At 41.1% G+C, this 72,089-nt stretch overlaps 1 protein-coding gene and 1 non-coding gene across 2 annotated transcripts; both read left to right on the top strand.

The window, feature by feature from the left end:
- Positions 1 to 27,883: 27,883 nt before the first annotated feature.
- LHFPL1 (LHFPL tetraspan subfamily member 1) lies at positions 27,884 to 63,020 on the top strand. Its single transcript, XM_045538590.1, has 3 exons — positions 27,884 to 28,334; positions 37,814 to 37,912; positions 62,839 to 63,020. Exons 1-3 carry the CDS (start codon positions 27,884 to 27,886, stop codon positions 63,018 to 63,020), a joined length of 732 nt encoding a protein of 243 aa, XP_045394546.1.
- An 8,022-nt stretch (positions 63,021 to 71,042) lies between these two features.
- On the top strand, positions 71,043 to 71,149 carry LOC123628940. The gene has a single exon (XR_006731819.1). It is a non-coding gene; the product is annotated as a U6 spliceosomal RNA (small nuclear RNA).
- The last annotated feature ends 940 nt before the right edge of the window (positions 71,150 to 72,089 follow it).

The following is a 72,089-nucleotide window of genomic DNA, read 5'->3' as shown; positions in this document are numbered from 1 at the left end:
AATCAATAGCAGAAGGAAAACTGAAAAATCCATAAATATGTGGAAATTAAACAATGCCTCAACCAACCAATAAATCAAAGAAGCAGTCACAAGGGAAATTACAAAAGATCTTGAGACGAATGAAAAGAAAAACAGAAAATACCAATCTTATGAAATACAGTGAAAGTAATGCTAACAGAGAAGTTTATAAAAAGGAAGATCTCAAATCAACAACCTAGCTCTACACCTCAAGAAATTAGAAAAAGAGAACTAAAACTAAACCTAGCAGAAAAAAAAAGAAAATATAAATATTAGAGCAGAGATAAATGAAATGGAGAATAGAAAAACAAAGAAAAAATTAACAAAACTGAGTGGAGGGGGGCCAAGATAGCATACTACAAGCAGCCTGCACACACCGCTCTTATGGAGAGGATTGAAAGTGACAAGTAGATGTTCACATTCAGATTGGTCATCTAGGAGAGAGCATTGGAAATCAACAGAGAGACAATCAGAGGCACCCAAAGTGGAGGAGAGGGAAGTAGAGTGACCCACTTGACAGGATTGGAGGTACCCAGGGAAGGCACTCACAGGTGGGGAAGGGACAGAGATAACCCCAGGGTTCCACACTTCCCCCATGGATATTGCAATCAGAGCTGCAGGAGGACCTCTCCACTGCAGCAGGCCTCTGGTCTGATACAGGGAGCTGACTGGAGACTGTGCAGCAGCACTGCTCTGGAGAGAATGTACAGTGGGGTTCTGCTGGTTCCTGAAACCCGAGCATTGCGTCTGGTGCCATCATGAGGTCCTAGACCCAGAATGCTGCATCTGCCTGGGGGTCAGATCTGTTGCTGCTGCCTCCCCATTGCCCTTGCTGAGCCTGGGTGGGAGTGAGGAGGCTGAGCCCTGTTGCGTGTCCTGTGGGTGGGTGCCGTGTGCCCCCACTGTCACTGGAGAACCCCAGCAGAGCAGGTACCCATGGACCCAACTCCCATTTCCACCACCTGGGTGGCTCCACCCAGCCACAGTTGCTGTGGGACCTGAGTGGAACATGCACCTGTGGCCCCCACCTCCCACCGCTGCCACCTGGGTAGCACCACCAACAGAATGCCCAGGATGTTGCACGCCAACTGTCCCCTGTATACTCTCTGGACACCAACCTATGTACATCCATTGCACACGAACCACCTGCCTGTGGCAACCACAGGTAAACAGGGAAATGCAGGAGAGCAGCAGTGTTACAGGCTCACAGTGCATCTGCCCCTCTCCTGCCTGGTCAGTCTTTTGGAGTAGGATTCAAGCTCCCCATCAAGGGACCTCTCCTTCAATTCACTGAGCAACAGGGTTCCCAGCAAAGGAGAACAGGTGTGCCCTAAAGCCATCTGTTTTGAGCTGAGAGAAGAGGTTCCAGATAAGAAGGAACCAGCCTAAGAACTCTGGCAACATAAAAAAAAAAAAACAGGCTTTCTGACACCCCTAAAGGATCACACTAGCTCTCCAACAATGGACTCTAACCAAAACGAAATTGTTGAAATGTCAGATACGGAATTCAGAGTATGGATCACAACTAAGACCAATGGGATGGATGAGAAAGTTGAAAACCAACACACACACACACACACACACACACACACACACACACACACACACACAAATAATTCAGGACATGAATGAAAAATTCACTAAAGAGATAGATAATATAAGAAAAAGTATAAGAGAATTTCTGGAAATGAAACAGTCATTTAGGAAATATCAAAATACAGTGGAAAGTTTTAACTACAGACTAGACCAAGCATAAGAATTTCAGAGCTTGATGACAAGGCTTTCAAATTAACCTAGTTGGTATAAAATGAATAAAAAAGAATCAAGAAAAGTGAAAATGTCTCCAGGAAATATGGGATTATATAAAATGAACAAATAAAAGAATCATGCATATCCCTGAAGGAGAAGAAGAAAAAGCCAAAAGCATGGAAAATCTATTTGAGAGAATATTGGAGGAAAACTTCCCTGGTATTCCTAGAAATTTAGACATTCAGATATGAGAAAGTCAGTGAACAACTGGAAGATTCAAGGCAAGTAGGACATCACAAGGGCACATAGTCATCAGTCTTGCCAAAGTCAGAGCAAAGGAGAAAATCCTACAAGCAGTAAGATGGAAGCATCAAGCAACTTACAAGTGAAAACCCATCAGACTCACGGAAGACATCTCAGTAGAAACCTTACAAGCCAGAAGGGATTATGGTCCCATTTTTAGTCTTCTTAAACAAAATAACTACAAGCCAAGAATTTTGTATCCTACAAAACCAAGTTTCATAAATGGGGGAGAAATAAAGTTTTTTTCCCAGACAAGCAAACACTAAGGGAATTTGTCAACATTAGATCTGCCTTACAAGAAGTGCTTGCAAGTGCTCTATACGTGGAACAGAACAATCGATACCCACCAGTGTAAAAACACCCAAAAGTTAAAACTCATAGCTCTTATAAAAGAGTAACACAAGGGAGAGAACAAAGCAACTAGGTAACAATCATCATGACTAGAACAGTATCTCACATGTCAATACTAACGTTGAATGTAAATGATCTTAATGTCCCACTTAAAAGATATAGATTGGCTGAATGGATAAAAGAAACCCCACAATCTTAATATATGCTGCCCCCAAGAAACTCATTTAACTCTCAAAGATTCTCATAGACTCAAGGCAAAGCGGTGGAAAAAATATTCGATGCAAATGGTAACCAAAAGCGAGAAGGAGTACCTATTCTCATATCAGACAAAATCAGACAAAATAAACTTTAAATCAATAATGTTAAAAAAAAGACAAAGATGGTTATTTTACAATGATAAAGGGAACAATTCAATAAGAAGATATGACCATCTTAAATATATATAAACCTAACAAAAGAACTCCCAGATTTATAAACAAATTCTACTAGATCTAAGCAAGGAAATAAACAGCAACATCATAATAGCCACAGACTTCAACAATCCACTGACAAAACTAGACATTATTGAGGCAGAAAATCAAAAATGAAACATGGAACTTAGACAGGACTCTTAAAAAAAGGGACCTAACAGACATTTACAGAATATTCTACCCCCAAACTGCAGAATATACATTCTTCTCATCAGCACATGGGACACTTTCCAAGATAGATCATATATTAGCACACAAAACAAGTCTCAGCAAATTCACAAAAAATCAAAAGCATACCATGTGTCTTCTCAGACCACAGTGGAATAACACTAGAAATATATTCCAAGAGGAACTCTCCAAACTGCACAAATACATGGAAATCAAACAACCTGCTTCTCAATGATCCATGAATCAATGATAAAATCAAGATAGAAATAAATAAATTTCTCCAACTGAATGATAAAGGTGACACAAGATTCCAAAATCTCTGGGATACACTAAAAACAGTGCTATGAGGGAAGTTCATAGCCTTAAATGTCTACATCAAAAAGATAGAAAGATCCCAAATTAACAACTTACACCTCAAGGAACTAGAAAAAGAACAAACCAAACCCAAAGTTAGCAGAAGAAAAGAAATAACAAAATCAAAGCAGAACTGAACAAAATGGAAATTAAAAAAAAACAATACAAAGGATCAACGAAGCAAAAAGTTGATTCTTTGAAAAGATAAATTGATAGGCCACTAGCTAGAATAACTAGAAATAGAAGAGGAAGGATTCAAATAAGCTCAATCAGAAGTAAAAAAGGAGACATTAAAACTGATAACACAGAAACACAAAATGTCATCTAAGACTACTCACAACACTGCTATGCACACAAACTAGAAAATCTAAAGGAAATGGATAAATTTGTGGAAACACACAACCTCCCAAGCTTGAATCAAGAAGAAATATAAATCCTGGGCCGGGCGCGGTGGCTCACGCCTGTAATCCTAGCCCTCTGGGAGGCCGAGGCGGGTGGATCACTCGAGGTCAGGAGTTCGAGACCAGCCTGAGCGAGACCCCGTCTCTACTAAAAATAGAAAGAAATTATCTGGCCAACTAAAAATGTATATAGACAAAAATTAGCTGGGCATGGTGGTGCATGCCTGTAGTCTCAGCTACTTGGGAGGCTAAGGCAGTAGGATCGCTTAAGCCCAGGAGTTTGAGGTTGCTGTGAGCGAGGCTGACGCCACGGCACTCACTCTAGCCTGGGCAACAAAGTGACACTCTGTCTCAAAAAAAAAAAAAAAAAAAGAAATATAAATCCTGAACATACCAATATCAAGTAGTGAGACTGAAACAGTAATGAAAAATCTCCCCACAACAAAAAGCCCAGGAGAGGACATATTCACAGCTGAATTCTGCCAGACTTACAAAGATGAACTGGTACCCATCCCACTGAAACTATTCTATAACATCAAGAAGGAGTGAATCCTCCCTAACTCATTCTATGAAGCCGGTTTCACCCAGATGCCATAGCCAGGAAAGGACACACACAAAAAGGTCATCTCAATAGATCCAGAAAAAGCATTCAATAAAATCTAGCACCCTGTTATAATAAAAAAAACCCTCAACAAACTAGGCATAGAAGGAGCATACCTCAAAATAATACAAGCCATATATGACTATTCCACAGCCAACATCATACTGAATGGGGAAAAGTTGAAAGCACTCCCCCTACGAAGTGGAGCAAGACAAAGATGCCCACTGTCACCACTTCTATTCAACAGGAAACAAATAACCCCATCAAAAAGTATGTGAAAGACATGACCAAATTTTTTTCAACAGAAGATTAAAAAAATAGCCAACATACATATGAAAAAATGCTCAACACCACTAATCATCAAGGAAATGCATATTAAAACCACAATGAGATACTACCTTATCCCAGCCACTATGGCCATTATTAAAAAGTCAAAAAAAAATAGATGTTGGCATGGTTGAAGTGAAAAAGGAATGGTTATACACTTTTGGTGGAAATGTAAACTAGTACAATCTCTATGGAAAACAGTATGGAGATTCCTCAAAGAACTAACAGTAGACCTGCCATTTGATTCAGCAATCCTACTACCAGGCATCCACCCAACGAAAAAGAAGTCATTTTGCAAAAAAGACACCTGCACCCAAATGTTTATCCTGATACAATTCATAATTGCAAAGATATGGAATCAACCTAAGTGCCCATCAACTGTGGAGTGGATAAAGAAAATGTGGTTTATATACCATGGAGGAAATGAAATAATGTCTTTTTGCAGCAACTTGGATGGAACTGGAGACCATTGTTCTGAGTGAAGTATCTCGGGAATGGGAAAATATACCATATGTTCCCACTTATAAGTGAGCATAAAAGGAGGGGCATATATGGTCATAAAATGGTAATGCACACTGAAATCTAAGAAGGGAGGAGTGTGGGAGGGGGTGAGGAATAAAAATCTACCTATCGGGCCGGGCGCGGTGGCTCACGCCTGTAATCCTAGCCCTCTGGGAGGCCGAGGGGGGTGGATTGCTCGAGGTCAGGAGTTTGAGACCAGCCTGAGCGAGACCCCGTCTCTACTAAAAATAGAAAGAAATTATCTGGCCAACTAAAAATGTATATAGACAAAAATTAGCTGGGCATGGTGGTGCATGCCTGTAGTCTCAGCTACTTGGGAGGCTAAGGCAGTAGGATCGCTTAAGCCCAGGAGTTTGAGGTTGCTGTGAGCGAGGCTGACGCCACAGCACTCACTCTAGCCTGGGCAACAAAGTGAGACTCTGTCTCAAAAAAAAAAAAAAAAAATCTACCTATCAGCTACAATGTACACTATTCTGGTGACAGGTATACTATTATACAATTTATCCATGTAACAAAAAAGACTTCTGCTGCTATAAACATCTGAGTGCAGATGAATTTTTTATAGAATGTATAAAATGTAGTATATATATACCATGGAGTACTACTCAGCCATAAAAAATGGGGCACTCATACCTCTTGTATTATCATGGATGGAACTGGAGCCCATTCTTCTAAGTGAGGTATCACAAGAATGGAAAAACAAACAACACATGTACTCATCATTAAATTGGTATTAATCAATCAACACTTATGTGCACATATAGAAGTAACATTCATCAGAGATCAGGCAGGTGGGATGGGGAGGAGAGGATGGGTAAATTCACACCTAATGGGTGTGGTGTGTGCTATCTGGGGTATGGGCACACTTGTAGCTTTGACTTAGGCTGCGCAAAGGCAATTTATGTGACCAAAGTGTTTGCACCCCCAAAATATTCTGAAATAAATAAAGCACTTGTACCCCATAAATTTATTGAAATAAAAAAACTAAAAAAAAATCAACAAAACTGAGAGTTGGTTTTTTGAAAAGATCAAGAAAATTGACAAATAACTAAAATGAAAGAGGAGACATTACAACTGATGACACAGAAATGCAAAAGGATTATAAGAGAATAATGTGAACAATTGTCAGACAACAAATTGATAATATAGAAGAAATGGATAAATTTCTAGAAACACACAACCTACCATGACTCAGTTATGAATAAACAGAAAATCCAAACAGACCAATGATGAGTAAAAAGATTGAATCAATAATAAACCTCTTGGCTGGGCACGGTGCCTCACGCCTGTAATCCTAGCACTCTGGGAGGCCAAGGCGGGCGGATCATTTGAGCTCAGGAGTTCGAGACCAGCCTGAGCAAGAGCGAGACCCCATCACTACTAAAAATAGAAAGAAATTATATGGACAGCTAAAAATATATATCAAAAAATTAGCGGGGCATGGTGGCTCATGCCTGTAGTCCCAGCTACTCGAGAGGCTGAGGCAGAAGGATTCCTTGAGCCCAGGAGTTTGAGGTTGCTGTGAGCTAGGCTGAAGCCACGGCACTCTAGCCCGGGCAACAGAGTGACCCACTGTCTCAAAAAAACAAAATAATAATAATAATAATAATAATAATAAACCTCTTAACAAAGAAGAGCCCAGGGCCAGATGTCTTCACTGGAGAATTCTACCAAACATTTAAAGAATTAACACCAATCTTCCTGAAACTTTTCAAAAAAATTGAAGAGGAGGTAACACTTCCAAACTCATTCTATGAGGTCAGCATTACCCTGATATCAAAGCCAGACAAATACTATAAGAAAAGAAAACTACAAATCAATATCCCTGATTAATATTGATGTAAGAATCCTCAACAAAATACTAGCAAACCAAATTTGACAGAATAATAACTGGATTATACATCATAACCAAGTGGGATTTATTTCTGGAATGCAAGAATACTTCACTATATGTGTGGTGCTATGATATACAAGGTCTGTGTGGAAAGTATCCAGCCATGTAATAATTAAAATAGAAATAAAATAATAATTAAAATAGAGATTCTCTATTAAAATAGAGAAGGTGTAATACCTACTTTAATAAATAGACATTTATTAAAGAAGGTACAAGATGCAAGAAACATTGTACATAGGAGAACGATTCCTTGGTCCCCTTCAAAGTGGGCACCTTGTTACCTCACACAGTTCTCCCAGCATCTCTTAACCTAACCCATACATGTTCAACATTCTCAGGTATTCTGCTTGTTGCAGGCCTTCCAAAATTTGGATCACTTTCAACAGATTCTTGACCATCTTTGAAGCATCTGTACCACACTTTTGTTAGCACTGCACTCATTGCATCATCCCTGAAAGCCTTCTGAGTCATCCGAATAGTTTCCCTGGAAGAATGTTCAAGTTTAAGGAAAAATTTGATGCAGATTCATTGCTCTACTCGATCAGTCATTTTGAATGCAACAGCCACACAGTGCACACGCTGACTCAACGGTGTCTAGCGCTCCACTGGCTAGTACAGTGAAGTCGTCATTGTTCATGCATGTGCATTACAGTCCACTCTCCTTGGCTGCCAGGTTACATCAATGTCACACAAACTATTCTCGTTATATTAACAATGACTGGATACTTTCCAGACAGACCTCTTATATATTGGTTTTCATCCACAGTTCCTGGCTCATAACTCCCATAGTCCTTGTTATTATGGTGGGGTGCTTTAGGCCTCAGGAGCAGGCCTCAAGGGATATAATCTCTCTCTCTGACCTTCTCCTGTCCTCCTTTCACCTCCCCAAAGCAGGACTCTAATCTGATTGTGAGTCAAAAGACCCTCATTCCAGAGAGGGTCCTGCCCCATACCCTAGAGGAACAAATGCTATACAGACAGGCTAAGAAGAAGCTGAACAGACAGGCCTTGCTGGGTTTAGATCATGTGCCTTTTGCCAAGTCACATTTCTACGTGGTTGTCAATCATGCCTACGTAATGAAGCCTCTATAAAAACCCAAGAGGTCTGGGCTCAGAGAGCTTCCAGACAGCTGAACGTGAGGTTTCTGGAGGGGGTGCATTGGGAGAGGGCATGAAAGGTCCATGCCCCTTCCCCCATACCTTATTCTATGCATCTTTTCATATGCATCCTTTATAATGTCCTTTATAATAAACCAGTAAACATTAAATGTTTCCCTGAGTTCTGTGAGCTGCTCCAGCAAATTAATTGAACCCAAAGAGGGAGGGGGTCATGGGAACTCCAACTTGAACTGGTCAGTCAGAAACTCTGGAGGCCCAAACTGGCGACCAGTGTCTGGGGAGGGGCAGTTTTGGGGACTGAGCCCTCAACCTGTGGGATCTGATACTATCTCCAGGTAGATAGTGTCAGACTTGAATTAGAGGACACTCAGCTCGGTGTGTGTGGAAAAACCCCACATTTGGTCACAGAAGTCTTCCTATGTGTTGATTGTTGTGGAGTTTAGAGGAAATTACAGTTTTAGGAGTGTTTTTCTGAAAGCAATATGAAAATCAATCAGTGTAATATACTGCATTAACATGAAAACAACATGATGATCTTGATTGATGCAGAAAAAGCTTTTGACAAGATGAAATACCTTTTCATGATAAAAACACTTAACAAACTAGTAATAGAAGGAAAATGCCTCAATATAATAAAGGCCATATATGAAAAGCCCACACTAACATCATACTCATTTGTGTGATGAAAGCTTTTTTTCTAATATCAGGAATAGGACAAGGATGCTTGCTTTCACCACTACTATTCAACATTGTATTGAAAGTCCTAGCCAGAGCAATTAGGCAAGAAAAAGTAATAAAAGGCATCCAAATTGGAAAGGAAGAAGTAAAATTATCTCTCTTCACAGATGACATGATCTTATATGTAGAAAACCCTAAATATTCCACAAAGGACTGTTAGAACTAATAAAAGAATTTAGCAAATTTGCAGGATAAAAAGTCACCACACAAAAATAAGTTGTGTTTCTATAAACTAACAATGAATAAACTGAAAAGGAAATTAGGAAACAATTCCACTTACAAGAGCACCAAAAAGAATAAAATACTTAGGAATAAATCCAACCAAGGAGGTGAAAGACTTGTACTCTGAGAACTACAAAACATTATTGAAAGATATTAAAGAAGACACAAATAAATGGAAAGCTATCTTGTGCTCATAGATTAAAGTCTTAATATTGTTGAGAGAGCCATACTACTCAATGTGTTCTACAGATTCAATGCAACCCCTATCAAAATCCCAATTGGATGTTTTGCATAAAGAGAAAAATCCATCATAAAATTCACATGGAATCTCAAGAGACCCTGAATAGCTAAAACAATTTTGAAAAAGAAGAATGAAGTTGGAAGACTCACACTTCAAAACATATTACTTTCAAAACATATTACGAAGATACACTAAGTAAAACAGCTTGATACTGCCGTAAAGACAGACATATAGACCAATGGAACAGAATAGAGAGCTCAGAAATAAACTTTCATATATATTGTGAAATAATCTTCAACAAGGGTACAAAGACCATTCAATAGGGGAGAAGACAGTTTCTTCAACAAATGATGGTGAGAAAACTGGATAATCCACATTCAAAAGAATCAAGTTGCACCCTTATCTTACACTGTATAGTACACAAAAATTGACTCAAAGTGGATTAAAGACCTAAAAAACACCAGATACTCTAAAACTCCTGGAATAAAACATAGGAGAAAAATTTCATGACATTGGACTTGGCAATGATTTTTTAGATATGACACCATAAACACAGGTAACAAAAACAAAAATATACAAATGGGACTACATCAAACTTAAAAATTTTTTTCCATTAAACGACACAATCAATAGAGTGAAAATGCAACTTATGGAATGGGAGAATATATTTGCATATCATATACCTAATGGGGGTCATTTCCACAATATATAAAGAACTCCTACAACTCAACAACAAAAACACAAATCACCAGATGAAAAGATGGGCACATGAGTTAAACAGACATTTTTCCAAAGATGACATACAACTGGCCAACAAACATATACAGGATGTTCAACATCACTAATCATCAGAGGAATGCAGATCAAAACCACAATGAGCTATCACTTCACACCTGTTGGGACAGGTACCTTTAAGAAAAAACAGAAAATAACAAGTGTTGGCAAGAATGTGGAGTAATTGCAACCCTTCTGCACTGTTGTTTGGATTGTAAATGGTTCAACCACTATGGAAAATGGTACGGAGGTTCCTCAAAATATTAAAAATATGTCTATTATATTGTTAAAGAATCCCATTTCCGGGTATATATCCAAAAGAATTGAAAGCAAGTTCTCAAAGAGATACTTGCACATCCATGTTCATAGTAGCACTATTCATGATAGCCAAGAGGTGGAAACAACCCAAATGACCATTGATAGATGAATGGATAAACAAAATGTGGTATATATATGAGTCTAATGGAGTATCATTCAGCCTTAAAAAGGAAGGAAATCCTATCATATGCTACAACATGGATGAACCTTGAGGACATTACACTAAGTGAAATAAGCCAGTCACAAAAATACAAATACTGAATGATTCCATATATATGAGGTATCTAAAGCAGTTAAACTCTTAGAAACAGAAAGTAGAATACTGGTTACCAGAGGCTGTGGTGAGGGGGAAAATGGCAGTTGTTTAATGGACGTAGAGCTTCAGATTTTCAAAATGAAAGAGTTCTGGAGATCTGTTTCACAACAATGTGAATATACTTAACAGTATTAAACTGTACACTTAAAAATAGTCAAAGTGCTGAACTTTATGTTATGTGTCTTTTTGCTGCAATAAAAAAATTAAGGAAGAAAAAGTGTTCTGGGGTCTGACTGAAAGTGGACATCAGCTTCAGTATTTTGTGAGTATTTTAGGATAAGTTTATTGCTGTAGATACACTTCAGTTCTCCCAATCATAACAAGAGGATGCTAAAATCGTACCTGTTACTCAGGCTTGTTGTCAGGAGATCAGATGAGATAGTGCATGTAAAAGCACTTACACAGTGCTTACTAGATAGTAAGTGATTAGCATCTGTTAGCTATGTTTGCTAGCTAAGAACTCTTTAGGCTACAATTTCAGAGTAATGGTTTTCGTGTGAGGAGGAAAACAATTAAAACTGAACCTTGATAACAAACACACTCTTCCTCTTTTCTCTCACAGAAATTCATTGGGTCAGAGAAGTGGCCTCATAAAGGTGTACAGACAGGATGTTTCTGATATTCTGCCTATCTCCTCTAAGATGATAGAGCTACATCCCTTGTGGATCCAAACTTTGTCTATTTTGCCCACTAAATTCACCGGATAAAGAATAAGAGGTGCTAGAAACATACCTCTAACTTCTGGAAAGATCTCAGAGCTCCCTCTCCTAACTCCACAGAAAAGGAGCACTCTTGGGGGTCAGAAGAGACAGAGTAGTATGATGTGGTGCTGAAGAACAAGTTTAAATGGACAGAACTGGGATCCTAGTTCTTATTATCTATGAAATCTTAAGCAAGATTTTGACCCAGCTGTGCATCCGTTTCCTTAGCTATTAAAATGGAGATACAAATGTGTAAAATCCTCATTGGATTCTTACGTGAATCAAATGAGATAACCTATGTAAACGCACCTGGCATAATGTCTGGCATACCGTAAGTATTCAATAAAATATAGCTGTTAATGTTAGCCAAGGTGATCCTTGGGCCACAGTTCTGGAGAGGAGAGCTTTTGATGTGATGTAAGAAGCCATTAAACAAACCTCCATGTCCTTGTGGCAAGAAGGACATCCTCTCTCCATTGCTTCTTGATTCCACTTGTGTATGGTTTTAGGTCTTATATTTTGCTCTTTGATCTTGATTTTGAATTGATTTTTGTATATGGTATGAGATGAGGTAGAGGTCCAACTTTATTCTTTTGTATATGGATATCCAGTTGTCCTTAACCTGCTTTTTGTTCCTTAAACATTCGAATCATTTTTATGACTTGAAGCCTCCTCATTTGCTGTTTCCTCTACCTGGAATTTTCTTACCTCTGTTCTTTGTGTGGCTGACTCCTTCTGATCTTTTGGGCCTCATGTCAAATATCACCTCAGAGTCTCTCCTAACTACCCTACCTGATCTAAAGTTGCCCCTATTCCCACCCAACACTCTATCTTTTTTTTTTCCTTTTTTTTAATTTCAGCATATTATAGGGGTACAAAAGTTTAGGTTATGTACATTGCCCTTGCCCTCCACCCCCCCAGTCAGAGCTTCAAGCGTGTCCATCCCCTAGATGGTGTGCATCGCACTCATTATGTATGTATACACCCATCCCCTCCCCCCCATATCTGCCTGACACCTGATTAATGTTATTCCTTCCTAAATGTGCTCTTAGGTGATGATCAGTCAAACCAATTTGATGGTGAGTACATGTGGTGCTTATTTTTCCATTCTTGGGATACTTCACTTAATAGAATGGGTTCCAGCTCTAGCCAGGAAAATACAAGAGGTGCTATATCACCATTATTTCTTATAGCTGAGTAGTCACAAAAATCAAATCACGGTGGATAACAGACTTAAACCTAAGGTGTGAAACTCTTAGAATTCTAGAAGAAAATGTAGGAAAAACTCTTATAGACATTGGCCTAGGCAAAGAATTTATGAAGAAGACTCCAAAGGCAATCACAGCAACAACAAAAATAAATAAATGGGACCTGATTAAATTAAAAAGCTTCTGCACAGCCAAAGAACTGTCACGAGAGCAAACAGACAACCTACAGAATGGGAAAAAATATTCACATTCTACACATCCGATAAAGGACTGATAACTCGAATCTATTTAGAACTCAGGAAAATCAGCAAGAAAAAATCAAACAACCCTATCAAAAAGTGGGCAAACGACATGAATAGAAATTTTTCAAAAGAAGACAGAAGAATGGCCAAAAATCATGAAAAAATGTTCAACATCTCTAATCATCAGGGAAATGCAACTCAAAACCCCAATGAGATATCACTTAACTCCAGTGAGAATGGCCTTTATAAAAAAGTCCCATAACAATAAATGTTGATGTGGATGCGGAGAGACAGGAACACTCATACGCTGCTGGTGGGACTGCAAACTAGTACAACCTCTGTGGAAAGCAATATGTAGATAACTTAAACAGATACAAGTAGACCTACCATTTGATCCAGCAATCCCATTATTGGGCCTCTAACTAAAAGAACAAAAGACATTCTATTACAAAGACATCTGCACCCGAATGTGTATAGCAAGCAGCACAATTCACAATTGTAAAGATGTGGAAACAGCACTCTATCTTATGACCAAATTTTATTTTTGTTTTATAACTCATCACACTATTTCATTAATTGTTCACTTGTATTGGCTCTCTTCCCTATGAGGATGTGAGCTCTGTGAGATCAGGGACCTTGTCTCCTCTTATCACTGTGTTTCCAGCATTCGACACATAATAAGTGGTCAACAAACCATTGTAGAATGAATGCAGTGGTCCCATAAGTAGTAGTAATGCTAATTACAATGTCCTCCAAATCATTTTGCAACTTAATAGATGATCTTTTCCCACAGTATATAAGGATGTTTTTAAATTTTCTAAAATTTTTCCCCAGATAGGAAAATCTATCTGGGAAGGGTGAAAGTGACTGCTCAAGGTCAAACAGAGTGTCTTTGATTTGTGGAGCAATTCCCACAGCATTAATTTAGCTTGTGGTATCCCACAAGAGTGAAGGAGAAAGACACAAGAGATACGAGGCTTGGAGCTGCTCAAGGCCAAATCCAAGGTGCTTGAACCTGCTTTCAGCTTCCCTGTTGTTCCTTGAAATTTGGGAAAAAATAAGGTGGTACCAGAGTTGATGGCTCTTTGCCAAGCACAGCAAACATTAGCTACTGAGTGGCCCCTTAAAACTCATTAAAAATGAAAAAGAATTGTTAAACGAGCTGGAAATACTGTTGTATTTCTGGGTGAGATTGGTTTCTCATGGCTCATCCCTGGTTACCTCCGGACAATGGTTGGTCGATAAAGCACTTAAAACTGGAATATATTTAACCACTCTGGGAGGATATTCAACCACTCTGCCCCCCATCCCCACATACTTCCTGAGCCAGCTCTTGTCCTTGAGAGGCTGTGGTGTGTGGGGAACAGGATGACTGGAGAGGGACTAACCAATCTTTGTCTCCTTCACAAGTCCTTGTCTTTTTACCCATACCTTCAGTGTGTGTGTTTCTCGGGTTGTTCCTGTCCTTGGCCCTCATATTTGACAAATTCCTTGGTCATACCATCTACTCTGAGGGTTAGTGTCTTCCACATATGAACTTTCAGCCCAGAACTTTTCCCTGAGCTCTAAATCCACATAACTATCTGTTTACTCTTCATCTCCACTGGGGTGTACAGAAATGCTTTGAACCAAATAACCAAGTTGAGCTCATGATTCACTAATCCTCACTGTTCACCACCAAGGAAAAGGGATGTAGGAAGGCAGAGACATTGCTATATGCCTCTATTCTCATTTCAATAAAAGATATCTCTATGTACCCATTTTCTCAAAGCAGAAATTTAGGATTCATACCATATTTCCTTTTTACCTTCATACTCCTTTTGGCCCCTGCCTTCTGTCCCCACCAGCCTGTCTTCTGCTTTCAAGTTCTTTCCTGAATCTATCACTTAGTGGAACTAATAACTCTGTGGCTTTAGGAAAGTCATTTAACTTTGTAAGCCTCAATTTCCTGCTCTGAAAAAGAAAGTAATGCCTATTTCATAAGGTTATTGTGAGGATCAACTTTACTATTCAAATTTAAGGGATGATTACTCATTAAAAAAGGCAAGTCCGGCTTGTAAAGATTAAGCAATGTTTGCCTATAATTTCCAGCAAATATTTCTGATAACAGCCTCCTGGGCAGGTCTTCTACATGCAAGTCATTTTAGAATCTCCAATGTGCCAATGATTTCCCCACAAAGGAGAATTACATCCCAAGAAGAGGGGGAAACAAAGTTTTTTGGCTGTCAATTGTTTTACTCACTGCTGCCAAGAAAACATGGTTTATACTGCAGGTCACTAGGCAAATGCCCAAATGTGTTCTGGGGTGGTCTTAACCCAGCACCCAAATACTTACCCAGAAAACAAAGCTGAGGTTTATAGAGTAGGGCTTTTCTTATTGTATGGTCTTTGCTTCCTGCAGCTGTTGCTTCATGGATTTTGTGGGCAAGTAATTTGGCTTGTAGTGCTGTCTCCACTAGCCCTATCTGATTACCCTTGTGGAAAAGGTTGTTGTATATTTCCTGAGCTCTACATCTCATTTCCTGAGCATTTTTTGGTTATCCTGTAACTCTCACTTTTCTTTCAGCCTCTGAGCTGGCACCAAAATGGCAGAAGGCACACTCGCCCTTCCAGCTCTTTTGGTGTCCTTCTGTGGTGTTGTTGCCCAGATCTTTAGGAGCAACCTGGCTGGCTATACCATTCAGCAAAGCCAGGATTGTGTTGTAATGTTGTAATAACCAACTGGATGCCTAGAAACCAAAGTCTTTGTGAGTGAAGTCCCCAAATTGGCAAAGCTCCGTTACTTGCTTTAGGAGACAGAGGCAAGAGTAATGATTTCTTGGTTCTGGTATGCTGCTTCTCTTGTTTCATTAAATTTTCTAAAACCCACTTTTAGAAAAAAAAATCCTCTGGGAAACGAATCAGGGTGGTTTGGAAAATCCGTTATGCTACTAATGGCCACTCCCCCACATGGTTTGGCTGACTGAGAAGAGAGGGGTATTTTAGAAACCCTTCAAAAGACACCGATGGCTTTTGGTAAGACAGGTGGGATGGGGAAGAATAACAGAGAAAATACTGTTGAGAAAGTTGGGACGCCATTTGTTCTTTCAGGTCTCTGGACTATCATTTAAGACACTGCACGAGGAATAGAATTCTGCTCAAATCTTCATTAACTGAAACATGAAAGAGTGGACTTTCTGTTCCTAGGCAAATCGTGCTCATAATTATTTCATCATTGGGGTACCTTGCATGCAGGGGCTACAAGGTCTATAGAATTCTGATATACAGGACTTCTTAAGATTTCATTTAACATCTTCATTTAATATCATTGAACAATTTCCCCTAAATCTGTTTCTTTCACTGATACATAATAGATGTACATATCTTCGGGATACATATGGTAATTTGGTACATTCATATAATGTGTAAAGATCAAAGCAGAGTAATTGGGATACCCATTACCTTAAATATTTCCCTTTTCTTTATGGTAGGAACATTTGAATTATTCTCTTCTAGCTATTTTGAAATGTACAATAGATTATTGTTAACTATAGTCACCCTACTGATCTGTCAAACACTAGGTCTTATTTCTTCTATCTAACTGTATATTTGTACCCATTAATCAATCTCTCTTTATCCTCCCTCCCCTCTCCCCTTCCCAGCCTCTAGTAACTAACAATCCACTCTCTATCTTCCTAAATCTGTTTTTTTTAGTTCATTTCAATATAAGTATGCTTACAGAAAGATACTCATAGCGGTTAATATAATGCAATTTATTTTAACTTACCCCATACAATTTGGACCAAAAATTGGGTACATCATTTTAGTTAAAAAACAGGATCTGCAATCTGGTTTATTTTTATCTACTATAAATATAATAAAAATCCTCTCTCAAAAGCTGTTAAAGCAGGCAGCAGGATCCATGAGCAATTTATTTTTGGTTTACTTCTGAATAATACACAAATTTCACTGTAAAAGCTTAAAAGTTAGTGTAGAAAAATATTTTTGAAATATACTTCAAAATACATTTTGAAACATATTGTATAGTGGGGAGAAGCCTATGTGTAACATATGAAACAACTATGATAGCTATCCCATTTTGGTTAATATTGTATGTAGCTTATAAATATACACAGATCAAGACTGAAGTAATTCCTTGAATTGGAGTTCCAATGGTGTGCTGGAGCTGCCTTGTACCCACTTATGAGAGTCAACTGTGCATATCTCTTTCCAATTCCACTTCTATTGACATCAAGTTGGTAGCTTGAAATTGGCCATGATGGGAATATTTACACTATGAGAATCAGCAAATGCCACAGATCGGGACTCTCTTGTATTCCCCTCCCCCACCACCACCTAAGCCAGTTACTAAAGGTTTACTAGCAAAATATATCACTGGTTAACATTATCAGTTCATCTTCTGAGGTCAATAAGGAAATTCAACACATGAGTTGTCAGTTCTGATTTTTATATATAAAAGAAATATAAGTTTCATCTCTAGGTTTTCAGTCTAGAACTGAAACTATAGAATAGGCAAGGAATACCTTTCATTTTCATCCTTCATGGGTAACAGGCAATGGAGTCTATGTGGTTTTAAATTTGCAAGCATTTATACACAAACTTACCAAAGTTCAAGGGCAATGGGACTGTAGAAATGACTTTTAAAAATGAATGGACCTTTCTTGGAAGATTAAATCGGAAAATACATCCATTGTAATAAGACACTTTATAACAAAATAAACACAATTAGTCCCAAAAGAAGAAGCTTTGACAAAAGAGGAAAAAAATAACTGAAAGTGTATTGGAAAACAACATCGACAAGGTTCAAAGGATATTTAACAGAGAAATACATTTTCATAGGACTACCAAATATTTGGCTTACACTGAACTCTAGTGTGCTGTTAAAGTTAGGCAGAAGATTTTAAAGAACTGGTGAGGATTAACTGGCACCTTAACAAAGCTCAAAGCAAGCAGCATTTCTCTTTATTTCACTTTTTTACCTTCCTTTTCAACCTCTTTCTCCTAACAATTAACAGAATGTCTCCACTATAATGTATTGGTGTGGGTCTAAACTAGAGGTCAACATCTTTTCTCTGTAAAGAACCAAATAGTAAATATTTTAGGCTTTATAGACCATAAAAAGTAGCTGTAGAGTCACAACTACTTAACTCTGCAGCTGTAGCCTGAAAGCAGCCATAGATGATACATAAATGAATAAGTTGTGGCTGTGTGCCAATAAAACTTTACAAAAACAGACAGCCTACTGGATTCAGCATGCACAGGCTGTGACTTGTTGACCCCTTGTCTAGACTGCAAGATGTTGTGGGAGTGTTGATTTTGCTTAGGAAATGCTATTGTGTAGAGCAGTGTTTGGCAAACTAGGAGTGGGGATGGGGGGATCCTGTCACCCATATCTTGTCTTTGTAGAATCTTTTATTCCAGAATGATGAAAGGCAGAATTTAGGTATACCCTGCCCAATACCAATTTTAGTATTGTTAGAAATATTAACTATAATATAGCATCCTAGCCCCCAAATATATTGTAAGAAGTGTTTCCTTCTTAGTCCTTCCCACATGTTCTTATGAAAGCATGGCTGAAGAGCATTTTTAATTGAAAACATATTAGGAGCCATGAGATGCAAGCAATTTTTTTTTCTGAGAGAAATTTCAACTGTTAAATTGAAATTGAAAAAGAACAGGAAATAAAACTTTTCCCCAAAAATTCAATTATTATTTAGTATACACTTTAGTGTTCATATTATTCCATTTAAGGGAACTAGAGGCACAGGGAAAAGAGAATTAAAAAGAGAAAACTAAAATGCACTCTTCTTAAAGTTTCAAATAGTGATAGGTTCCCCAAATGACAGATATATCCACTAAGCAAAGGGCAACATTTGCTGGTGCACAGAATGGAAACAACTATTTTTCATATGTCAAAATTTTCAGCCATATCTCACACACAGTTACTATGTATCTGTTAATATTGACTTATTTTTAATGAAGGAGGGCCTAGGATTTCTTTGTATATAGCTCTATATCTGAAGCAGTGATTCTTAAGGGGGTAACAACTGGGAGATTATAAAAATTATCTGGGGAGCTTACACTGCCAAAAGTCGGACATTCCACCTAGAGGGTCATCTCTCCCTCACCCCATAAATTGCCTGAGTAAGCCATGATCACACATGGAAATGTTATTTATCAGCACATTGAGGCAGAACAAAATGGTTAAAAACTGCTGATGGAAAGTCGCTAGATAGACAAACACATGCATGAGTATAAGGCTATATCACTGTTAGAAAGTAAGATGCACACTTGTGTACATAGAAGGCAGGAAAAACTTTAGTGACTTCATTAAAGAATCAGGGTGCAATCAATGTGTTAATTTACTCTCATGTTTTGAATTATTGCCACAAAATGCTAAAACACAGGCCTATAAAGCATTCTGGGAAGGCATTATAAAAGCACAGATACTTTGGGTCAGGCCAGTGCCCTGTTAAGTTAAGCTAGTTACCATTCCTCCTTTCAACTCATGTGATTTGTTCAGCAAAGTTCCTTGTTTGCAAGGCATCTAGAAGGGGAAATGAGACACATATGTAAAAAAAAACTAATACAAGGTAGAAGGTGATAAGTTTCCCAAAATAAATATGGAGTGCCAGGGACATACATAGGTGGGAAAGATGACATCAGTTTGGAGCAAACACTCAGGCAAAGCTCCATTCATCTCCAGATCTCTCAGCTCATTCCCAAGCAGAAAAGCAGTTATTGGTGCTGTGGGATAAATTAGACACTGACTTTTGGTAGACACTGACTTTTGTTATTGTAAAAAAGTAGGAGTTAACCCTTTCAATGTGTGATTTCAACAGTTTCTTAAATGTAAGCTTGTTAACATCTTGAGCCAAAGATTGGTCTGCTGGAGCTTCTTCCCCATCTGACAGTGGAAATCGGTTTTGGGAAAAAAGATTGTTCTGTCTTACTAAATTCAGGCACGTGTTCTTTCAGTTGTTTCCTGCCATATAGGTCTGATACCTAATATACGGTGGAGATTATTTAGGGCTTTGGAGGATAGTTAGGGAGAATCCCTGTTACTCAGCAGGCATTCGGGCAGCAGGTGAGGAAGTGAGATAGATATGCAGTTCAAGAGCCTGTGTGCCTGCACACACACATACACACGGTGCTGACTTGTCAGTTGTGGGGTTGGAGGTGGGGGACTGCATGCCCACTAAGCTACTTTCTACTTCAAGCGCCTGCATGTCTGACAGAGGCTGAGTTTGCAGCCTCCAGCGTGTTTGGAGTTAATTCCCATTAGGTTGGACTCCGCCCCTTTCTCCCAAAGGTAAAGCAAGGTTTTCAGGCATCACTGCAAAGAGCAGCTGGGATTCCCATCCCCATCTGACAAGCTGTGAGAAGTTGTTTCTCAGATCTGAGCCTGAAGAGAGGGAACAAGTCAGTCAGCTTTCGTGGTCAGAAGGTAAATATGCAACCTGGGCCAAATGCGATTGAAACAGCTGGATAAGAAACTGCTTTGCTCCCCCCTTGCACAGCCCCCTTCTCCCCTTCCTTTCTCAGGCTTCCTGTCCTTTCATCTCAAAGCTCAGAGAAGCTGTTTTCTTCCCAAGGGCAGCCTGGTGCATTTGTACTTCCTCATAGTCTGTTGTTTGCACAGAGGCTAAGAGGAATCAGGGCTGGATTCCTATTTCATATTGACAAGGTTTGAGGACCTAAGGGTTAAGTGAGAGTTGGTTTTCCCAGGGGAATTAGTAATCTGAGGCGAGGAAGTGCCTGTCTCTGAGAGTAGAGGGAGGGATTTTGTTCTGACCTGTCTATACAAGTAAAAATGGATCCGGTTTGCTGATGTGGTAGGTTGATGTCTTAGACATGCCTAAATTGGGGTTACAGGGCTGAAATGGGGTGATGAAGTTAAACTGAAATGCAGATGTTGAGGGCAGTCAGGATGGAATAAAAGACTGCATTCATTCAGTAAATATTTATGAGTTCCTACTGTGTGCCAAATCATGATGATTTCCAGAAGAACCTGAAATAGTTTAACTTATAAATCCATTCTTGCAGAGAACACTCAGCCAAGTGGTTCCATTTTGTTGTGGGAAACTGAAAACAGAACAAAGCCTAGGGGTATGGAGAAATCACCGATAGAGGGGTTGTGGGGGGAGAGAGGGAAGATGAGTGATGTTCTACTAAGTCTTCTTTATTACTTGTAAGAGAATGGGGTCTTCTCTGGTAGGAAAGAGGATAATTGGCACCTACCTTGATGTTAAATACACCACAGCTGTTATTTTGCTTGAACTTCATGCTCCATCATCTCCATTTTATAGGCAAAGCAGAAACTCAGAGGTTTCTCAAGTTCACATAGCTTGGAAGGGGCAGACCTCAGGACCCTATCTAAGATCTGATTTCAAAATCTTAACTCTTTTTCACTAAATCAGTATTCCTCAAACATTAGTTCCCATCAGAATTAACTGAGGATTTTTAAAAATATGAATTCCCATAAATTTGATTCAGTGAATCTGGGACGGGGTATCATAACTCTGCATTTTGAACAAGCATTGAAGGTGATTCTGATGCAGGAGGGTTAGAGCTCCCACTTTGAGAAACATTCTTGATATACCATGCTGCCTCCCAACTCCTCTGCACTTGTTAGAGAAGCATGCAGCCCACCTTCTTCCCACACTGGCCATATTCACTCAATGGAGTGGTCAGCTGTGCTGGCATTTTAGTCCCAGCTGAGGCCGTTGGGTAGAAGGACTATTGGGCAACAATAAGAGGGCTGGGGCTATGAACCTAAGGATGTAGGGGATGCTTTACCAGATAGTCCATTGTTGACAGGGCTTAACAGTGTCTTGCCTAGGGCAGCTGGTAGGATTAGTTTCTAAATGACTGAGGGTATGACATAGGACTCCTAGGCAACCAATCAATCACTGAAGATGGTGGCACCTGTCCAGCCAGAGTAAGGACTTGAATGAAGATCTCTAGTTGGCACCCCACTTTCCAAAGCATAAGACCGATGGGGAGCTCAGTGAGCAGCATTTTGAGGGGAGGGAGAAGCTCATATGAAATTTGGGGAAATCATTCCAGTTCTCATCTTTCCAACCTCAAACTCTGAAGGAAGGGAATAGCCCGGGGCCTGATGTGGAGGCTCTTTTTATGAGCTCTCTTTGTGTCTGTGTGTCCAACTCCATTATTTTGAGTTGACCACCTAGGTTGTCAATTGCTTGGTTGGTCCTCTCTCTCCACATAGTGTATGGCTTCCTGCCTTTTAATGCCTTACCTGCTTGTGAGCATGTCTGCCTCAAGATGGAGAGATGAAAACAAATACATAAACTAATCCAACATAGAGTTTTGCTAGTCTTTCTACCCCAGACTAAAAGAGGAGGGAAGGTGGGGGAAGGTAGAAAGAGGTTCAGCAAACATGAAAGCCAAGGAATTTGAAAGAAAGGACTTAGGTCAAAAATGAGGTCTTCTTAGAGTCACTGAGATACAAATGGAAAATAAAACCCTTTGAGCAGCTACATTATGAGGTAATTTCAGGCACAGGAGGACCTGGAGCAACTCCCACGATGGAGATATCCAGAGGAGAAGAAACTTCTGAGGGAAACAGGTGGCAAAAAATGAGAGAAATGTTTGGGGAGTGGTAGTAGCTTTTTTTTTTTTTTTTTTTTTTTTTTGAGGCTGTGTTTGAAACAGAAAGATCTAGAATGGTTAGGCTGCTTATATACCCAGCTTAATACATGGCATCACATTGGCCCAAGGCATTTCTCTGGAGAAGGACTCTATTCACCCACTGGAAACATACGCCTGCATATCTCACTCATTTCCTAGGGAAGTCCAAACACTGAGTAAGATATATTTGTAACAGGATTGGCAAGAGGACAATGCACACTGGGGACATGGAGAGAAAGGCCTGTGTTCACATTCCTTTGCCAACATCAGTGCCAAGAAAGCTGCTCTTCACAGACCAGTCCTAAACCAGCAGTCTTTCAGCCACATCTTTTTCAGCAGCAGCAAATCACTGACTCCCTTTGTGACCATTTTGTGTTGTGCTCTTTAACTTGCTGGCTGTTTTGCCTGGACCCTGTTACCCTTGGTAAGGTGGCACTTTCCATACCTCAGAAGTTTCATGACAAGCTCAAGTGGGAACAAAAAGATCTGTGTCTTTTTCCATGGGGAATGGGGAGGAGGTGATAGAGGAAGGAATTGGTTTGTTTTTCTCCACCAGGAAAAATATAAGAGCAATGCTTCCAGTTTACTTGATACTTCATTGTAAGTGTCCACATATGAGCAGGTATGCATGGGAGTGAAAAAGTGAAAGTAAATGATTAAAGGCTTGGCAATGGGACATCACAGGGAGACAGAGAATGCTCATTTGGGGGAAAAAAGCTAAAGGTCCCCTACCAGCAATCTGAGTTGATGAAGGGCTCTCATCTGGACAGTGGCCAGCTGTTCTCCATTCCTCTGAGGACCCCAGAAAAGGAACTAGCCCTTGGTTGCAGCAGAGAAAGTTTGTAAAGGCATATAAGAAATGATTTGTTGACAGAGTTGTTAAGCTACCAAGAAAAAATTGTAGACATCCCTTCCCCAGGGCTCTTTAAAAGTAGTAAAGATAACCATTTCCCATGTATGGCTTAGGTGGGTTTCCTGTGTTGGATATGTTAAGGTGACCTCTACTCATGAGGCTGTGCTAGGATGACTAGCATATCTCTAAAGATTAGCAAACAGGCTTTAGTAAGGACAGAAAAGTCAGAATAGACCTCATGCTTCCACCCTAGTTGTTACAACTTTCTGGTCACTTTCATTGTATTTCATACAACCAGTCTCAGAAACAGACATGTGACCCATCTAGCAGATGCAGAAACTAAGGCATGAGGGACAATGTAACACCTAAAGAATGTGTCAACTACAATGCTATCATTGTCTGGTTACTGTATCACTCAGCAGAAGCACCAGGGTGAGTTCCTGGATCCTGAAATCCAGTGTGGTTGTGTGGCTGGCCATTCCAGGACAGGGAAACAAAGCTATTGCATACGTGAAGTATACAAGAGGAGCTAAGATAAGAGTGAAGTATAGCATTGGGTATGATTTCTATTTATGTGAATACAAAGTCACTTAGCCAGTTTCTGGGAATGAACTTGGATTGCTTTGGAGGGCTATCATAGAGATTACTCCATTGCAGCCACTGGAACTAAAGGCATTTGCTAGGATACACTGCCCTGTCCAGCACACGTGAACATGAAGCAGTATGTGTGCATTCCACATGCCCTGCTGCCTCTCTCTTGAGCCACAGGAAAAGTTGGGTTGAGACTCATTTTGTGCTCAGAAACTACTGAGCAATTGGATCTTTGAGATCTCTTCCTTGACTGCATAAGGTCAAGTCTATGATTTAGAAAGGTTTATATTCAAAGTGTCTAGGCTTCATCTCTCAAATGTTTAATTCCGTGATCACTTTTAACTTTATATTATTTGAGTCCTGGAGAATATATTAGAGAATTATCTGGAACAGCGATTCTTAACCTGCTATCCATGGATAGTGCTGGCTCACGACATCTCTAGTCCTAAATATGATGACCACATCATCCAAAATTTTTTAGGATTTCCCTGGTTTTGCCACCAAAAGTCCCACATCCCAGGAAACCCTTGAGTCCCAAGAAAACTGGCATGGTTGGTCATTCTAGTCCTTAATGAAATAAGGACCATGAACTTTTCCTAAGATTGAAAATACTTGATCTAAATTCTGAAGGACCGAGTTTTCCTAAAGCTAAATGCGTTTAACTTAAACTGAATTTCGAGAATCTGTCTTTCTAAATCTTGGGTTCAAAATGTCACTTTTAAAAAGAAAAATGAAATCATAGTGACAGTGATTAGTAGTTTTATAGTTTATTTGATAGCTTTATTTGTCACCGATGAGGACAACCTTATGTCAGAACCCCTTCGCTTATTTCTACTATCGTCTGGGTACCGTCACTGATACAGTCCCTTTCTATGCCTTAAAGTTCTCTGGCCCTCCTACTGGTTGTCATACTGTGATTTTTTTTTTTCTGAGACAGTCTCACTCTGTCACCCAAGCTAGAGTGCAATGGCATGATCATAGCTCACTACAACCTCCAACTCCTGGGCTCAAGCGATTCTCCTGCCTCAGCCTCCCGAGTAGCTGGGACTACAGGTGTGCACCACCATGCCCGGCTAATTTTTTTCATTTTTTGTAGAGATGGGGTCTTGCTCTTGCTCAGGCTGGTCTCCAACTCCTAAGCTCAAGCTATCCTCCTGCCTTGGCCCCCTCAGGCATACTGTGACTTTTGATCTCAAGGTGATGATGATGTCCATGGGGGACATACAGGGTTAGTTCAGACTATGAGTGCTGAATTTGAAACAGCTAATGCACTTGTTCTGATAGTTTATGCGCTATGTCTGGAGAAATTAGCCTTCCCCTTACCTTCCCTGTCTTCCCGTGGAATTATTTCCCCATCATTAAACATTTTTTGAAAGTCTGTGTGGGAACCCGTAGGGGCTTTCAGTTGTAATACGATTGGGGTAATACTACAGGGGAAGGCTGCAGGTGAAGAAGTGGTAAGTGATAGCTTTGCCATTGAATCACTGTGTACCCTTGGGCAAGTCACTTGGCTTTCTGAAACTCAATTTGCTCATTTGTAATTTGGGGATAATACCTTCCTTACCAACCTAAGAAGACTGTAGGGCAGAGCACTTGAGATAACAGATTTGGAAGTGATTGTGATGGTGCAGCCAGCAGCTGTTTATCAGCTTGTTTCCTCTGCTCCTCTGGCCTGGGCTTCTTCATCAGGAAATGAGGCCATAACCAAGGGCTGCTTGCACTTTTCATAATCTTACAAACTCTAATATAACAAGCAGAGGCATTACCTCATTGCGGCCAAGCATACCTGCTTTCTAACAGCAATTACTCAAAACTAATTCCACTTCTCCCCCTGTTGGCCTTCAATCTCTCATCACATCTTTCTCTCATTCCCCCCCCTTCTCAGGCACAAAGCCTCATTCCCAGGGGCCCAGCTCAGGGCACTTTCTTCCCAAGCCCTAGCATTCCAAAGTAAGCACCTGCAATTTACGATCTCTGCTCCCTTTCTGCACAAAACACATAGCACAAAATACACATGTATCAAGAGGGGAATTGTGGTGGAGTGAAAAAAGAGCATTATACTAAGAATCAAATAACTGGGCTCTCGTCTGGCCAGTGTACCTCACTAGCCTTTTACCCTTGGGTAAATCACTTCCTTCCCATGTTCTCATCTGTGAAGTGATGGGGAGGAGTTAACACTGTGTGGTAGAAAAGTGCTGGCCTAGAAATCCACAGATCAGGTTTCTGGTTCCAGGGTTGCTGCTTGCTAACTTGCTCTGTGACTTAGGGAAAATCACTTCCCCCTTAACTGGCCAAACTCCTCCATATATAAAACAAGAGGATTGGATTAGGTGATTCATTAAGGTCCCTGCCAGTCTGGAAATTGGATGATTCTATGAAAGGGATTTCATTAAACAAACTTGAATTGGAGTGCCTACTCTGTGCCAGGCACTGTTTGATGGTGATTGTGAAAGGGCTCATGGCTGGAACCCTGAGAGCCCTAGTACAACTGTTGCTTGCTCCTGTCCGTGTCCCAAATTGGCAATGTGGCAGCCCCATACAATCAGTTCCTGCACTTCTTTTGCTTTGCATCTCCCCACCCCCCTTCCCCTCCCCCATGCCACCACCTATAACTTTAAGCAATGGTGATGAATCATGGAGAAGTTTCTGAAACATACTCCAACCACCTGCCTACTGGAGATATTCACAGTGCTGTCATCAAGCTACAGTGTGGTCTCTAGCTGCCCCAGTAGAGAAACAGGCCAGAAGGCAATGGCAGATTAATGGAGTTGGGAGGGAAGTGGTTGATTTTTGACAGAGGGGTCTGTGAAAGCCATTTGTGAGCTGTGCTGAAGAGACTAGATCTGGAAAGACTCTCAGAATCTTGAATCTGAGATTACTTATTCCCAAAGGGACCTTGAAAGGTCCTTATAGCTATATGTTCCTGCTGCAAGGCAGAGAGTGCCTGATCCTGATCTATTTCAGAGATATGAGAAACTTTCTTGACTGTATCCAGCAAGGGACAAGGAAGTTTTTCTTGGTGGCCAGCCTAGAGTTAACTCCTACTGGTTGGAAGGTTACCTCCCATTTTGATTGTGGGAAAAGTGGCTGATTAGTGTTCTTTCAGTGACAGGTATAGGGTATAAGACTAGGCACCCCTTATTTTACTTTACCCATTTCAACCTGGCTGATGTATCCCAGTTGGAAAGCCCAAACTAACACACTGTTGGACATCCTACCAAAGTCAAATGGGAACATCCTGTAACTCCATGGTTACAGGATGAGTTCTCTTTCCCTCTTACCCCTTATAGCAGCAGCAGGCCCTGTGAGTTGTCTTCCTTCCTCCTTTACTCCCTGAAAACAACTTTGTTCCTGACCCTCTTGAAATATTACCTCCTTTCAGGCCTCTAGACCAGCAAGGCCATTCAGCTAGGAGTCTGGGGGACAGCCTTATTTTCATTCTGGCTCCCTTCCTGCCACTTGTTCCATCCTGCATGTCAAGAGTTAAAAGCTGTCCGAGCAGGCTGGATTTGAGTTGGCAGAGCAATCACTAATTCAGTTCTATGGTTCCTCCATTGCAGCCTAGAGACCTTAGAACTCTGAATCAGGCAGAAGGAAGAGAAGATGGGAAAAGTCCTGGAAAGCAGAATCCCACAGGGATCCACATGGTCCTCGAGAGAATAATCTTATCCAGAAACAAGGGCCAAGTGTCACATAATTGGGCCCCAAGACTGGCCAGCTGGATGAAAAATAGGCCGGTGGAATCTACATGGTAACTTTCTGTATTTGGTGCTGTGATCCAACTCATCTCCCCATCCCTGCAGAGAAACCTGAGACCATGAGGAGCAGCCTGACCCTGGTGGGAACCCTCTGGGCCTTCCTGTCTCTTGTTACTGCTGTGGCCAGTTCTACCAGTTACTTCCTGCCTTACTGGCTCTTTGGATCTCAGCTGGGGAAGCCAGTGTCATTCAGCACATTCCGGAGGTGCAACTACCCTGTGCGGGGAGAGGGACACAGTCTGATCATGGTGGAAGAGTGTGGGCGCTATGCCAGCTTCAGTGCCATCCCAAGCCTGGCCTGGCAAATGTGCACAGTGGTGACAGGTGCCGGCTGTGCTCTGCTGCTCCTGGTGGCACTGGCTGCTGTCCTGGGTTGCTGCATGGAGGAGCTCATCTCCAGAATGATGGGACGTTGCATGGGAGCAGCGCAGTTCGTGGGAGGTAAGACTGTGTTTCTGAGATTGGGTAGGTTGGGGAGCTTTGGGCAGGGGAGTGTGGAGAGTGTGGTTATATGGGGAAATCCATTCTCACCTCCTCTACTTTGTCCAACTCTAAGGCTATGAATGGGGTCTCTTTTAAAGTATCTAGTCTAGGACTTCCCAAAGTGTAGTCTGTATCAGGGTTTTATTCACAGAAAACTTGGCTAGTAGGCAGAGTTGATATCTGTTGTTTAGCCTCATTTTTGTCACCTTCTGTCTGCGGGGCACTCATTTAAGAATATTATCCAAGTCTGCCTTCAAGGGGTAGCAACATACACTCTAGTATTACTGCTCCAATACAAACTTGATCTCTAAGAGCCCTGCTATCTGTCTGATAAACACATACACACAAGTACAAATTACTAACAGCTCTTACCAAAGAAATATATCTCTAATAGTGAAATGCTAGGTACCAGACAAACTGTAGAAGACAGCTTATTTGGCCTACCTACATCTAAGGCCAGCCCTGTCTGGTAGCCATTAATAGTCTACTCAGATTTCTTATGACCCTGCCCCACCTTACTTGTCTTTTCCCTCATTCAAGCTCCCCCTAATTTGACTTCAGGGAACCTGGGATGCTGGCAGTATGTGCATGGGCTAAGAAAGAGCAAAATGAAAAACAGCAGACTGCAGGAAGCCCATAAGAGGAGTTTAATTTGAACTGTCTGAGAAGGAAAAAAAGGCAAATTTAGAAAGACAAGCAAGTATGTACATGAACATTTGAGCTGTTTTGGAAAACCTGGATGGGGCACTAGGAAAAAGTGCTAGTAGAACCTACTGCTCTACTGCTGAAGTTTGTTGTTGCAGAGTTCTGGAATCATCATCCAATTCATTATCATTAGCATCTTCATTAGCATTACAGTGTAGGTTATTTGAGCCAGGAAATTTGGATTCCACTTCTGGTTCTTTCACCAAGCTCCTCTATGGCCATAGTAGGCAAATGATATGACCTCTCCTGTGCTTTATGTCCTTTGGATTTGTCCCCTGACAATGCAGCCCCGATTTTCTTTCTTCTTTCCAATGACTGCATTCAGGTGGCCTTGGGCTGAGATGGTAGTGATGAGCTAAAGCAGTGGTTCCCCGCTGGAGCTGCTTTTGCACCCTCCTACCCACAGAAAATATTTGGTAATGTCCAGAGACATTTTTAATTATCACAACTTGGGGAGGGTGCTACTGACATCCAGTGGGTAAAGGTGATGGATGCTGCTAATCATCCCGCATTGCACAAGAAGAGGACACCCCCTCCACAACAAAGAAGTATCCAAAGTGACCCAAATGTCAATTGCATCAAGTTTGAGAAACCCTGGGCTGGGTTATCATGGTTTTCTGGCCTGCTCATGAAAGCATCAGATTATTTTTGTAGCGATGGTTAAGGTAAGGCTTTCTGGTTTTCTCTTTCCTCGGGCTCCTTGTAAAAGTTTTAAATATGAATTACCATTCTAGCTTTCCTCATCTCTGAATTTTCCCACTCTTTAGCCACTGGTTTTCTGACCACATTGGAAAGTAGAATTCGGTTAGCTTCTTTCTTCCCTTTGAAAACCATGGTACCAAACTAGGTGCTAAAACTGATCTAAACCAATGATCTTACCTCTCTTTGGGAGCTCTGTGGGTATCACAAATGAGTCTTACTTTAGGCTCACCTTTCACCTGTATTCTGGGAATGTTATAGTTAACTCAGCACATCCATAGACACATTATTTCAGGAAGTCACACTTGGCTGGTAGGAGAGAGGGGATGGTCTGTGCAATTCATATTTATATCTCTGAGACTAGCTCAGCTCAATGCCTGGCACAGAGCAATATTCAGTAACTGAAGAAAGAATGAATCCATGGCTAAAGTAATATCTAGCTATGTTGGGATAAGTCAAACACGTGAGATCCTTTCCTTTTCTTCCAGGCTTCCTTGCAGGGCTCTTAGCACCCTTCTTTTCTGACATGAGAGTGACAACTTAACCTCACTTGTATTTTTAAGAGTTTCCAGCAGAGAGTGAGGAGGAGCTAACTGGGAGGAATCAAAAGGCTCGCAGCAACAGCTTCAATTAGATTCCAAGCATGAACAGTGGCTCCTACTTTAGCTTGCTGCTTCTTTTGGGCTTGGCTGAAACTTTTACAAAACCCTCATAGTTTTCCATATGATACATTTTAGTTGATCTCACCTAGTAACTCTAGAAACTCAAAGGAAGTTGTTGAGGGAGGATATGGGAAGGTAATAGAGATCTGGACATTCACAGGCTGAGCAGGACAGACTTTGACTGAGAGGCAGATGTCACATAGAGGAAGTCAAAACATGAGTACTATGTTAGTCTTATATGATTCTGCCATTCTGTATTCCTCATAACCTTTGCTCATAGAACATGGTCACAGTGTTTATATCTAGATGGAGATATTTAAAATTCAAGAATAAAGTACTGTTTGGCAGTAGTCCTAGAAAGAGTTAGAACCCAGAGTGTGCTACCAGGTTTATCCCTGGTCAGGGGAATGATATTGGGGCAGATTATGAGACCTCCATAGCCTCTCCATCTGTAAAACCAGCCAACTAAGAGCCATTCCTGCCTCCTTTTTAGAGACTTGTGGCTGTCGAAGTTATATCAGATGTGAAAGAATGGTGAAGACTGCTTGGATGTACGATATTTTCTAGAAGCCCCTTGGCACATGGCCATTATTGCCTAAGGCTCTTTGAAGATCTTTGGTATGACCCTCCAAGAAGGGCTTTGCCAGTGACAGGAATCCAAGCCTGGGCAACATTTTGAGCTCCATGGATAAAAGATACATGAGCAAGAACTGTGGGGGTTAAGTTCAAGCTTGTTGTTCAGCTGAGGGGAATTGATTTTGTTGCTCCAGGCCCAGCTGCTTCTCGGCAGCTAGTGCATTAACCGAAATACACCAGGGGAGGAGCCAATTTGTTTCAGGTCTGTTTTCTCTCTGCCAGACCCCAAACCACTGAAAAGATGGAGTATCCATTAAGAACTATCCCCTCCCCCTGCCTGACTCTTGCTCTCCAGTCTGGCGGCTGCCCACAGAGATGAGTGGTGGGAAGTGGGAGAGACAGGAAGAAATAAAGAGCTGCTGGCCTGACTCATACTCTGCAAGGTGACCTGATGGGGCCCTTGGGTCCCATTTGCTCCACCTGCAGCTGATCCAGCTGGACAAGCCGAGGGTCCAGAGAGCCTTCCACTGGGACCTTCATGCCCTGCTCCAATCACTGAAGGAAACATCTGGCCAAGAGATTATTTCAACCCTGGGGATGCTGAGGTTTCCTATCAGCTGGCTCACGGTCCCTGAGAACATGGCCATTATTCACACTCCCTTGTGTATATACATATGCAAGATGCTTGTGAATTATCCTCTATCTTCGGTGAGAACTAAACAAAGAACAAATAGGTGAGAAGTAAATATAAGGAACTTCTTGGCAGGAAAAAAAGTGTAAGATCTTGGATCAGATTACTTGAGACAGGCCAAGAATCTTTCTGGAGCAGGGAATGTATCAGAATCACCTGGGGTGCTTAAAAATATGAGCTCCCCAACTCTCCGGTCTCCTTGTATATTCTGATATATGCAGCGACAGGTGTAAGCCTACACGTGTAGAAAAATCTCCCCAATGTCCCTCATATGCATGCGTGTTCCCTTTCCACAGCCCAAGGAGAACCCCTATCCTGAACGTTTTTTATTTGTTTGTTTGTTTTATATTAATTTGTTGTTGTTGTTGTTAAGGGGATAGAATTCAACACACCCAGACAGGCACCAGTGCTTTTCACCATGTAAAGTCTTAATGCTACATGCTTTCAGCTGAATAAAGTTGTCATTAGACACATATCACTAAGAACTTGATTCCAGAAGGGATGCTAGGTTTCTAAACAACCATTATCTTTTCTGGAAACCATGCATTTCCTGGAAAGTCCTCCAAAGTTTCAGAAGACATCATTTCATTTATCCTTACTGTGCTGAGCAAGGATTATAAAAGTGATTTTCTGTTTGGGAAATAGTACTGAAGGAAGTTAACCTACTAGCAAAGACTTGTGTAGCAAATTGGAGCAGAGCAGAGAATATGATCCAGGGCTTCTGACTACCAGTTCTGTACTTTCTGTACTGGTGCTCTGGATTTTTCTTTTTTCCTTTGGGAAAGAAATGCTATCACAGTATTTTTCAGACAGGTCTGTGAACCACTTGCATAAGAATTACCTGGGATGTTTGTTAATGCAGATGCCTTTGTGCTACAGACTGAACCAGGGCCTGCTAAAATACATTTTACACAGTCTCTCAGGCTCATATCTTTTCAAAAATATAATATGTTTCAGATGTACTCTCCATTTAGTGTGAGAAATAGAATATTACCAATATAGTTAAAGCTTCCTTCATAGCCTGATCACATTCCCTTGTTACTACTGTCTTAGATTTGTTACTTGTAATTCCCAAGTATTCTTCCAGTAGACACTAAAATTATAAACTGAGCAAATTAATAACAAATTAACTCATATTGGGCTTCTTCTTGGAGTAGTAAATACAAGCTGCCTAATAATTGTGTTTGGAAAAAAGAGTTGGCAGCCATGCAAGGATGGAGGACTTAGGGATGAAAGTGGGGAATGTAACAAAATGGCTGCCACTCAAGAGTTGCACTTGTGAATGGGGAGGGGGATGAGAAGGAGGTTGATAACATTCAGTAAGGAGGCTATCCTTGCCCAGAGACAGAGATTAGGCATCTACCTAATTGAGAATGTGCAGTTGGGAGAGGGTTGTACAGCTGTCAGCGTATGGGGAGATAGTAATTCTGGGAGCAGGAGAAAGTTAATGGCAGCTGGGATGTAGCTGCAGGGAGGCTTCTAAATCTGCCTGAGGTTTTGCACCTGAGGGTTTGTATTGATGTTGAAGTTTCCACAAGGGCTGAAGCTGAGTAAAGTGTGCAACTCCAGGCCTCTTCCTGGTCAGCTCAGTGAGTCCAAACCACAACAACCACATTTAGGGAGGAGATTTGGTACACTTTGTGATGGAGGATTCTTGTGGAGGGGAGCAGCTGAGGAAGGGAAACAAGATGGCAGCCTATTGGACATCTGCCTATGTGTAGTAGGGGAGTAAAGATGACAACACAGATGGTAACAAACTCTAAAGGGCTTTCTTTCCCTTCCTAGAGGCAGGCGAGAATAGGAAAGTTCCCAGCTGAACATATGCAGTAGGGACAGACTTCTCCAAGGGGCATATGTGGTTGGAGGGGCAGTAAAACTGGGAGTTAGCAATGACACAGAAAAGAAGCAGGAGCCAGGGCTGCAGCTCATATGTGGCAGAGCTGGAATTTAAATGAGTTTTCTCTGCCAACACATCTCCTGCTCTTAATATTTTTGGTGGTGTTTTTCTTAAGTGTTGGTACCAGGACCAGATGCCTCAACATCACAGGGTGCTTTTAAAATGCATACTCCTGGGCTGCAGTTAATCAAATACCTGGGGTTGAAGCCCAAGAATCTAAAATTTTAATAAGCCTCTACTCTTCCAGAAGGTGGCAGGGCCTAGCACTGGCAAAGGACTTTTCTGTTGCTATATGAAGCACATTTTTACAACCCCAAATTGATGAGAACTGTTGGGGACAAATGTAATTGAGGATGAACTACCTTATGCCTTCATTTTTAGTTTGAATGTGTTTCCCAAGGCATCTTTCTCCAGCCACTATCAAATGTAATGGAATTAGCTGTCAGTTACAAGTCAAATATCTCCATGAAGTATGTTTAAAACCTAATGTGCTCATCTGTCTAAAAGCCAGGATGGAGGGCTGAGGGGATGGGAGGGTGGAAGGGCAGGTTGGGAAGAGCATGGAGCTACGTGCACTGGAGCAGAATACATGCTTTTCAGAGATTCCAGGTCTTTGAGCAGATACCTCTGCAAAATTGCAAGATAACTCCAAACAGGCAGCTTTTGAATTAAGCCCGATTCAGCTTTTGACTTTTTAGCTGTTTGTTATGGGGGACAAACAGGTGAGGAAGAAATTAGCATAGGGAATACAGGTGGAAACTGAGAGAGGAGCCAAAGGGAGAGGCAGCTGTCTAATAATAATAAATCTTTGTTGAGCACTTTCTATGACCCAGGCACTTTATGTATATTAATCTCATTAATTCTCAGAACAGCTCTGTAAAATAGTAAGCCCTCCATATCTGCAGGTTCTGCATCTGCGGATTCAACAAACCACAGATGAACAATATTTGAAAAAAAAAACAATAAAAAATAATGCAAATAAAAATACAGTATGACAACAATTTACATAGCATTTACATTGCATTAGGTATTATAAATGATCTAGAGACAATTTAAAGTATGCAAGAGGATGTTCACAGGTCATATGCAAACACTACACCACTTTATGTAAGGGAACATCTGCAGATTTTGGTATCCATGGGGCTCCTGGAACCAATCCGCTGTGGATATCAAGGGACAGATATATTATTATTATTCCTATTTTAAAGATGAGGCAATTAAGGCACAGAGAGATTAAGTAACTTGTCTGAAGTCACTTAATGATGGCAGAGCTGGAATTTAAATTTAGGTATACCCTGACTATAGAAAGACAGAGCCTCTAAGGGTTGATGATCTCTTTGATCAATGAGAAAAAGTGTTGCCAGTAACTGGCTGTGTAGCCTTGGGTAAATCACTTTCTCTCTTTGGGTCTCAATGTCCACATCTGTAACAAGAAAGGATTGGAATAGGTAATCTCCAAAGGCCTTTTCCTCTCCAAGGTTCTTTGACTGTATAAGACATCTAGGATGATTTCCCAATCCTGCCATGGAAGTCCTTTCAGAAGGCTTTCCCTTTGGTCAATGTGGGCAAAGGAGGCTATCTGTTACATAGGTTGTGCATACTTGGAAACAGATGCATTTATTGAGCACTTATTATGTACCACGTACTAAGGATAAAGAGTTGAAGATAAATATGGCCCCTGCCTTCAAGGAACACACACTATAGTGAGCAAAGCAGAGGACAAACTGTTGTGGGGAATATACGTTACAGGCTGTTTTAGTCACAGGAGTAAGCACAGGGTGCTACAGAAATAGAGAAGAGAAGCTTGTAACTTAGCCTGGGGATTGGGGATGGTGAGGGGTGGCTTCCTGGAGTAGGTAATCCCTGGCCTGAGCTCCTTAGCATGGTAAGGTCTGAGGAGCAGGGAGGCTAAAGAAAGTGGAAGGTCCTCCCTACTGTGCCACGAAGGGCACTTGGCTAGCTCTAGTTCCTGCTTGTGAAGTCAGAATTCATGCCAGTCCCAGGGATCTCAATGTGGAGGTTGGAAAACAGAGCTGATGTACTTTTATTAACTTGTATTCTTTTCTTCCTAGTCTGTGTGGGAAAGCTCAGTCTTCATTAATTCTTCCCTCAAAGGGTATATACTGGCAGCAGGAAAAGGCTTAGGTTTCATTTCCAGTTTTGTCCTTCACCTATTGTGCATACTCTGACATACCTCCTCATATCATAGAATTTCATTTTATCTGTGGTGAAAAACAGGAGCATTGTTGTATTACCACTGGATGAATTCCAGAGCCTAGCAAGGTCTTTGAGTGACCAGTTTCATTTCCTGTGAGACTGCAAGACAGATAAGATTGCTTTCTAATTTTAAGCATTCCACTGAAAGGAATTTGTAACCTTAATTGGTCATTCTTTTAGTTTCTAAAACCTTTCTCACTGCCAATCGGTTCTCCCTATTTTCTTATTTAAACCCTTTTTGCTGTTTCTTAAGGTCTTTGTCTTCTCTTGTGGCCTCACTGGGTATTGAGAAAATCTGGTTGCCATGTGACAGACAAGCTTGGAGGTTACTTTGAGATCTTCTTCCTAAGGGATTCATCTGAAGGCAAAGTGGGCTTATTATCTTCTTAGGGTGTATATAGACTCTTTCTTAGTAAGGAAAGAGAAGTGAAGGTGAAGCCTCAGTCCCTTGAGCAGGCTGCCTTTCACTGTCCAGTTGAGCCCCAGAGTGCCGGAACCTATACATATGCCATTCATTCATCATTGATTAAGCAGCTGCTCTGTAGCTGTTCTGTGTTACATGTTATTCTCTGTACCCACATTCAGGGCAGGTGTCCCCTCCATGACCCTTGGTGAGGCAAGCAAGTATAGTGTTCTTGTAATTAGGCTCTTTTGGTTACAAGTAGCAGACACTCACTTGAGTTCTCTCAATGAAAAGGGAGTTTATTACAATGTAAGTAAAGTGGAATTGGAAAGACATCAGGAAGGACTGGCTTCTCTTTTCTCTATCTAGCTCTTTTATGGACAGTATGGAGTTTTTCTAATGGTGTGTCTGCTTCATGCCACTATTCTCCTCTATTCTCTCCCTCTACCGATCAGTTTTCTCAGCCATCAATTCAGTGGAATTGATGTCCGCTCATAACTTTGGATTAAAGCTGGCTTCAGCTTGACACAGACTTGATTCTACCTACTGGTGTTTTTTCCCCCCCAACTTCTGCATTATCTGTTAACTAGCTCAGCATTTCTATGTTTCTTGATTAAAATTTCCAGAAACAAGAATCTAATCTGGCTCATCTCTTCGTGCCAGGCTACAATGTCATCCATTACTGGCCAGCCAATTAGTGTGGTTGCTTTGTGTCAGATGCCAGTGCTTGACCCAATCCTCTGTGGCCAGAGGCAGGGTGGGGGCATAGGTTATGAAATGCGAAAACCGAGGCAGTAAGAAAGAGTTGTGGGAGGCAGTTGCCCTTAGAAGGCAGTGCTGGCAAGCAGACCCAGATGTGTATCTCTGGTGGGAAGAGTAAGATTACCTTACTAAGATAAGGTCCCATGCTAAGGTCCCACAGAGTTTCCCTGCAGTGACTAAATTACCTAAATAAAAGGGGGATAAAGGCAAAGGACACAGTGGAAGACATAGGAAGCCAAACAAGGGAGGAATGCTTGGTATGCAACTGGAATGATTTCTCAGGGAAGAGGTAGTATGGTGCCCTGCTCACGAGGAGAAGCCTACTCAATATATATGCTCTCTGGAAATCTCAGTACAGCAGCTGACTACAAGTTTCCAAGTTACAGAAATTGTCAACTAATTTCAGCTATTAGGGACCTAACTGGTGCTTAGAAAAAAAAAAAGCTGGATTTTAGGAGGAGTGGTCTCTACATTGTTATTATCTGTAAACCAGACCAAGGTAGAAGAGGTTGGAAAAGCCAACCTAGCTTTGTAAGTCATTGTCAAAAATATTTTGGATGTAAAAAGTATATTGGCCTGTCTCAATTTCCAGTATTCCACGTTCCTTATGAGTTGTCCCCTCTGCTATCTACTGCACCCCACCACCTATGGCATGGCAAAGAAATCCTATTGAGTTGACAGTATCACAGAAATGTAGGGTAAAGGGGAAGTATAAGTTCTGAGTGGAGGAGGCAGAATTTGAGCCAAGATAATCTAGAGGGAATGTTGGGGTAAGAGAAGACATGTTATATTTTTCTCTACCTGTGTGTATGCTTTTCTTTCCAGGACTGCTGATAAGCTCAGGCTGTGCCTTATACCCCTTAGGATGGAATAGCCCGGAGATAATGCAAACATGTGGGAATGTCTCCAATCAATTTCAGTTAGGTAAGGTTCCCTGGGCAGGATGACAGTGATGGTTCATGGGAAATCTGTTTTCCCTCCTCTTGGAGGGTCCTCTGCTTGCTAATGGTACTTGCCTGAATCTCTCTCACCGTGTTAGCTTGTGGGAAGTGGTGGCTTGGCCAGACACATCTGGCCTTGTTAACTCATAAGGGTAGGCTCTAAATTCCACATCTTTAACTATCTATTCATACCATTTATGCACTTTTTCCCGGAAACTTTTGACCAGTTTGGGGCAATTCTATGTTCAGAGAGATTTCAAATACTTAGAGACTAATGATCTGCCATCTTCTGAATAAATCTAGTTCCTACTAGTGTTTCTTTCTAGGCAATATTTTCCAAATGTAAATCAACAGTATCTCTTATCAGTCTCCACTGAGGCTGTAACAAGAGGTAATTTAGTTTACATAAAGCATGAGGAACCTAGATTAAATATTGGAAAATGTTCCTAATGGCAAGAGCTGTTAAATATTATAATGGGTGATATAAGTAGCCCTGGATCATTCTCTGGTTGCCAGCTCTCACTGAGAATGGCTTAGATTCACTATTGTAAATTGGTAATAGATTAGACTTCAATTGGAAGACTTCAAAATATTTCCCAAACCTATCAAGATGGAAGAGAGTAGCAGTGGAAATGTCTAGGTTTCCTTGAGTATTCTCAATTGTACAAAAGGATTTGGGAACAATGAGGCCACCTATCCACATATAGCTTGTGCTCCAATACTTCCTTTTTCTGTTTTTTGAGTCTCACGTGACCCATTTTTGAAGGAAGGAGTTTTTCTCTGTACAAACATAACATGAAGGAAGGCGTAACAAGCATGGACCCTAGAATGTCCAGTGTTCTTGACTGAGGGCAAGGCAAGTTAATACAACAATTCTACCAAAGGTAAAGGAATGAGTAAATACTTGGGGCAAGTGCTGAACAAAAGGGAACCAAGCCACTGGTCTTGCTAGCTGGGATAAAAGCTAAACATTTAGCACATTTCTCCTACTTGGTTGTGGGACTGATTCTACTTTTTAAAAATACCAGCTTTATTGACATATAACCCACACACCAAAATATTCACTCTTTTAAAATGTATAATCAGTGGTTTTTAGTATATTCACAAGGTTGTGCAACCATCACCACTATCTAATTATGGAACGTTTTCATCAGCCCCTAAAGAAACCCTTTACCCATTAGTAGTCAGTGCCCATCTCCCTCTGCTCCCAGCCCCTGGTAAACCACTGTCAATATGGATTTGCCTATTCTTGACATTTTACATAAGTGGACTCATATAAGATGTGGTTTTTTTGTATCTGGATTTTTTCACTTAGCAGAAAGTTTTCAAGGTTCATCCATGTTGTAGGATTAGTCAGTACTTTATTTCTTTTCATGGCTGAATAATATTCTATGGTATAGATATAACACATTTTATTTATTAATTTATCAGTTGATGAATACTTGAGTTGTTTCTACCTTTTGGCTATTATGAATAGTGTTGCTATGAATATTTGTGTACACATTTTCCTGTGGACATGGACATTTATTTTTATTTCTTTTGGTTTCTAAGAGAGAAATTGCTGGGTCAAATAGTAACTTTATTTTAAGCCTTTTGAGGAACTGCTAGGCTGTTTTCCAAAGTGATTGCACCATTTTACATTCCCACCAACAATGTACAAGGGTTTCAATTTCCCAACATCTTCACTAATATTCATTTTGCATTTTTCATTATACACATCCTAAGGGGTATAAAGTGCTTTCTCATTGTGGTTTTGACTTGCATTTCTCTGATAACTGATGATGTTGAGCATCTTTTCATGTACTTATCAGTCATTTCTTTTTTTGTAAACAAATAATATACAAACTTTTATTCAAAGATAATTCAAGAAAGACATGTTTTGGTCATTTTTAAGCTGGTGTTAATTGAAGATCTCAGAAAAATTATATCTGATCAACATACATAACTACTCACAGAAAGTTCTCTCTTCTGTTAATAGCAGCTAAATTTGTACACACAGAAAAAATTCTTAAGACCATGCAAATGTCATTTCTGTATCTTCTTTGGAGAAATGTGTATTCAAATACTTTGCCTATTTTTAACTGGGTTATCTGCCTTTTTTTGTTGAGTTGTAAGAGTTCTTTATGTATTCTGGATACAAGACCCCTTTCAAATATATGACTTGCAAATATTTTCTCCCATTCTGTGGATTGTCCTTTCACTTTCTTAATAACATCCTTTAAAGTATGAAAGTATTTAATTTTGATGAAATACAATTTATCTATTTTTTATTTTTTTCTTGTGTTTGAGGTGTCATATCCAAAACTACACTGACAAATCCAAGATCATGAAGATTTACCCCTATGTTTTTTTCTAAGAGTTTTATAGTTTTAGCTCTTATATTTAGGTCTTTGTTCCATTTTGAGTTAATTTTGTGTATGGTGTGAAGTAGAGGTCCGCATGCATTCTTTTGTATGTGAATATTCGGTTGTTTTAGCACCATTTATTGAAAAGTCTGTTATTTCCCCCCATTGAGTGGTCTTGGTACCCTTTTTGAAAATGGGAGTTTTCCAACTTTATTTTCGGCCCTAATCACCACCCCTAAGGACCTAGTTCACAAATGGGCAGTTCTGTGTGTGGCTGCCTCTGTTCCAAGTTAATGGCCTTCAGTTATCTTTTCTACAGGATCAGTATTCTTCTCTTTCTTCTTTTACTCATTTTTTGTATCATTTCCTTCTCCATTACATTCTTTTTCAGTTATGCTTCTCTCCTGAACTTTATGTCTCCTGAGGGCTCCAGCTCTCTTCTACTCAGTGCATTGGATACTGTGTTGTTCTGTGAATCCTTAAGGAATAAAGGGATTGCTGAATCCTGCTTGAGTCAAGCCTCAGAGGTCCCATTTCTGAACTACTTTTCAATTCTTTCAACTGTGTAAGTGCCTATCATCCCTCTGAGGCCCATTTCCTGTCTATATTCTCCATTTTCATGCCTCCATATTAGCACCTTTCTGGGTTAATGCTGAAAAGGAGTAAAAACTTGTGCCATCCTTGATCCTTTCCTGGTCAGTTTTCAAAACATACAAGATCTGTCCAAACAGATTAACAGTTGTTCTCTTGAAAAGTGGAGGTGCCAGGAGCAACAGCAAAACATTTAGTAGAACTAAAAAGAATATTTTATGATGTGTTGGGAATGCCACACTTGGGATTGCCAAAACTTGGGAATGCTAAGGCAAGAAATATGCCCTTTCTCCTCAGACCTTTCTTTAGTACTCTCGAGATTCTGGCAGTGTGGAAACATCCTTGGCATACCTTAGGTATTATGTGGATGGATGAATGAAATAGAAGAAAAATATCCTAGGTGTCCAGTGTGCAGACTTTTGTTCCTTTTCCCTTGGGTAGCAGCATGGTGCACTGAAAGACCATAGGCTTTAGAGTCAAAGATCTCAGTTGGTATCCAGGCTCTGCCACCTAAGCACTTATATGAGGTAAAGTTACTTTATGTTTGCGTCTCAGTTTCCTTTTCTGTAAAATATGTGTAATAATAATATCTGTTCCAGTGTTGGTATTAAGATGAAATAATAAAAAGTATAATAATGTACCTAGTACAATGTTTGGCTCAAAGTAAATGGTGGCCTTCTTTAAAAGATAGCACAGTAATGTTCTGGGGGTAAACTATCAATTGATGGCATTTATCTTGACTCTGCTGAAGACTCTGTACTGTACTATGTGTTTTGTAATGTGGAAAGGGAGATGCACAGAGAAAAAAAAGACATGGTCCCTACCAGAGTAATAAGCTTTTTACCCTGACTTGCTTGAGAGAGATGAAAGGGGTAGGAAGGAGAATAGACATAGGCATTATCAATCTGTCAGAGAAAGTAACAAAGATTTCTCACTCTGACAGGCCTCCTGCAGACTGCAGTATGAAGGGCTCACCCTCATGTCTTCAACTCCTCTTTCCCTAGGTTTTCATTTTTAGCCCTAAATTGAATTATCAAAGATATAACTTGTATTAAGGCATCAATCTTGATGTCTGTTTTGGATTAAAGATAGGCACAAATTCTTTGACACTCTTCCCATAGAGAAGCTGAGTCTATCTCTAATTCCTATTCCCCAAGTCTGTGCTGGCCTATAGCTGCTTTAACCAGATTAGGTTAAATAAAATATAGTTAGAGCATTAGACTTAGTACCCTAATTAGCTTCTTTATAGAAGCTAAATAGAGTATGGCAGAAGTGAAATCAAGCTTGTTCTAGGCCTAAACTCTAAAGAACTTGCAGTTTCCATCTTGGTTTCTTGGAGCTCAGAGCCATCATATAGAGTCTGGTGTTAAGATGAGTAACACCATCTAGTAAGCTAGCTATACTAGAAAGACACGGAAAGTCTTAGAGATACCTGGAGACGGAGAGAGGCTCAGCTGAGTCCAGCCTTTCAGCCACTGCTGCCAAGGCACCAGACATGTGAGTGAGGCTCTCCTGAACCATCCATACCAGCCATATGAATACCACTGAATGACCCTAGTTAATGCCATTTAGAGCAGAAGAATTGCCCAACTGAGCCCTGACCAAATTGTGACCCACAGAACCATGATATATAATAAAATGGTGGTTGTTTTAAGCTGCTATACTCTGGGGTAGTTTGTCATAAAGCAATGGATAACCATAAAAATGCCAAACCACATACACACACACACACACACACACACACACACACACACACACACATACACACATATATTTAAGATTGTTATTTTAATAAAAATACTCCATGTATGTGACAAAATAAAACAATACAAACATAAAGGTTTAAAATGTAAAGTCAACCTTTTTCCTGACCTCAATCCCATTCCCCAAAGGGACCATTAAGTTCCTTTGGTATTCTACAGAATTGTTAATAAATATAAAATATGTGTTTCCAACTGAGATCATATTATCTATCTATCTATCTAACTAGCTAGCTAGCTACCTATACTGTTCTGCACCTTGAGTTTTTCACTTGCTCATATGTCTTGGAGAGCTATCAATGTTTATAGATCTTCCTCTTAAATTTTAGGTATGCCATGTTTTTCCATTGTAGGGATATCATATACTCCATGAGAGCAGGGATTTTTGTCCACGTTGTTCATTGTTGTCTCCCCAGGGCCTACTTAAACAGTATCAAGTAGTAGGCACTGAACATTTGTTAAATGACTAAATCATATAATAATTAACCATTCTTCTATTTATGCACATTTAGTTGCATCCAGTTTTTGGCTTTTCCAAAACATATTTCAGTGAACAACCTTATGTATATGTCTTAGCATACTAGTATATCTGTAGAACAAAGTTCTAGGATTAGAATGATTGGGTTAACAGTTATTTGCATTTTAAATTTTCAAATTTAAATTCATTTAATGATGAATTAAATGCCCTTTAAATAGGCAGTACTAAGTCATTCTCCAAGTAATTGTGTGAGTTTGCCTGATGTTCCACAGCCTCCTGGGTTTGGGGGATCCTTAACACTTCAATTAAATTTCCCATGGCCTGGGCTGGGCTCTCTTCTCTTCTCACTCAACTCATTCTCCTTAGCTGAACTCATCGTAGAGAAGTAACTTAATCTCTCTGTAAACTCATCTTCCTCATCATAAAATGAAGTTAATAACAGTTCCTAGTTCACTAGGTTGCTGTGAAGATTAAATGAGATGATACATGTAAAACACTTGGAACAGTGCCTGATACATAGAAAACATTCACTTATTATTACCATTTGTTGAATGACTTAATTATTGCTTTTAATTGTGTTAAATGAATATATAGTGTTATTAGTTAATCTACTTTAATTTTATTAATTTAAATGTAATAGCCACAATGTGACTAGTGGCTACCATATTGGACAGCATGACTTGATTGTCTGTGCTCTTAGCTGCTATACTACTCCATATAGGAGACTCAGAAAGAGTAGCCAGAGAGACATAAAAAGAAAATCAAGAATGTGGGATTCACAGAAGCCAAGAGAAAGAGAGTATGTCAAAGAAAAAGGTGCAATCAACTGTGTTTAATGCTGTTGCAAGTTACTCGATGAGGATAGAGAAGTGATCATTGGAGTTAGCCAGACAAAGGTGACCTAGAAGGGCAGTTTTGGAGTTATAGATCTCAGAGGCATTGTGATATGAGGAATACGAAGGCAGTGTGTATGGATAATTCTTTCAGAAAGTTTTGCTATCAGGAGAGCAGAGAAACTAAGCAGTAGCTGGATAAGAATGTGGGATGAAGAAAGGCTTTTCCTAAGATGGCCAAATGCTTAAATGTGGATGGGAATGATCCTGTAGTGGAGTAATGATTGATGCAGAACAGCAAGGTCCTTGAGAAAGAGAACGTGCAATGAGGAGGAATTTTTCCTCTGTTACATTATAAAGAAATCTAAGTAAGACCCCTGAACAGAGATTGCAACTGATTTCCTGATACACATTTTCAACTTCACCGTATTTTTAAAAATCGTCTCAAATCCACGAACTACTAGGGAATTTCTTCATACCTAATGGCCTATAGACTAGGGACACCCAAATAGGACCCATTGAGAACTTAGAAAAGTTAAATACTTTTAATGGGACATAGCTGTTTTTAAGCAAGCTTAGAAAACCACTGTGTTATGAATAGCACTTAATTCTAAGATAAGGTCTGTACCGTCCATCAATGGATCATATTTGTAACATGGTCTCATGAATATGATCCAATATGATTCTCAAAAAACTCATGCATAGCTGATGGTCACGTGCCATTTTTATAATGAGGAAACCCTGAAATGGAGAGGTAAAATGATTTGCTTAAGGTCACACAGCAAAGTGAATGGAGCCTATCTCTTAATTCACTGTCCTGTGTGTGCTACCCCTCTCCATTGATGAGGGTATGTCTTGAGTCATTTGAGAAATCTTTTCTTTAAGATACAATTTAGCTCTATTGTTTTCAGAAACAAATGTCTGAAACATCATGGAAAGTACCCAGTATTGCATCCTGTCTCCTTACCCCCACCCTCAGCCTCAGTCCCCTATCAATCATGTAATATAATCAGAGTAAAAATAAATATGGCAGTGGCCAGAGCTGATGGAATTCTGAAAGAGATCCCCAGTGGAATGGATATATATGGGAAATTTTAAAGTGTCTCTAGATTTTATTTGCACTAATAAAGGCACCTAATTTTTCTTGCTAAACTCAATCACAAAAGAAAAATATAGAAAAGTTTTTGTGTTCCACAAGTTCTTAGAACATATACAGTCTACCTGGGGCCCCTCTCTGATCTCCTGGGATGTCTAGTTCTTACATACTCCTTATCTCAGTCTTTCTTCTTGAGAGAAAGAGATTATGTAGGTTTGGGGAAGACACAGCTCTAAAGACAAAAACATATAATTGCAAAAAGAATCCCAAACCCCTAGCCCCTCAAAAGTCTGACCTCCTTCCTTCCACTGCCTCTCCTGTTTCTAGGGTCTCCTTTCATGTCTTTCAGTCCATCTTCCAGGTCCCCTGCTGTTCCAGTACTCCCCTTGTACCTGCTCTACCCCCCTGGAAAATCACTTACCTAACTCTCACCCAACAGTCTTCATTTGAACAGTTTAGGAAATTGACTACTTTTGTTCACTTAAAGAAGAAACTAACAATGAAATATTTAAAACAGAAAATCATCGTACATTAAAATCGAACCTTCACTGAAACCTACAATAGGATGGACCTTGCAGATCAATCAGTGAACTCATTTATAGATACTGAGGTCCAATAAGGGCAGGTGACTTTCTCACAGCCCCACAACTAGTGAGCTGAGAGTAGCTTTCTGACTCCTATGTGCACTGTAGATGCTGCCCAATGGCAACCCAACATCTGTTTATTGAATGAATCACCCATTCAATAAGAAGGGGACAGTTAGGCAAAGACTCCCGGCAACAGCCCTGTCAAGTGCAATGCCTTTCTCACACCTTAATTTTATTAAATAAATGATAGAGTTAAGCTGAGAAAGGTGCTTTGCTGATTGCTAATTGGCCTCTAGCCATCAAGTGAAGATTCCATGGACTTCATCACACACAAATGAATCCTCGGGAAGTCCAATGCTAAACTGATGCATTTGACTCCACCTCCTAGGTATTCTACACCAAGCCTCTAATTGGCACCAAAAGCAGTGGGAGCCAGGGAACAGGGAAAAACCCATGGGAGGAGGGCTGGCCATAGATTATCTAGTTGTAAGGCTTTAGCATAGCTACATCCTTAGCTCTGTGACCTTGGGCAAATTATTCAGCATTTGTGAGATTGTTGCTACTTCATGGGGTTGTTGTAAGGATTAAATGAGATCATGAATGCAATACACTTTGTACAGTGTTTAGTACATAGTAACCAGTCAATAGTTGCTGTCTGATATCATCATCATCATTATATTGATATCAATTGTTGAAATGAAAATGTTCCCAGTATTTTAGTTTTCAGAAAAAGCATCTATTATAGCAAGGAGCCAGTATATTTAGCATAAAGGATAAAAGCACAGGTTAATGGTAGAAAGACCTGGGTTCAAATATGAGCCTTGCCACTTATGAGTTGTGCAAACCCGGGCATGATATTTAACCTCTCTCTGACTCCATTCACGGGGATTGGTAGTAGTAGTAGTAGTATTTGTCTCCACAGGGTTACTGAAAAGATTAAGCGAAATAATAGATGCATACAAAGCACAATAGGCTGCATTAAATGTAACTTGCTATTAGTAGTAGCCCAGTTCCCAAGAGCCTCTTTGGAGGGGATGCCCCAGGCTTGGCTTCTGGGAGAGACTCCCACCCCCACCTTGGCAAAGGCCTACAATAGAGGCTACCCAAAGGCCTGTGTGGTGTGTGCTCCCTGTGTTTCCTCTCCTGGAGGCTCATTTCCTTTGCTCTCCTATCATTTCCTCTCATTCTTGCCAGTTCAAAGCCTTTTACGGTGACATGGGGTTTGGCCTTTGTGGGTTCAGTTTTCAGGCATTTCCTGTTACCTTTCTTTTCTGTCGGTTTCCTTCTTTATGGACAATTTGTTTTCTTGTGTTCCCCAGAGCACAACGAAGCAGCTTAATACATTCCCATGCCCACAGAGGGGCATCAGAGCGTGGTAGAAACAGCCCTGGCCAGGGTATTAAGACATCCAGGTTTTAATTTTCCTTAGCATGCTTGGGCACGCCACTTTCTTACTCTAAGCCTTTGTTTCCCTGTTTTAACATAGAGAACATTGGACTAGATGGATGAGTAACCAGAGACCCCAGATACTGACCTAACTCCCTGTTGTGACACACCTACCATTATGGTGAGGCCTTTGATCTAATTTCATATTTATCTATTTTGTTATTAAAAAGCAGAAGAGTAGATTTCAGGTGCACTTACACACATACACACACACACACACACACAGACAAAGTAACTATATTAGGAGATGGATATTTTAAATTGCTTGACTGTAGTAATCATTTCACCATATCTATATCAAAACATCATGTTGTATGCCTTAAATATATATAATAAAAAATAAATCCATCTACTTAAGGCATCCCTCCAGAGGTGAGAAGCTTTTTAGTATCAGTAATCCGTGGAAGCACAGGCCATGGATTGGCCAAGAAGATTGTCCAAAGTAACTCATCCACCATGGCAGCATCAGCTGGGATGCCTGGCAGCCAGTCCTTGAAAATTCATGGCTCAAGTGTTGCTTAAGGTTTTTTAGTTGCCTGTCTAACCCATGCAGAGAGGAGTCTCCATCCAGAGGAGAAACTGGACTAAGCTGGAGGAGGCAGGAGGAAATCAGTGGGTCAGAAAGCAACTTAATTTACTTGGACATCCCTAGTGCCTGGCACATTGTTGATGATCTCTAAGTGTTGTGTTGAATGGAATGAACAAATTGTAGGACAGCTCTGTGGCTGACTGTGTGACTGTAGACAAGTCATTTCACGTCTTTAAACTTATTTCCCCATGACTAAAGTAAAGGTGATATTACCTACTTTCAGGAATTGTTTTGGCCATAAAATGGCAAAGTGCACATAAATGTGCTTTGTGAAAACAATGCCCTACAGGTGTAAGGCATAAAAAATTAGAAAGCTAATCTACCATTAGATTTTCTCACTGATCATCTTCTGTTCAAAATAGTGAGGTGCTTAAAGTAATGAGACTCTACATATCCCATGGGGCGCTAAGCTATTTTCATTTTGAACAGAAAAAATAATTATGGTGCTTATAAATATGTCTGCCTTTTCTGAAATAGCTCACATGAGAAAGGGGAGTTCACCCCTGAAGTAGTTGATCTCCAAGGTGTCTTCTAACTTTGTGACTCCAGAGGGAGACAAGGCTGTTACAAATGCCTCAAAGGCAGGTCTTCTGCTTTACTTGGCTTTATATCCCGCTGCCTTGCAGAGGGCCTAGGGGGCTCAATGACTGAAAAAACTGAAGGTGAATTGTCAACTGGTCGTCTATACATCACATGACCACACGATGGCAGTAAAGTCAGGCGAATTCATTCTGTTCTCTGCTTTCTCAGTTTTGCCTCTGGTCCTTAGGTCAAAGCATGTGAATCACCCTTAATTTCCTTGCTTCCTTTTCTTCCGCTGGACTTCCTTCTATAAACCTTGGCATCAGCTTCCTTATCCTCTTTCACCTTTATTATTTGCCTTTCCCTGTCTACTGTAGAATAATATGGTATCCTAAGCCTTTGTTTAAAAGCAGAAGGGGGATGCTAATACATAGCACCCATTTACAGGGCATATCCTCATGAAATAATGTCATATAGTGCAGGGCCTGCACTCAATCACTGTGAACAACTGATATTATTACTATTGTTATTAGTATAGGTTAGACAACCCAGAAAGTTTTTTAATAAAGTGAATGGGTTTCAAAGGCAAGAACCAGGAGGGAAACCAAAGATAGTTTCTCCAAACCTAGCATCAATTCCCTGGCCAGGCTAGAGGTACAAGGGTGAAAATATATGTTATATCTGCATTCACTGTCATATGACTTTTTCAAACCAATGTCATCAAGCCCCACCAGTGAATTGTGAGAAATTGTGAGAAAGACAAATGTATCTTTCAAGTGAAAACATCTTGCACTGCATCAAGCACAGTGTAGGTTCTTGATAAGAGTTGATTCCCTTTGCTTTTCCTGTAAAAGCTAGATCTGGCTGGACTAATGATATATATGTTCTGGGTCAGGTAGTTTTCCACGGGGCTGTGCATCAAAATCATCTGGGCCTTCTCCCCAGATGTACTAATCTTGTAGATCTGGAGTGGAGCCTAGGAATCTGTATTTTAAAGTTCTCAGACATTTGGGGGAACTAATGGACCAGCTGACAGAGCATTTAGCTGAGAGAAAGAGGAACTGAGAAGTAAGTATTCATTATTCTAAGCACTGTGCTAAGTGCCTCATATGTGTTGTCTCATTTGATCCTCACAGCTACTCTGTGAGGTAGGTGGTATCACCTCCATTTTACTCCTAGGGGGGAGCTGAAACTCAGAAAGATTAAATGACTTGCCCCAGAGGTTCAGTTTGTGGCAAGACATGATTACATGATTTCAGACACAGTTCCCTGTAACTCTGGTCCCAGACTCTTCTCTCTGTACCACACTGACGTCCCAAGCACACATAGGCTTGGGCCTAGTCTCTGTACCCTCTAACTAAGTGAGGACCTTAGTCAGACCCTTCATTTGGCTGCTCTATTCCTTCTCCTACAGTAATATTTCTGCCTCTGGCTAGGACTTGATAAATGAATAAAACAAATGAAAGAGCAATATATGTGATAATGGATGAAAAAAGTAAAAAAGTACCTTATAAGTTGTAAAGTGCTATACTCATATTGGGTAGTATTATGTGTGGCATCTGTTATTACCCAGGGACCTTGGACCCTGGAAAGGTCTCCATGGAGTACATCTGTTGGCTGATGGAGCATGGATGGAAATAGCCAAATGTTCAAAGCTGGCATTACTGGTATGGGGCTAATAATACAAGGGAGCACTTGCTTCTGAATCCTGAGGTAGGTCATCTTGCTGGGTCTGGCTTTCTAGCATTCTTTAGTACTTGAGCATTATGTCAAAAATGGATCATAGTCACTCAATAAACATATTCTGGACATTTGCTGTATGCAAGATGCTGAATAAGGCACTGCAAAAATGCAAGGAAATAGCCTTCAAGGAGCTTGTAGTTTATTTGAGGAGACATGATATGTCTGACAAATATAGCCATAATGATGTCAATCCCAAATGTGTGGTATTGTCAGAAGGAGTAAATACTGTTGTGATGTTAAGGAACATAGTGAGAAATCTAGAATCTATCTTCTTTCCCTTAATATCAGTTCTCATCTAGATTACTGAAAACAGCCCTGACTTTCCCTCTATTCCCCAAAGACACCGCACACCATGCCCTTGATCTGTCTCCCATTGTGGGATCAGAGTGACATTTCTAAGATGCAAATATGATGTCATTCTCCTTATTTAGCAATGGTTTTCCATTGCCTTCAAGATGAAGTCCAGACTCTTTAGCAAAGCCTGTAGGAACTCTGGCCGTCACTTCCGTTATCACTCTATCTTCTCTTGCCCAGCCACCCTGAAAATACCATGTTCCTTCACACCTTTGAAACTTTGCATGTGTTACTACATTTGCTAGAAATACCCTTCCCCCTTCCTTACCTAGCTTACTTCTTACTCTTACTTAAAAATGTCCTGCCCCTTTTCAACTGGATTTGATGCCCCTCATCTGTATCCTTGTAGCATTCTACATTGTAGCACTTATCACACTAATAGTTTGTTTATTTGTCCTACTTCTGCCTCCGGCTCCCTTTCACTCATCTAGTTTGTTGATTTCACCTATCTTGGAATACTTCTTTAAAGAGCTTACTACAGTGCCTGGCATGTGGAAGCATTTGACCAATATTATCTATTACTATTCCAATTACTAACTTAATCAGCTGAGAAAGTTCAAGTGGAAGCAAGAAGAGGGCTATTGAGCAGATATTAGAGGAGAGGTGCCAATTTCTTAGAGCCCAAGTGTCCTAGAGAGCTCATGCTGAATTATAGAGGTCCAATATTTGGTTAGCTGGATTTTGACCTATCTACTTGGGGAGAGTGCCCAAAGCTCTTCTATGAAGCTGCTCCAAATGTAGCTGATGGGCTGTACAAAACGCAACTCAAGGTGACACAGAAGTTTTTTTCAGAGGCAGGTGAGGGTAAATATGTAGAAAGACCCAGAATCACAATTTAACTTGGCCTGAGACATGGTTCCCCCATTGAAGAAAAAGATGAGCAAAGTAGCTAAGAAATAGAGGCTGGCAAAACATGAGGAAATGTCAGAAGCTAATGCTCAATAGTGATGAGGAAGATTTCAATAGAAGAACTCAATTGGCTTGGCAGAAATGTGTGAGAAACAAGGGAAGAATCAGCTAAATTGGGATGTTTCTGTCATCATGAGGACTTGGCTCTTCATTGAGTACTACCCTGACTTTCTAGCAAGTGCCCTGGTCTTCCTTTACCCTTTAGAACACTGGGTTGGACCATGAAGTTGAAAACCCAGATTGTCCTACATCCCTAGCAGACATGATTGGGTCAAATAGTCAGTGGCTACTAGCAATGACATGTTAACCTGAACAACTGAAGTTTTCAGAGGTTTTTCTTTTCTTCTTCTCTGGCAAGGGAGCCTGGCAGGCTTCTGGAACCTTCAGTAGGTTCTGGCCCTCCAATCTGGGCTGCTGTTGACACTCACGCCCAGCTTAGAGAGTGAGAAGAGAGCTTTCCTCATAGCTTTGGCTGTCTTTTTACTGGGGGGCGTGGTGGGGGTGGTAGGGTGTTTGGAAATTGCTCTCAAATTTGTGGCTTTGCTTTACTTTGAAGATTATTCATCTATGTTTGCTGAACCTAGCAGGGAATGTTCTCTGCTCGTTTAGTTTGGCTGTACTGAAATGTTTTTATGTTGCTACCTATGGAGACCCTATAGTCAACAGTATCTCTCTGAACAGATGGAACCACCAGCTCCTTCCAAAACCCTGCTGCTCCTGCCAACATAAAATTAAGATCCCCATGGCAAAGATATGCTGAGTCAGCGAATAGCAACCCTCCCTCTCCTTTACCCCACCACGCACACCTAACAGCAGTTTGAGAGACGGTTGTTGCCTAATTTCATTAATTTAGATGGCACCACAGTGATGGAAAGAACAGCTAGCTTTCTTGAGCTGGGTCTACTTTGGAAAAATTAATACCCTCACTAAGAAGGGGTCTGGTAAAGAGTTCAATTCCCCCCACCCCTCAGTCCCCATGTGCCATGATCTCTAGTGTTTTAATCTTCCATCTACCCCACTGACCCTCCTTTAGTCTCTTTCTCTTCTCTGACCTCCCTCTACTCCTTTACCTCACTCCCTATCAAATTCTAAAGAATTCCTAAATGTCTCTCTGTAGCTGAGGGTCTTGTCCTCAGGGCCAGTATAGGCAGCCTGGCTTGATAGGGAAAAAGTTGTGAAGGCTATGAAGGCCCCCAGAGGGCTCCCAAACAGATTTCCCTGCATATACGTCCTGTCCTTCTGCACTGGGGAGTGAGGTTGAGGATGACGTGCAGGTTCCCATTGTAGGTCCTCCTTCATCCTTGGTGATCACTCCTTCTCTTATTATGCATATCTAATGCCAGAGCAGTGTCTTGTCAAATTTCCTTTTTGTTGGAGTATATTAGATGAAAAACATGTCAATATTGTTCTCTTTGCACCATACCTGAAACATACCCCAATTTTCTGACTCCAGGAATTCCTAGAATTTGGATCTCATCTTTGTAGAGGAATACAGTCCCTTCTCCACATCCCTGAACTATTCACATTCTGTAAACAGCTTTGTCCCTTCCTGCCCCACCCCAAAGCTCCAAACTACTTCATAATTCTTATTCCATCACCACCTCCATCAGCCTCTCCCCTACCACACCAATAGCCAGGGCTTTTTGCTACTTTTTCACTGATCCTGGGTCAGAAGCAGGTCATAGTACATGTACATTCATAGTACAATGGAAAAATTTAAATTGGAAGTTTTTAGAAATTTCTTCAGTAAAATTATTTTCACTTAACAAAAGGAAACTGAGGTCCAGAAAGGTGAAGTGATTAGTTAAAGACATTGTACATTCCCACAAAACTTGGACCATAGTAATTTGTGTCCTTGGCTTTATTCTCCTGGCATGGTTGAAATGGATGATCGTGGACTTTGAATTAGGCCTGGCAGTCAAATATCAGCTCTGACACTTGCAAGTTGGCCAAGTCATTTACCTTTCTGAAATTCAGTTCCTTTATCTGTAAATGAAAATATATTCCTTTGTTCTAGAGTAACACCTCTCAGAACTTGACTTTTGGCAACACTTGTATCAAATTATATTTATTTATTTATTCAAGACAGAATCTTGCTCTGTTGCCCGGTCTAGAGTGCCATGGCATCAGCCTAGCTCACAGCAACCTCAAATTCCTGGGCTCAAGCGATCCTCCTGCCTCAGCCTCTTGAGTAGCTGGGACTACAGGCACTCACCATCATGCCTGACTAATTTTTTCTATTTTTGGAAGAGATGGGGTCTTGCTTTTGCTCAGGCTGGTCTTGAACTCCCTAGCTCAAGCAATTCTCCCACCTCAGCTTCCCAGAGTGCTAGGATTATAAGTGTGAGCCACCGCACCCGGCCTACTTTTATCAAATTAAATCTTCATCTATATGAAAGTTCCATTACATTTCATCTAGCCCTAGTCAGTTTTGGAGGTGTTAGTTGTCATTATATGCTTGCTATATCCCTGCTTCCCTGACTTTTTCTCCAATCTTTTAGGGGCCGGGAATTCCATTAGATGATTCTCTGAAAGAGAAGACTCAAGGAACTCAAAGGAAAGACTTACCTCACTCTCTTTTTTATGTTTTTTTCTTTTCAACATTGTTTCCTTCTCCCTCCAAGGAGTACTCCTTTCTTTGGATTAGTTCTCCAGCATTCTTGCCTTCTAAGCTAGCATTCTGAACATGCCCCCTCAAAAGGAAAGGCTTTCTCTAAGATTCTGTCCTACTCTGATTCCTAACTTTGATGCCCACACCAATGTTAGGCCCCACCACAAACACTGGTTTGGGGCTAACTCCTCCCAGGAGCTCATCATGACCCATTGACAACTGGCCAAATACCATGTCCCTGAGAGGCATAGGAGTAGGGCTCTAGGGAAGGAAGTAAGTTTAAGTGGCAGCCAGTGACAATTTTTCTCTAAACACTAGAGCTGTAAAACATAACTTAATGCTGAATCAAAGGAAACAGAGTCAAACTCTAAACCAATTTGATTTGCAACTTGGAATAAAAGCAACGTGTCTTGATTTAAATGTCAGGCCCACTGCTGAGTGATGATTTAATAACTTTTATGAGAGATCCTGTCACAGCAAATTCAACACTGGGATAGAGTGACTCACAGATAGGGTGTTAGAAATGATATAGAAGAGCACACCAAAAAGCCAGGCTTATCTCAGGGCTCATCCAGAAGCTTTGCATAAAGATAATTTGCAGTTAGAACCTCTTTTCTCCTCCCATCCTGCCACCCAATCTTTCTCTTCACAGTCACCCATACATGGACATGGAGAAAATTTCTAGGTGTGATGTCAGCTCCCTGCAGTATTTTCTGAAGACACAGGCTTTTGAGCAATTCCAGTGTGGATGCTCAGAGTCAGTGCATTCTGAAGGCAGGGCAGCAGTGAGCCTGGCTGTTTCTCAAGGGACTTCTAGAACCCACCTGGTCCTAGTGCCCTGTCTTTAGGCAGGTACTTAATTATTTTCCCCTATCTTAAGAATGAGAGAGCTGAGATCCAGTGGGGTGAAAAGATTTCTTCAATGACTGCAGTCTCCTGATTCCCAGGAGATCAGTACTTCCACATCAATACCTTGTGAGATCTCTCTCCTTGACCTCCCCCAGCTTTCCAGGGGTAACATACCAGAATGCTCAAGGCTGACCATGCCTTGGTCTCTGTCTGCTTCCCAAGTCAAGAAAGAACCATGCATTGCCATTCTAAGGGAGGAAATTCCATTCTGTTAGGCCAATCTTTCAGCCATCAGGATTCATTTTGAAGAGAATTTAAAGTATAAATATCTGGTGTTTGTCTAGATGAGGGTTGCTCAACCTCAGCAATGTTGACATTTTTGGCCAGATCGTTTTTGTTGTAGGGTTTTTATGTATTGTTGAATGTGTAGCAGCATCCCTGGCCTCTGGTTAACTCTGCCTATATCCTCCATGTGTCTCCATTCCCTTTTATACAGAGCTTTCAGGTTAATCTTTTCAAACCATACCTCTAACATAGTGGTTCTCAATGGGAAAAAAAACCTCTCCCTACCCCCTGGGGCCATTTGGCAATGTGTGCTGACACTTTTGGTTTTCACAACTTGGTAGGGAGAAGGAATAAGTTGCTGTGGACATCTAGTGGGTAGAGGCCAGGGTGCTACAGTATACAGGACAACCCCTCCATATATACACAACAAAGAGTTTTCTGACCAAAAATGTCAATATGCCAAGGTTGAGAAACGTTGCTCTAGCATATCATTCCCTGGCCTTCCATTGTTCCCTATAGCTTGTGGGAAAGATGACAGATTTCATGGCCTCTCCTGATGCACATTCAGCTTATTTTGCCAACTATAGCTCCTTTTTTGAAACAACTCTGAATGTTATGCTGCCTCTGAAGCATGTCATCTGCTTTCTCACTCATCTAATTTTGCTCACACCAACCACTCCTATGCCTGGAATGCCCACTTCCCACTATTAAAGCCAAGTTGAAATGTCTCCTCTATAAAGTTTCATGTGAGTCTGAATTCTCCCAGCTGCAAATACTTCCTCTTTCCCTAGATGTTCTTATAGTATTTTACTTATATATCTCTTATTACATTCATAGTACAATGGAAAAATTTAAATTGGAAGTTTTTAGAAATTTCTTCAGTAAAATTATTTTCACTTAACAAAAGGAAACTGAGGTCCAGAAAGGTGAAGTGATTAGTTAAAGACATTGTACATTCCCACAAAACTTGGACCATAGTAATTTGTGTCCTTGGCTTTATTCTCCTGGCATGGTTGAAATGGATGATCATGGACTTTGAATTAGGCCTGGCAGTCAAATATCAGCTCTGACACTTGCAAGTTGGCCAAGTCATTTACCTTTCTGAAATTCAGTTCCTTCATCTGTAAATGAAAATAATCATGGCTGCTATGAAAATCATATGAGTTTATGTATTCAAAATGCCTAGCATGTAGTAGGTATTCAATGTATATTTGTCAGATGAATATAAGGATCAATAGTACTTCAAAGAATAGGATTTAAGGACAGGTAATGGGTGATGGGACTTCTCTAAAAAGTGACTGGAAGCACAGGGTGGCAGCTCATTGCCACTGCTCCCTACTTTTGCACCCTTTCCAGAAGGTTCCCTCTGTAGGCCAGCAGACCAGTGTTCAAGCTTTCTGTGGATTATCTCAGTACTGACAGTGGCTCTCCAAGTGGATAGGTAGTTCTTAAAAGATCATCTTTTTCTTTTTCTTGTTGTAATACCAGTGATAACAACCTCTCTGTTCCCTCAGGCAGATAACAGGTAGGGTTGTGGGGAGGGGGTTGGATAAAAGATATATTTCTTCTGTTTCTCTTTAGTTTCCTGTATGGCAGGAGCCTGGGGCTTAGATGCTGTTCAGTGGTCTACAATATACTTAGGGTAGCAATAGGAGTACTTTGGTGTGGCCTCCTAGCCTGGTAATACCTGGTCCTGACTTCAGTAGGGTTTACTGTGGCCTTGTTAGCCAGCTCTTCACTCTGAAGCTGCCCACTCTGTCAGCTTTCTTCCTACCTAGTGCTTTGAGGTAATGGCAAGCTATGCATTTATTCCTTTTATTTGAAGAAACAAGTCTTTCCCTGGTCCCAGGCTGCATGTACCTAATAGAAATATTCCTGCTACTTGAATAAGGAGATGACCTGACAGGAAGCTGAATAAACAGAGTGAGACTTCTGATGCTTTGTCTAGAGTAGATTAGGAATAAGCTGGGGAAGATGAAGTTGCTCAACAGTGGGCCCACCCAGAGCTAGCTCCTGTCTACTCTGCCATGTGAGGGCAGGAGATTTTGGTTGGAGGGTGCTAGAGGAGTAGCTCAGGTGAGTCTATTACAAATTTATCTAGGAGCCCCCTCTTTAGGGCTTACAAGTCAAGGGTCCTGTAAGAGGAAAACAGTTTTTAGGGGGATGAGAAAACCAGTAGAGGGCAGAGCAATGGATTGGAAGTAAAGAGACTTGGTCTGGATCCTTGCATCTACCTCTCTGCTTCTGAGAGAATTCCTAGGGCTATCACTTGAGCCTCATATTCTAGTATGTGATGTGGGTACAATGAAGTCTGCAGTCTTCCTCCCAATGATAGCAGAGGTTGAAGGTTTGCCAGTCTCCAGAGCTTTTACTCTGTGAATCCCAAAGCATTATAGAAAACCTCCTACTTTGAGTAAATTTTTTTGTGTTTGTGTGTGTGTGTGTGTGTGTGTGTGTGTATTTCTAGAAGGAGGTACAACCAGGAAGGGGATACAGATCTATTGGCTGCTTTCCTCAGTTTACTCTCCCCGTAGTCCACCATTGTTGTTCATGTTGAGGCCATGTTGGAGGTAGTTGGATTCCTTTCTCTAGAGAGGATTGTCTTTCAAATCTTCCCCCTTTCTCTGAGGTTTGCATTATTTTCATAGCTGTTGTAGTCCAGCTTTACCATGATTTTGGTTGGGGCCACAGGAGTTCAGGAAGTTCTAAGACTGCCCAGGTCTATTGGTTAGTCCTCTGAAGGACTAACACTTGACATTTGTCATGAGAGGGATAAGGGATCTATTTATCCATTCAAGTATAGAAGGGAGAATACATGGTATTATAAGAGCCTCTGATGAGGAAACTTGACTTAGGGAGATCAGAAAATGTTTCATTGAGGAATTAGTGCTTGAGCTGAGCCCTGAAGGATAATTGAACATTGACTAAACAAAGAGAATGCTGGGAAGTGTATGTTTATATGGGCACATGAAGTATTTTAGGCAAAGGGAACAGAATGCGCACAGGCCTTATGGTGGAAAAAAACCTTGGCACATTCCAGAAGCAGAGCACTACATTAGCCGATTTTGAAACTTTAATTCAAAACTTTCAAAATTTAAGCCATAGTTTTGGGTGTTGAGGGTTGAAAGTGCAAGTGTACCCAGCTTCGAAGTAATTAAGCTAAATCACACGTACTGAAATTCTACCCACTGTGGACAGAGCATGTGAAGCATTATCAAGAAAAAAACAAATGCATCTGGACTGTAGAGCCAACAACCTGGAAGGGGTGAGAGGGCAGATAAAAAATATGTGAAATGCAAGTCTTCCTCTCAATGTTCTGCCCAACAGGTGCATCTGTATATGTAGTGTACACATGAGTTCCTGGAGGACTACTTGGTTGAGATGACTTGAGTCCACTCAAGTAAATCAGGGAATGCTCTGACAGTGGGTTGTTGAGGTCCCTGGTGATTACAATGGTGCTGTTTATTTCTTTGCTTAGCTCTAATAAGATTTGCTTTATGTATCTGGGAGCTCCTGTGTTGGGTGCATATATGTTTAGAATTGTTGTGTCTTCTTATTGGATAGCTCCCTTTACCATTATATAATAACTCTTTGTTTTTCTTTACCTTTGTTGGCTTAACATGAATTTTATCTGATATGAGGATGGCTACACTTGCTCTTTTTTGGTTTCCATTTGCATGGAATATTTTTTTTCCACCCTTTCACGTTGAATCCATGTGGTTTAGATGTATTTCCTGGAGACAGCAGATACTTCAGTTGTGTTCTTTCATCCATTCAGCCAGCCTATGTCTTTTGACAGGAGCATTCAATCCATTCACATTAATTGATGGCATTGATATGTGGGATGTTGGTCTGTTCATCATGTTGGGTAGTCCCTCATTGCTTTGTTTTACCTCTTGTTCTATTGTTTCATAGGAGTTGCAAGTTTTGGGGTTTGTTTCTTTACGTGAATTTATACTGGTGGGTATCTGTTGTGCTAGTTTGTGTATAGTGCTGTTCTGAATGCATCACACAGAGCAGGTCTGGTCATGGCAAATTGCCTCAGTGTTTGCTTGTCTGGAAAAGACTTAATTTCTCTGTCTATTATGAAACTTAGTTTTGCAGGATGCAAAATTCTGGCTGGTAGTTGTTCTGTGTAAGTCAGTTGAATATGGGGCCCCAAGCCCTTTTGGCTTGTAAGGTTTCCACTGAGAATTCTGCAGTTAGCCTGATAGATTTTCCTTTGTAGGTTATCTTATGCTTTTATCTTGCTGCTTGCAGATTTTTCTCCTTCATTTTGACTTTAGCCAGGTTGATTATTATGTGTCTTGAAGATGACATATTTACTATGAATCTTTCTGGTGTTTGATGTCCATCTTGTATCTGTATGTCTAAAATTCTGGTGACACCTGGGAAGTTTGCCTCAATAATTTCCTCAAATAGATTTTCCATGCTTTTAACTCTTTCTTCTTCTCCGTCAAGGATATCTATAATTCAAATGTTAGTTCACTTCACATAGTCCCATATCTCTCTCAATGATTGCTTGGACGTTTTTATACTCTCTCTGCCTCTTTGAATGACTGAGTTATCTTGAGAGCCTCATCTTCAAGCTCTGAGATTCTTTCTTTTCCTTGGTTTATTCTATTGTTGAAGCTTTCTACTGCATTTTGAAATCCCCTAAATGAGTTTTTCATTTCTTTAAGTTCAATTATTTCCTTTCTCATGTTGTTTCTCTACTGACTTTTCATTTTCTTCATTGATTTCCTGAAATTTGGGGGGGGCTCCTTTTTGTTGGTTTTCAACTTTCTGTTCAATTCCATTTATCTTTTTTGCTATCCATATTCTGAATTCCACTTCTGTCATTTCAGAAATTTCCTTGTGGGTAGGGTCCACTACTGTAGCTCCATTATGTTCCCTTGGGGGTGTTGAACTATTTTGCTTTTTCATGTTGCCAGTGTTCTTTTGCTGGTTTCTTCTCATCTGGCTCCTCTTCTCTCAGCTCTGGGTTGATAGGATTGCTGGGCACCTGTTCTCCTTTGCTGGGACTCTCGCAAACTAAGTCCAGGAGTGATGACTGCTCAGGGTTGGGGGATCCTAAGTGAAGTGTTTGACCTTAGGGAGGCTCTGCCAGCCCAACATTAGTGGTGGGTATTCAGTTGTGTGGTCTTGGGGACCAGTCACCACTCCGGAGTCCTAGGAGTGGAATCGCAGGCCCAGCGGGGACCCAGGAGCTACAGGACCAGAACCTCAGACTTGGGCACAGCAAGAGCTTCAGGGCTGGCTCTGGTTATTTTGGAGGCAGAGCCATCCATATAGGGGGCTGTTCCACCAGTGTGGGGATTGCTGATGGCCAGTCATTCAGGCAGGGGTTTGTCTCAGTGGCCCAGGGTCCATGTAGGTGGGCTGGAGCTTCTGGTTAGCTGAGGTTCTTCCCCAACTCCTAGGATCCACTGAGGTAGTCGCTTCAGGCTTCTCAAATGGTGCCTCAGGCTCCTCCTCTCTTCAGCTTCCACGCCAGAGAGGAATCGTGCTTGGCTCTCAGTCACCAGGCACTACATGGGGGAGCTTCTCTTCCCTCCCCAGCCTGGCTGGGGTGATGCAAAGGTTACTGCTGAATGGCTGGGTCCTGAGCAGACCTGGCTCTATGCACCAGGATGATCAAGATGTCGTCAGTCGCAGAAATCTGGGATTGGCAGGCACGAGATCTCTGCTGCACCTACCCTCCAGTGGAATGTCTCTGCACAGATGCTGAGCAGCTCCTCAATCAGCCCAGAGATCTGCAGTGGAAGAGGGAGACCCCTCACAGATCGAGCTACCTGTAACTTTTGTTTCTCTCCTAAAAAAACAGTGTCCCCTCAGGTTGCCTCTATCCCACTGTCTTTACCTCTTCCTAGCAGCATGAATTGTATTGGGACCCCCAGCTTAATCTTCAAGATAGCAGCTGATACTTGTAAGAATCAACCATGCCTTCTTTGAGTTGGTAGACACAGTAATGAGCTATCAAGTTGTTCTCACCGTTAGTAGTTGATGCTTGCTGGAGAAAGCCAGCTGTCAAGATTTTTTTTGTGCCTGTGATAAGCTCTAGCCCATCAGGTGGAGCACATGAATGCCCAGGCTTTGGGTGGGGCTCTGTAGTTCCCAGGGGGTTGCTTGGACCCCACCACAGCAGAAGTGGGTGGAAGAGCAAGGCTGGGCATGGTTAGGTTGTGTGAACCTGGGAGGCTTTACAAAGCCTCGGCAGGGCTCAGAAGTTGTTTTCCTGGTGAACAGGGGGAGCTGCTGGGAGGAGAGTCAAGGCAGGCTCTCCAGATCGGGAGGGCTGGTTGAGGGAGAGGGGCTGCAAATCTCCAAAAAGCTGGGCACTGTGCTTGGTTGCTATGGCACCATGGGCTGGAATCTTCCCCACCAGAGAACCCACCCTAGTCCAACAGTGCTGCTTTGAGTCTCAGCAGGTCACCAAGGTTACTTCCCCAGTCTCTAGGGAAAGCTGCTGGGGGGAGAGTCAAGGCAGGTTCACCAGACCTGGAGGGCTGGGCATGAGGGAAGGGCTGCAAATCCCCTCCAATCCAGGCACAGTAGCACTGGCACTTGGTTGCTATGGCACCCAGGCTGGGATCTTCCCCCGCCCCAGGACCTGCAAGACCTGCCTTAGTTCAACAATGCAGTTTTCCTGAGGGGGATGGGCACTCTCCCAGATCACTGCATCTCGGACCCTCACAGTTTTCTCTCACCAGTTCTGCCCATATGGACTCTCTTGCTTCCCAAGTCCAACTCCCAAACCTCCCCCTTGTGTCCCCCAGCATCCTGCTCCAGTCTGGGGGGCACTGGATCTGGCCTGAATATCTGACCCAGACTGTGCATCTCCACAAATCACCAGCTGGCAGGGAGCTCCCAGATCGGGCACCCCAGGCCCACTGCAGGTCCTCAAGGGGGAATGCATGGGCCCCACTCTCTGTGGAACCCTCAGACTGGAGTACACACCAGCTGGGGATGGCACTTACCAACTTCTAGGCTCAGACTGTTCTCCTGGTTGCAGTGGGCAGGGGAGGGGTGGGGCAGGATAATGGTATGAACAGAAGAAAGCTGGCTCTCTGGCTTCTCAGGTCACCCTCCTAGGAGGGGAGCCCACCACGGAATGTCCAAACTCTATGAGCATGCCAGTTCTCCCCACAATTCCATGGTTGCCACAGTGCTTGGGCTCATGGAGGTGGAAAAGCCTCCAAGTAACTTGGTAGCCTGCTGATCACCGAAGGAGTGTGGGGGGGGAGAGGGATTCCCTCTTATCCAATCACTGGGCTCCAGTCTCTCTAGGTTTGATTCTTGCTGATATATTTTTCCCTTTATTCTCTTCCTTTTCTGCCTCGTGATTTTCCTCCATGAGGTTCCTGGCTGGCACTTCTCTCTATGATCCACAACCGAGCTGCATCCCCTCTGTCCTCTCCTTTATCTCTACCACTTTACAGCTGTGTGATTTTTTTCATAATTAACTTAACCTGTGCCTCAGTTGCCTCCTCTTTTGTAAACAGAGATAATAATAGTACCTATTTCATATAGTTACTGTAATGATTGATGAGATATATGTGTAAAAAACTTAGCATAAGGCTTGACACCTGATCAGGTCATTCTTGTCATCATTGCCATTAGCATAACCACACCATCACCACCCACACCACCCTCAGGTTCCTACTCTAACAGGAAAATAAAATCTTATAACCTTTTTTTAAAGCAAAGACCAGCAGTCAGCAAAGGACGAAAATAGGAAATGGGAAGCTCAGTTGCATTCACTGTTTCCTATTCTCACCCTAACCATAACATCCCAAAGAGAATGTTATGAAGACTATACTTTCAGGAATCACTTCTATCATTTGTTACCGAGGAGAATGTATGAGAAGACAACCGATCCTTATGTCTCTGTTTTCCCTGTTTCCACAGGTACCTGTCGGCTTGGCTGGGCCTATTACTGTGCTGGAGGTGGGGCAGCTGCTGCCATGTTGATCTGCACTTGGCTGTCTTGTTTTGCTGGAAGAAACCCCAAGCCTGTCATGTTGGCGGAGAGCATCATGAGGAACACCAATTCTTATGCCATGGAGCTTGACCACTGCCTCAAACCTTGAGCTTTGAAAGAAGATTGCAGAGGGTGGGAAAGGGGAGGGATGGAAGCCCCAAAAGAGGTACGAAGACTGTATCAGTTATCACCCAAATGCCAGCAGTGTAGCCTAGTGTGTACATGATTTTAACCCAACTGTCATTCATTTTCACTTTCCCTTAAGCCAGTGGGTCAGTGGCTATTTACGAAATTCATTTAGAACAATGATTTCTGAAATGCTTACCCACTGGCAAATACCCACTAACCTCCAAATTTCAAAGTGCTCCTTTATGCAAAATAAGAAGATCCTTGCTTGAAAGCAAGCAGCTCTTCAGAGTTCTACAGCTCCTCTCTATCACTTACTCCAAAGCTTAAAGGCTAGATAAGAACAATTGTGCAGGGAGAGACCAGGAGATGGGCAGGGCTAGCTCCTACCATCCCATTCATACAGCCCTTCCCCTGGTATTTATTACCACCCCTCAACATCTCTGGAGTACCACTGCTCAAATTTTTGTGACTTTCTCAGGACTATACCTTGACTCTTCCTTTTTTCTCCTCCTGCTTTTCTTCCTTCCCAGTTGTGGGGAAGTTTTGGGGGAGGGTGACTCCCAGTGGGGAAAATATTAATCGAGGATGCTTGCATATCACCTGGAGCCCATTCCTCATTATGCTTTAGAATATTCATAGGAGTTCATTTTTTGTTCTGACTGGGTAACTGGCAAAAAAATACAGTAGCAAGTATTTCCTAGTCCTTTAGAGATATATAATGGTGTTCAAATGTTCTGAGAAGAGACTAGAATTTGTTGGGCATTCAATAAATATGAATTCACAGCAATGATGACAACGATGTTTCTGCTGGAACCTTATTGAAATTTCTATCAGAGTTCATTTTTATTGAGTAGGAAATCCATAGTGTCCTTTTGCCCCTATAGTCACTCCTAGTGTGATACAAATTTCCCTTCCTGTTTCAAAGACTGCTCATCAAATGATATCTCCTCCATCTGGGGTTAGTTAGACATGAAAGAACACATTCCTGATGTCACCTAGGGCTGATGTATTTTTAGGCCTGGCCTCCATCACATCTGTGCTCAAGGCTGACGGATGGTGTAGAAGAACTTGGTGTCTCCTGGGGGCAGAATTTGTCTCACTCTTGCCCCTAGTTAATTCAGGCCAGCTCTATAGTTCTATAACTACAGCTTTAGGGACTGGGGAGGGCCTGTGACTCAAAAGGACAGCTTATCTGCTTCTATTCTTAATCATTCCATCATGGTTTGGGTATAGCCTTACCTGGAGGGAGAGAAATGGGAAAAAAATAGCTTTATGAGCTATATGCCATCCCAGGAAGGGTCGGATTCTTATATCGATCTTATGTAGGTAAGTGAATTCAAACACATACTCATTCACTCATTTAGTCACTCATTTAGAAAACGCTTCTTGAGTATCTTCCTATATGCCACGTTCTGTGCTAAGTCCGGGGGATAAAAGGATGAAGACACAGTTTCTCACCCTGAAAGGGATAGGGGAGAGGTATTGGGAGACATGTTGATAAATAACTGCCACTGTGTTAAGTGCTACAAAAGTGAAGAAAGGGGGCTAAAGGATCATAGAAAAGTCATTAAACCAACTTAAGAGTGAAGGGGTTTATGGGAAAGCTTCTTAGCAAAGATGCTACCTAAGATGGGAGAGAGAGATGAAGAGTGGGAGTGCAGTCAGTGAAGGTAAAGAGTGTACTAGACAAGAAGTGTAAAAAGGGAGGTGGCAAAAGTTGAAGCTGAAAAGGGAAGCAGTAGCCAGATTCTGTGGGACCTTCTATGCCAGAATAAGTTGTTTGGATTTTATCCTAAAGGAGGGCCATTGAAAGAAAAGTGGCACAAATACATTAGTGTTTTTTCAAAGATCAGTTTGGCTAATGTGGAGAGAATGAATGAGAATAGGGAGAGAATTAGAGATATTTCAATAATCTAGGTGTGAAAAGATCAGGTCTTGAAGTAAAGTAGTAACTGTGAGGCTGGAACAAATGGAAGAATTTAAAAGAAGATATTTAGGAAGTATATTCCACAGGATTTTTTTTTTTTTTTGAGATAGGGTCTCTCTCTGTTGCCTGGGCTAGAGTGCAATAACATCATCATAGCTCACTGCAACCTCAAACTCCTGGGCTCAAGTGATCCTCCTGCCTCAGCCTCCCAAGTAGCTAGGACTACAGGCACACACCACCACCACACCCGGCTGATTTTTCTATTTGTTATAGGGATGGGGTCTTGCTCTTGCTCGGGTTGATCTTGAGCTCCCGAACTCAAGCAATCCTCCTGCCTCGGCCTCCCAAAATACTAGTATTATAGGCATGAGCAACTGTACCCAGCCAGATTCCATAGGATTTAATGTCTAATGGATATGTATAGGTGAGGGCTAGTGAAAAATTTGGGACAACCACCCTGGTATGTGGGTGATTCCTCTCACCAAGATGACAAATACAAGCAGAATAATAGATAGTAGGGAACTGGTGATTGAATTCATATCAAGTATTATCTCCCTCATGGAACTGGGTTAAGTGTTTAAGGTAAGGCAAATTGAAACGCAACTCACTGGGATGGAGATAATGTAATGGGTTTTACAGCATCCCCTTTCTTTAAGAAAGATGATTAAGAACAGCTAAAACAAAAATGGAACCGGCTTAAACTTCATTTTTATTGTGTAGACACAGTAATGCAACCTTAATTTAGGAGAACCCAGTGTATGAAGAATATGTTAAATATTTGGGAAAAGCAGATCACTCTTTAGAAAAGACAGTTGGATCAGGTGATCTCTCTTCTCAAGCTAGGGAACCTTCTGGAATTCTGTGGGATAGAATTTGCGGAAGTGAATATGTAAATCAGAGTCACAGCAGGAAGCAGATGGTATACTCAAGGAGTTTAGCTGAGACAAACGTAATGAAGAGATTATTTATGGTGGTTTGTGAAGGGTTAAGGGAGCTTACAAGTGGTGGTGAGGCACAGAAAGACTATGAGCAGTGAGGATGTGTTATCACCCCTAAGACTGAAGGGACAAGGGGAAGCAATGGCATTATTGGAACCCAGTAGGAACTGTAGCTGTGTGAGAGGGGCTGCCTGACAGGAGCTGTGGCTTTACGTAGCACAGTGTAGTCTCTGCCCAAATGCAACACTGTATGGAGGGAGACGGAGGAATAAAATTCCGTATCTCACTGTCCTCCTGCTTTCTGTGCCCACCATTAGCCAGACCCAGCCAGACACCAGCTGCCAAAGAAGCCTGTTGGCCACAGTCCATTGAGGTCAGCCTCCTTTGGCACAGAGCATGGCAGGGAAGGGCAGAGAATGCAGCTTGGGGGTGTGAGGAACAAATGGCAAATAACAGCTCACCAAGTGTTCTTAGTCACCAGATGCTACCATTGCCTTATGCTCTGCTTCCCAAGAAGTATATGCTTTGTTGCCCTCTGTGGCCCGATTCCTACACACACTGGATAGGAGACCGAGAAGAAAAGGGTTAATTTGAAAGAACACTTAAAATCATCACCTTGTAGAAGGTAATTTTAGGTAAGAATTAGGCAGAATGCTTCCTCCTCTTTTCTATGGAAAGGGGACCAGATTTAAAAGGGATTTCTTTTTCCGTGAAAAAGGGGGGGCTTATATTCAAAGAGGGATCTAGCCCCAAGTTCAATTTGAATTTAAATTCCTCCCTGCCTGTGTCTGGTTTCTTTCCTGCCAAACCTTATTTTTACATAAATGTCTGAGTAGCCTAGGTTCTTTCCCCCATGGACTAGAGCATACTCATAGAAGCTGAGTCTGCTTCTCTGACTGCTGTTGTCAGGTAGAGGGCTGAATGAGTAAAGCAAGGACCTCAGAGGCTCTGCAGTTTGTCCCATGCCTGGCTGCCTGTCATGCTCCTCACCTGTGCATGCAGGCTGAGTGCCTAACTATGGGTCCTTTCTGACCCTGGAATCACTTAGATCTTGGGGATAGGGTGAGAGGTAGGAGGCAAATCATCTGGGCTCATAGTCGATTGTGTATTTCTTAAGGCACCATTTAGTAGGACACTCCTTTTAGAAAGAATGTCAGATGGGCAGAAAGTGCCCAATTGGCCTGTCTTTGGGTCTAGAAGGTTGAAACTTCTACATCCGGGATGGCAAGTGTTAAGTCATTCACATCTTTCTCTAATGTCACCCCTCATTATCCCTGCTCCCCAGGGGAGTAGCTGCATCTATTCACTTACAGCTGCTGGTGACTTCCAGGCAGTGTGTTCTGTTTTGCAGGAGCATGTTCCCCAAACCAAGAAGGAAAGGCTCTGGCCTCTGGGAAAGGAGTTCTGGCTTTTGCAAGAGTAGGTGGCAATACAAGGTTTTGGTTGGATAAGGGAAAACCCTGGGAGGATGAGGGAACAAGAAAGCTTCTGGGAAGCAGAGGTTTTATAAACTGTCAAATAAGCTGCATTAAGAGGGAGGGTCTGGCCCCTTCTGAATGTGTTTGGTACACTTTCTTCAGAGTCTGGCATTCACTGTCTGTGGAATTACTAATATGGAGTAGTTTCAGGATTGTATTTGGTCCCAAGGCAGCCTGGTGATGGGAAAAAAATGGAAGTTTCAAGAAAATAGTGAATGCATTTTGTAAAATATGAAGGGCATCCCATTTGGTGGCTTGAGGGGAAGGGTGTGCTATTTCTAGAACTCACAATCAATCTCAAACCAGGCCCAGTAAAGCTTTCTTAGTAGACAGGAGGCAGAACCTTTCCAAAGAATCCTCTTCCTTGTGTCCTTGGTTTAAGAGCATTTTCTGAGCTGGAGGGGAGCTGGAATTGAAGGATATTTATTACTGGCGTCTCCCTCAGATGTAGAGAGATGCATTTTCAGCTTCAATTTTTTTCATCTACTTCTGAGATTAGGCTCTCTCAGGGTTGATCTCTTCTCTAAATGTATCGAACCCCCACTGAGCCCGCAAAGCTGACAGCAAATAAACGGTCACTTTGTGTGCACACAAATGATTTAGATTTTTATTATACAGAGCCGCTGATATGTTAGGAAGCAGAGGTAGGGGAAGACAAAATGCTAGGTTTTCATGGCAGCAATGTATTCTATTCCTTCCTCCCTCCCCAGAAAGGAGGCTCCACAGAACAGTACTTTGGAGAGGGGCCATCTCGGCCAGCCAGCATCCATGTGGGCAGGACCCCGATTTTGGCTTGCTTTCAAATATAGTGCCTCTGCTTCCTGAAGAGGTGGTGGCAACTAAAGATGGGAAACAAAGCTGGTAGAAAGTTCAAGGGGAATAAAAAAGGGTAAATAAAGAGGTAAATATTAGAATCACTCCAGAAAAACAGTGTCTTTTCCCACTGTGGCTTATTAGAATCTCGTTTGGAGAACTTTGATTTTCTTTCCAAGGTATCTCTTTGTATCTTCTGTGTCAAAATACTGCCTTCCTAGGTAACATGGTAGAGTGAAGACAGTTCAGGCTTTGGAGTTGGACAAATCAAGGTTTGAATCCTGGCTCAAACATTTCTTAGCTGTGCGTCCTCGGGCAAGTTACTTAACTTCTCTGAGTTTACTAAACTTTCTAAGACAACATCTCCTGTCTGCATTTGGCCTCCACAACCTCCAGCAATATATTAATAGATGGCATTAGTCACCCAATGGCCCCATTCTTTTTAATTTGTGTTGATTACCAACCTTCCTCTAACACAGTGATTTTTTAATCCTGGTTGACATTAGAATATGTTGGGAAGCTTTTAAAAATTTTTGATGCTTTTGTCCTATCCCAGTTCCACCAAGTCAGAATCTCTGGGGGCCACTAGACCTTTCCACCCCTATATTTATTGTTGCTATCATCTGCTGACCTCCTAGTCATCCCTCATTCATTGAGGACTTTAGCACGTGGCTCACTCTCTTCTCTTCTGTTTTTATTTCTATCATCCTTTTGGGAACTTCTACATCCATGTGAACCACTTTTCCAACTTCTTGTCCTCTAAGTTCTTTGACTTCCTTAACTCCAATAATATTTTTCTCTACCCACTCTCTGCAGCTCCCACTCTTGACATCAACAAGAAACACACATCATCAAAATTCTGATTTCAAGTCTCCCACTCCTAACCAACACTTCTTATCCTTTCATCTCATATTCTTTAATATTACCACTCTACCAACTTTTTGATTCCATCCCACTTACCCAGTCTAGAGTCCATAGTTTATCATTATAATCATTCCTTTTGCATAAATGTTCCACTCTTTTGCCTTTTGCTCATCCTGCCATATATTTATGCAACAAAGCCCTAATCCTTGTTAAATTTAATAATTAGCCTGCTCTGTACTTGCACTAATTTCCCAATCATTGAGAGAGAAAATCTAGCTATGCTTGCAACTTTTCTCTGTCTATACCCACTCCCTTGCTGAATTCATCCAATCACATGGCTTTAAATATTATCTATACCCTTGTTACTCAAAGTATAGCTATGGTCAAAAGCATGAGCATTACATGGGAGCACATTAGAAATTTAGAATCTTGGGCCCCACTCCAGACCTACTGAATCAGAATCTGCATTTTAACACCTCCAAGTGATTTGTTTGCATTAAAGTTTGAGAGGCACTGATTTATACCAACAGCTCTCAGCTCTGATTGCAAATCAGAATCAGCTAGAGAGTTAAAACTTTGATAATTCCAATGCCTACTTTCAGAGGCTCTAATTTAATTGGTCTAGGGTAGGGCCTGGACATACACACATTTTATAAGTCACTGTGTGATTTTAATGTACAGCCATGATTGAAAAATACTGACTTAAATATTGATGACTCTCAGATTAATATATCCAGGCCAAACCTCTCTGAACTCCAGGCTCATATGTTCAACTATCTATGCTACATCTCTGTTTGGACGTCTAGTAGGCTTGACAAATTGTACAAATCCACAAGCAAGATCCAAATATTACTCCCTAAACCTGTTCCTTGTAATCATGCCTATCTTAATAAATAAATGGCACCACACTTTCCTGATTTTTTCCCCTACCTCCTTAGGTGGCCCTTCTAATCATTTTCTGGCTCCTCTCCCTCTATTCAATGTCTTCATGTTGAGATGTTCCAGGGTACATTGTTCCTCTGGGTATACAGAATCTCCCCAGGTTATCTTATCTACATGCTCATGATGCTCTAATTTAAACATGGCCAGGTGGCTCAAATTTAACCTGTGTCAAAGGAAATTATTAGTTTTCTCTCCCACTCCTCCAACCAGTTGCTTCTGCCAAAAATCTGGAAGAAATCTCTGATTCCTTTCATTCCTTGGTCTCCTACCTCCAATCCATGTACCAATCCCATCAATTCTACTTTCAAAATATATTCTTTATCTGCCCACTTCTCTTATCTCTACTACTACCACCCTAAAGACATTAATGATAAAAAAAGTGTCTTAGCAAACTGGGACTAAAAGGGAACATTCTACTTTAATAACAGGTATCTATTAATATCAAGCCTTTAGCAAATGTCATGCTAAATAATAAAATTTTAGAAGCATTCTAGTTTAAATCAGAAAAAGGGCAAGAAAAATATTTCAGTCTACAATTGCAACCAAAAATAGAAGGTACCTAAGACTCAATATTATAAAAGGTGAAGAGAAAATTATAAAACATCATTGAAGGGCACAGGAAAAGACAAAAAGGAGAGATAAATAGATTTCATGATTAAAAAGACCTGATATCTTAAAGCATGTCAGTTTTCTCGAAATGAATTTATAAATTCAATACAGTTCCAACAAATATCCTATCTTTTTTGGTGTAACTTTACATGCTCATATTCACATTTGTATTCACATATCAAGACTTAAAGCTATAAAGATTAATAAGTGTGATATTGACACAGGGATAAACAGATGACTGGAACAGACTAGGGGATCAAGAAACAGACCCATGATTATAAGGAAATTTGATATATGACAGAAATAGAATTGTAAATCAGAGAGAGAAGGATAGACAATTCAACAGCTGGTACTAAGAGTAGATTATCCCTTTGAAAAATAAAATGAAATCATGTTCTTAACATATCCCATTAAAAAAAATCTCAATTCCAGTGCTCACTTCTGCAGCACATATACTAAAATTGGAATGATACAGAGAAGATTAGCATGGGCCCTGCACATAGATGACATGCAAATTCGTGACGTGTTCCATATTTTTGCGTACCCTTTTACTGCATTTACTGGCTCATCATACAGGGTGTGGTTGAATATAACCCACAAACAACACCTACTGGCTCAGAGAATGAACTGGGTGTGTCATTATCTAAACAAAAATCTAAAGGTGAGAAGCAACAGCTGCTCCAGATGGGAAGGAATCAGCAAGAGAACTCTGGAAGTATGGAGAATCAAACTGAAAGCATACCCCCAAAGGGGAACATCAGCTCTCTAGCAATGGATATCAACCAAATTCAGAACACTAAAATGACAGGAAAAGAATTTCAAACATGGATTGTAAGAAAACTCAATGATATGCAAGAGAAAATGCAAACCCAACACAAAGCACAAAAAGAATCCAGGACTTGGAAGACAAATTCACTAAAGAAATTGAAATATTAAGGAAAAATCAAATAGAACTTCTGGAAATGAAGAATTTATTCAAGGAATTACAAAACACAGTGGAAAACCTCAAGAATAGAGCAGATCAAACAGAAGAAAGAATCTCAGAGATTGAAGATAACACCTTTCAATTAAATAAGTCACTTGCAGAGACAGAGCAGAGAAATAAGAGAAAAGAGCAAAGCCTACAAGAAATGTGGGATTATGTGAAGAGGCCTAACATGAGAATTAGAGGTGTCCCTGAGGATGAAGAAGAAAATACACAAGGATTGGATAAACTATTTGAGGATATAACAGAGGAAAATTTCTCTTGCCTTATCAAAAATCTAGATATCCAGGTACAAGAAGCTTAAAGGACTCCTGGGAGACTCATTGCAAACAGAAAGACACCATGATACATCGTCATCAGACTGGCCAAAATAAACATGGAAGAGGCCCTCCTACAAGCTGTAATGTAAAAGAAGCAGGTAACCTACAAAGGAAAACCCAGCAGAATAACTACAGACTTCTCAACTGAGACCTTACAAGCCAGAAGGGACTGG

Source organism: Lemur catta, chromosome X, assembly GCF_020740605.2.
Source record: "Lemur catta isolate mLemCat1 chromosome X, mLemCat1.pri, whole genome shotgun sequence".
Lineage (NCBI taxonomy): Eukaryota > Metazoa > Chordata > Mammalia > Primates > Lemuridae > Lemur > Lemur catta.
This window is presented reverse-complemented; position numbering and strand designations above follow the sequence as displayed.

Coding starts and splice junctions, on each gene's coding strand:
- LHFPL1 (XM_045538590.1), top strand. CDS start 27,884: ATGGTAACTTTCTGTATTTGGTGCTGTGATCCAACTCATCTCCCCATC. Junction 28,335..37,813: donor AGCAGCGCAGTTCGTGGGAG/GTAAGACTGTGT, acceptor TTTTCTTTCCAG/GACTGCTGATAAGCTCAGGC. Junction 37,913..62,838: donor CTCCAATCAATTTCAGTTAG/GTAAGGTTCCCT, acceptor CTGTTTCCACAG/GTACCTGTCGGCTTGGCTGG.